A 68,926-nucleotide genomic window follows, 5' to 3' on the forward strand; every position below is an offset into this window, starting at 1 on the left:
GGCCTGCAGCATGCTTGGTGGGGATTGGTTTCTCCTCCTCTACAACCTCTCTTCTACCCAGGAGGCTCCAGGACCCCTGCTGAAAGATTGGCCTGTGGGGCCACGCCTAGGGTTCAAGGCTTTCAGGCTGCTCAGGCCTAGAGAAGGGGGTTTTCAGCAGGCCCACTGAGGGGATTGTAAAAAAGATAGCTTACCCACCAGGGCTCAGAGAGAGATGGGGGTGGAGTTCAGATGGGGAGGGGCTCAGAATGGAAGGGGGCATGATGAAGTGAGAAAGTACAGCGATGGAGGGTGGGGGTTCAGTGAAAATGGAAGAACTCTGAGAAAGGGGGGGAGGTTTGGAGAAGGGGTTTGGGGGTGGGGAGGGATGCAGTGAGGGGTGGGTCTGAGTAAGGGGGGGGTGCAGTGAGAGAGACAGGGAAGGCCAGCAGGGCAGCAGAAGGTTGGAAGGGTCTGGGAGAGGGTGGGAGAATTCAGAGAGAGAGGGGGCTTAGGGGAGAGGGCTCACTGACCTCTCTGGTCATTCATTCACCTAAGTAAGTCCTCAATGTCCCTGTCCCATTGCCAGCCTGAATGAACACTCAGACTCAGCCATCCTGGAGGGACTTTCAGAAAACCTTTCAAACTATCTTGTGGAGGGGAAGGATGTGAGAAGGGAAGGGTTAGCCGGACCTGCCCTGGAGTCAGGGCCAAGACTGAAGGAAGGCCTTCCTTCCCCATGCCAGGCCTTGTTGGTCTTGCAGAGAGCTGTCCTTATATCCTTGGGCGCCCCTGAGACTTTGGCCTTCCTACCATTGTTAGGAGACCCTGGGCAGCTGCCAATCTTCACGATTCTCCCTTGATGCCCATTCTGCATAGGGCTGACAACACTGACAACCCAAGGCAAGAGGGGCCTCAGAGGTCACCCAGACTCTCAAAATGGAAACTGAGCCCAGAGCAGGGTGGGCCCCAGACCATATCTCCAACAGGGATGGAGCTGGCCTCAGCCCAGTGCTTTTTCCTGAACACAACTGCTTATGCCACCTCAATCCATTTTGTTTTTAAGTTTTATTTATTTAATCTCTACACCCAACTCGGGGCTCAAACTCACGGCCCCGAGATCGAGTCGCATGTTCCCTGGACTGAGCCAGCCAGGCGCCCCTCAATCCATTCTTTAATCCAAGCCTTCCTAGTAAGTTCTGCCCTGTTTGGCCTAGGGGAAGGGGCGGGGGTAGACTTTCTTCCTCTGAGGCAGCCCCCTGGACCACTGGTGCCACATCTTGATTCAATTACTGCCACCATAGTCCGGACAGGGTGGTTATATCAGGCTGGTAGGTGTACAAGGCTGGAAGGAAGGGTGGCAGGGGCCATTATGCTACAGAGACTCCTCCCAGGGCTGGTGGGTTTCCCCAGGGTCCCCAGACGTGACCTTTTCTCTCTGGGTGTTGGGAGCCCTGGCTGGGCACTTGACTTTCCTTTGCCCTCAGTCTGCCCCTCGGAAGAGAAGGAGGTGACTGGCTGGCCAAGGCTCTTCTGCCCTCCATGCTCCTACATGAAACCATCCAGCGGTTCTGTTACTGATCTGAAGCTGTCCCTTCTTCACCAAGCCTGGGATTCCTGGCATTTTTCACGCTGCCAGCTCTCCCAGCACAAGGAATGGTTGGCAGAACTGTCTCGTGAGAAGCCCATGAGAACATGGCTCATCCTTGGGATACAGAGTGAGATGCACACAGTGAAATCCAAAGTCACCTGGCCAGGTGGAAGAAGAGAGGACCCAGAGCCCTTAGCTAAGAGGGTTGTGCTGGGGATGGAGATATTTCCTGCTCACGTGTGGGTCTCCCCCCGTGCAACCCTGTGCTCCTCAGGACTGGCACACAGGGGCATTGTCTGGTGAACAGACAGTATATATTTTGGGGTGGGGGGCCACTTTCCTGGGAGGGCAGCATGGGAGGGGGAGTGGGGCTTAGCCCCCATTTCACTGGGTCTGAGCTGCCAGGCCCAGTGCCAGATTCTGGCTAAGACCAGCCTAGGCTTGCCCTCACCTATGCAGCTTCCTCCCTGCTTTGGTCCTGAGCTGGCAGCTCACTGCTGCTGTGCAAGTCTGGGCCAGAGGCCAAGCCCTGAGCTCCGGAGCTGTCTCAGATTCCCAGGTCCCACCAATTGCATGGGGTGGTGGGGCAGGGTAGGGAGGTGTAGGGGAGTCCAAGGTAAAGTGAGCCAATGGGACCCTGACCAGCCTGAGCCCTGCCCTGTCTTAGGCTCTGCCAGGAGACTTTGGGTGGCTGCCAACAGACCAGGGGGTCCGGGGTCTCTATCAACCATGGGCCAGGCTCCGGTCCTGCCTTCTCCTTTCTCTGCCTGGTTGCCCCTTCCCCATCACACAGGTGCTCTGACCATGCCCTTTGGACCCAGCACTAGGGTCCTCTGCAGCCATTCTTCGGGCTTTTGCTTCCCACCCCAACGTCTCCATGGAGAAGTCTGTGCCTGGCAAACCCTGCCTGAGTCGATTTTGTAGCAAGGAAGATGATGCTATCTGGAAACAATTCATTCCCCAGCAGCAGAGGTCTGGGGGTCTGCCTGGACTTACGGAGACTGAGATCAGCAACCTGAGACTGAGATCAGCAACCTGGGCAGGAAGCCACAAGAGTCAAGGGCTCAGAGCCTCAGCGGATCCCTTTCTTCCCTGCCCCCCACATCCCCACACTGCGGTCTGTTACCCCACACCACGGAGCCTGCTGCTGCCACATCCTGACATCTGTCCTCCTTTCCCTCTCCCCCTGGTGGGACCCATGCCCACTACACCTCAGCAGCACACTGTCCCCTGCCTTTTGACTGGTTCCTGCCAACCACTCTCCTCTAAGATCTGGACCCTTTTTCCTAAAGCAGGAATGCTTAGGGAACGCCTGGGTGGCTCAGTCTGTTAAGCGTCTGACTCTCGATCTTGGCTCTGATCATGATCTCAGTTTGTGAGATCGAACCCCATGTCTGCCTCTGTGCTGACAGCACGGAGCCTGCTTGGGATTCTCTCTCTCTCTCCTTCTGCCCCCACCCCGCTCTCTCTCTCTCTCAAAAGAAATAAAATAAACTTAAAAAAAATAAATAAATAAAGCAGGATGTTTAAACCTCTCCACTGTGGTCGCCTACACTTAGTGTGGCCTTCAGGGCCCTCTGAGATGGGCCCCACTCACCTCCCTCACTTGCCCTCTTGCTCTCCTTCCTCCAGCCTGACCTTGCCAGTTTGCCAGCCCTGGCCTATGTGATTCCCCCTTGCCTATCCAAGGGTCACTTCTGGAAATCCCTTTTTCCTACTCCACTAAGACCCCACAGGATGTCCTGCCCCCCCACCCCCCACCCCATCTCTAACGGTATAATACTGCTTGTCACTGAGAGGTTTCCTCCATTTGGTCCCTTGAGCAGAGACTCAGACTGACTGGCTGGGTCCTATGCCCAGAGGCAGGGCCAACAGGGATGCAGATTTCACAACTGGGAGGGAGAGAGAAAAGGAGAGACCCAGGGATTGGCCTGGAACTGAGGATGGCTTGTGCACTCCACAGATCCTAGGGAGGCTGGAGCTGGTGAGAGGTGGCCACGGGGACTTGAGGTCCTCATTAGCCTGGAGCACAGAGCATTGCCTCTCAGGCACCCTTCTGCTGAGCAGTAGGGCCCTATTGCTAGCATTCATTGAATCAAGGCCAATGTCTGGAGTCTGCAGACCTGAAGGACATCCGAGGCTTTTAGAGAGGGCCCGACTGAAAATCAGGGAAAGGCCTGGAGAAGCTTGGAAATGCTCCTGGACCACAGCGGGTGTCCCAGTGCCTAGTGCCAGCCTGTCCCGGTGGATACCTGCAGACATGAGCCAGCCAGTCTACCCAGGGGTGCTGGCCCAGACCCCATATCTGAGTGGTGGTGCTCTGGGCATAGGGCCAGCCCAGCCTCCTCGGACTCCCCTCTTGTCTCTGCCCCATGGTGGCCCAGGCAGGCTACAGTTTTCCTTGTCTTCTACTTCGTTTCCTCTGGAAACTGGGGCCTGTTTCCTTTGCAGGAACTGAATCCCTTCCCGCCCACCTACCCTGTGCCCAGCTGTGTCCCAAGTGATGGCCTGAACCCTCAAGACCTCAAAGCTGCTGCCCTTGGACTCACTCCTGTGGTAGGCACTGACAGTCCCCTGAGCGCTGACCTCTACCTGCCCCAGGCCATGGCCTTGGACACTAGGATCCCTCAGCCCCCTCGAGCAGCCCTGGCCCCTAGGCTCACTGCATCCCCCTTCTGCTGTGGCCCCACCGAGCCTCTTTCGGTTGTACTTCAAGCTTGAAGCGTGGGACACTTCGATATGCCCTCCTCCTCTCCAGCCTTCCTGTCTGAGCTAATCTGCCCTCCCCTGCCTCAGGGCCACACTGATGTCCCTACCCCCCCCCCTCTCCAGGACTAGCCGTGTGGACCCGGGCAAGTCCATTCACTTCTTTGAGGCTCGAGGCGCCCAGGTGGAAGGCAGGACCAGCCACACCTCTTGACGCGGGGATTGACGCGAGGATTACCTTGTCAAGCTTGGCACCAGCTTTCCCACACTTCCAGTTTGCTGGCAGCCTTGCTCCCACTCTGACAAGACGTGAGGAGGCAGCCACACCCCTGGAGGCCAGGGCCATCCTGCTGCCAGCCAGATGGAAGCTGGCGAGCAGAGTGAGGGCGAGCCCCGGACGGGCTGATTCAGTTGGGACCACAGGAATGTGGACACATCCAGGAGACACCTGAGATGCGGCATGCGTGTTGTCAGGGAGGAGGATGGCAGATTGAGGAGATAGGAGCTCAAGAAATGAATAGTGGTAGGGCTGGGTAAATGGGGCAGTGCCCTGGCCAACAGGCCCAGACCTGTGCTGCCAGCCGGGCCGGCACAATCCTCGTTCCATGTGCTTATTTATTTCCCTTGTTGGCTGCCCTCCAGGTCCAGCGAGGCCTTCAAAGCCAGGGACCCGCTTTGGCCTCCTGCCTGCTCCAGATTGTGGTATCCCAACAGGGAGCCCCGCACCAAGCAGTGGCAATTAAGGAGCTGCGCAGTGTTGAGGGTAACGCACTCGTGTGTATGTGTGCACGTGGCTGCTCTCACAGACCCCGGGCAAGTCGGGCTGTGGGCTCAGAATGTCACAGTGTCTTGCCGCAGCTTCAGGCTCCGTGACCTTGTAGGTGGAGATGGTGTGGGATCTCTCAAGTTCTCAGAGACTTCACCCTGGGCTCCCAAACCCCCATCTGCTCTGTTCCTCTCCCAGATCCCTCCGAACCCTTCTTGGGCCAGGTGAGATGAGAGGGTGGTGGGTAGGACGAGGGCCAAGGAGAGGACCCAGGTAGGTGTGACTCTTCCTACCTGGGCTCGTCAAGGCAGGCCCTTCCTGGAGTGCACGTCTTCCCTGTCAGGGTCTTTGCCTCTTTTCCATCAAAGCCTGGGCCGCACTGCCCTCACCCTCTGCAGAACGCCCTTGACCTGAGAGCCCAGGCCTGCTTCCTGCATGCGTGGGCACTGGGGGATGGAAACTTCGACAAGGTCAACCTCCTCTCAGAAAGTCACCTGGAGTGCTACACCTCCCATACCTTCTACAAGGTCCTGCCCCTCCCGGGGAGAATAGTGAAGTCTCACTGAAGTCAGCAAGGGACTCCGAGCTCCCAAGAAGCTCCCCTCCCCTGGCCCTGCTCTGTCCCTCTGCACCTGACTGCAGCCTCTGAGTCCCTGACTGCCCAAGCCTGGACCTGGTTTCCCCCATCACAGCTAGTTACAATCATTTCTTCTCTCTTCGTGGACTCAGGGCCTAGCATGGGGCTCGGCACACAGGAGACCCTGGGCAAAAGTGATCAGTGTGTCAGCCAGCAAATGGCACGGAACCCCAGGCCATTAGAGAGGGCCCAACTGAAAATCAGGGAAAGGCCTGGAGAAGCTTGGATCTGAGGCAGAGGCAGAGGCTGGCAGTTGCTTCAAACTTTATTTGAGAAAAACAGAAGGTTAACGTATCAAAAGAGCATACAGGTTGGTGGGTGGGGATGGTCAGTGATGGCTACTGAGGCAGGGGGCAGTGGACAGCAGGGCTAAGGCCTTTACTTGGCTGCAGGCTGCTCGGACTTCCCAGCTTCTGGTCCCCCAAGCTGGGCACGTGCCTCGAAGGTGACAGGAATAGTGATTTCTGCCGACTGTGTGGCTGGCTTGGGCATGGGGGCCTCCACGGTGAGCGTGCCCTCAGGGGACAGGGAGGAGGAGACCAGAGTGGGGTCCACACCAGGGGGCAGCCTAGACAGACAGAGGAGGAAGACAAGAGTTACACCCCCATGCCTCACTGCCCCCCTCCGCCCCGCACCCCTCTTCCCGCCCCCCTCAATCTGGGGCCAAGACTCACGTGTATTTGCGAGTGAAGCACCGGGAGATGTAGCCGTGCTCATCCTGACGCTCTTCGTGTTTGCCTAGGGGGGAAGGAGGGGGGGGAAGAGAAGGAGGTCAGAAGCTGCGGGGAGGGGCCCGCCCAAATCCACACATGCCCCAGTGAGTGGCCAGACTAAGCCCGAGGCCCCTCAGAAGCTTCTGGAAAGTTGGGTTCAAAGTAGGGTGGGGCTGGGCGCGGCGCCAAGGAAGCGCACACGCCCCCTCTGCGGACCCGGGCTTAGGGCAAGCAGCAGGGCCAGAGCCAGTCAGTCCCCTCTTCCCCGGGCCTGCGGGTGGCCCCGCGGAGATCTGGTCATTTGGGGGCGGGGCTGGAGGTCTCCTCCGGAAGGGGCCATTTCTTCCCTCAAATAGAGCACTTTTCGGGCCAGAAGGGCCCTGAGGAAGCACACGCAGTCCCCTTTCCAGAGCCGGAGCCGGAGCCTGGGGGCAGGGTGAGTCCCAAGTCTTCCGGGTCCCTTGGTGGAGTTTCCCTGCCCAGTTCCCCCGCGCCCACGGCTCAACCTCCCACCCCGCCCGCTTGGTCCCCGCAGGGCCGGGGGCTCACCGGTGATCTCCACCACGCCGTCCTTGGTCTTGACCGTCAGCTCCTCGGGGGCGAAGTGGTTGACGTCCAGGGACACGCGCCAGCGGTCGGCCGTCTGCCGGATCTCCGAGACGCCGCTGCTGAGCTGCCGGCTGAGCGCGCGGCTGTAGGCGGGCGCGGCCACCGCGGCGGGGCCCTCGACCGCGGGCAGCGGGCGCACGTAGCCCGGCCAGCCGCTGTGGCCCAACCACTGCGCCCACTCCTCGGGCAGCCGGGGCAGCCCGAAGGCCTGGTCGAAGAGGCGGCTGTGGGCCGGGTACCAGTCGCGGAAAGGGTCCCAGCTGGGGCTCCGCAGGAGCGAGAAGGGCACTCGGCGCTCGGTCATGTTGGCTCTGCTCCGCGCGTCTGGCTGAGGCTTGGAGAGAGAAGTGCGGAGCGGCGGCCCAGCGGCCCTTTTATGCGTCTCCAGCCGGGTATTTTTAGCAGGCGGTGTTTCAGGTCTCTATTAAAGGCAATGACGGGCTGGGGGCAGCCCCTCCCCCTGCATTCCTCCCCTGCACTCGGGGCGGGGGCGGGCCGAGGAAGGCCCTGCCCACATCTGGAACCTTCTGTTGTTTGACAAAACAAATGACTGGAGCACCGGTGCTGGTGCAGTGCCCGCTGCCGGACACTCGCGGGCCTGGACGGTAAAGCGCTGGGTGGCGCGGCTGGTGGTCAGTCCTATCCCTTTGCCCTGGAGGACAAAGCCCAGAGAGGCTGGGCTACTTGTCCCAGGCCACGGGTATCTAGAAGTGGCAGAGCCGGGATTTGAACCACAAGGTGTCTATGAAATAATGTCTTTAAAAGCAGCGTGGTGTCGTCGATGAGAGTGTGGGCTCTGGAGCCAGGCTGTCTGACTTCACATCCTGGGTCTGCCACTAACTGGGTGGATGTGCCCAAGTCAGACTCTGTGCCTCAGTTTCCCTATCTGGAAAATGGAGATGGTGATGATGATGATGATGATGATGATGATGATAAAAATGCTTACATCGTTGGGTTGATGTGAGAATTCAGCAACTTAAAGCAAGTAGAGATTTTAGGCCAGGGCCAGGGCCTGGTACCTGCTCATTGTTCATTGTTGTTATTTTATCTATCTGCAGTTAAAGGGGGGAAGAGGAAGGAGAGTGTGTTATGTATCTCTGTTGCAGAGGCAGTGACCCAGGTCGGAAACCCAGTGCTGACAGGGGGTCAGGAGGAAAGTTGTTGCAAATCCCCCCATATATCTTATTTTTCCTCGAGGAGCCCTGGACCGGGAACTTGAAAGGCAGTAACTTTGAATTTAGCCTGGGCTTTGCTGTTGACTTACTGTGATTTGGGGCAAGTCCCCTCCTTTCTCCAGACCTCAGTTTCCTTTTTTGTAGATTATTATCTCAAAGTCCCTTTTGTTTATGATTCCCACAGGACCAAGGGAGGGAGAGCGCTAGGCGGTACATTTCTCTCAAACTTGCTTGGAGCCTGAGGCCTGCCCTTGGGCCCCTACCTCCTGTCTGACCACCTGTGAGATCCAGGCCCCCACCTCCCACCTCTGGGAGAGGGTGCTGCACCTAGGCTCCTGCCATAATCCTGACATCCCCTGTTTCCTGCTTTCATAGGCATGACCCCCCTCCATTCTTTCTCCTGATTTATACCCTATTATCCCTCCTTTTTATTTTTTTAATGTTTGTTTATTTTGAGAGAGGGAGAGAGAATAAGCAGGGGAGGGGCAGAGAGAGAATCCCAAGCAGGCTCCATGCTGTCAGTGCAGAGCCCGACTCGGGGCTCAAACCCACAAACCATGAGACCATGACCTGAGCTGAGATCAAGAGTCAGATGCTTAACTGACTCAGCCACCCAGGTGCCCCTATCCCTCCTTTTTAGATGAGGAAACTGGAGTTCAAAGAGATATAGTGACTGGCGTACTGTCTCCTGTGAGACGCTAGCACAGTGAGCCTCTTGCCTCTCTAGTGCCCTAGCTCTTACCCTTGTGAGGCTCCTGCTTTGGAGTCCTCCACTTCTGCTCTTTAGGAGGCCCACTCTGCTTAATGCCCCTTTCCCAGGGCTGTGCTGAGGCTGAACCCCAACCAGTTTTACAGGGAGCCCTGTAGATACCTGAGAAACTAGAAGCCAGACTCTAGCCACTCGCTTTAATGAGCTCAGGGTAGCAACAAATCTCATGCCTTCTCTGTGTCTGTTTCCTCTTCAGGAGAGAGCTCCTGGATGCTTTTCTTTCTTTCTTTCTTTCTTTCTTTCTTTCTTTCTTTCTTTCTTTCTTTCTTCCTTCCTTCCTTCCTTCCTTCCTTCCTTCCTTCCTTCCTTTCCTTCTTTTCTTTCTTTCTTTCTTTCTTTCTTTCTTTCTTTCTTTCTTTCTTTCTTTCTTTCTTTCTTTCTTTCTTTTCCATCTCCTCCCCATCTAGGAAGAGCAGGGGCCAGGGCATGAGTCTGAGGTTGTTCTGGTCACCTCTGAGCTCCTGGGACTTTTGTGGGCCAAGGGTACAAGGTAGATGGAACCCCTGTTTCTGTTCCACCTCCCTTGCTGGGTCATGTCATGGGCCCAGTGGGTCTCCTTTGGGAGCTACTGGCTGCCCCCCCCCACCCCTGGCCCACAAGGGTTTCAGCTTTAGCGAGCCCCAGGCCTTCACTCCCTGGCACTCCCAGGCCCACCCATCCCAAGCTCTGTAAAGTGGAGGTGAGGTCAGGAGCCAGGGAGGGCCCTTGTCCGCCCCTGCTTGCCCACCTTGGCCCAGACTGGAGCCCAGGAGCCCCACCCTACAGGGAGCTGTCAGATGTGGTCATGGATGCTTTCAAGTGTGGTCCTGCCCGGCCCAGCCACGTTCTGGGTGGGGGCTGCTGGGCTGCCTCCCTGCCAACACTTTGTAGACAGAAGCTCCCTTCGTAGCTCCCTGCATCTTGCCCGAAGCCAGGGTGGGGAGGGTCCATTCCTGTTGCCCCAGCCAGGGAAGTTGTGTAAGCCAGGGCCCAACAGTTCCTAGCACCCTGCCCATGGTGGGTGGGGGAGGGCAGGACTGAGAGTTCATATCAATCTTCAGCGGGTCAGTTCTTGAGGGACCCTGCCAATCACAAGGGAAGGGACGTGGGTGGCTCTGGGTGGTGGTAAGGGGGTGGAGTGGGGGACAAACTGGGTTTTGGAGTCAGACAAGGCTGGGCTTGAATCTGGGTGCTGCTGTTCACTGGCCTGGTGACCTCTCTGAGCCCGCCGACCCCATCTGCAAAGCGTCGGCAATAATAAGGCACCCGCGTTGCCGGGCGGTGGTGAATCTCAAATGTAGTAATGTATGGAAAGTGCCTGGCGCTCAGTAAGTGCTCATTGTTTTTAAGGAAAGAGGTCCTTTCATTTTGGATACTGAGATTTAGGCTAATGTGAATTACCCAGTTGTATGCATTCTAGAGCAGGTCCAAGTATCTTATCAAAGTCTCGTTTCTGAGATGAGAAAACGGAGTTAGAATTGCCCCAAGGTCACGAAGCTGGTAAGGGGGCGGGAGGGGGTGGTGGGGGAGTGGATTGGAACTCAAGCCTCCTGACTGAGCGGAGAGACTTTCCGAGCTGTCCAGGGAGGGCTGTGGTCTGTGCGCTTGTGGGTGCAGGGGGAGGTGTGCAGCCAAGGGGGAGGGAAGGTCGGGCGGGCCAGCCTCTCTGGAGTCCCTTGCCGCCCTGACCAGGCCCCCTTTCGGGAGGTCACACCGTTATTCCCTGGGCACAGGGCAAGGGAAGCAAAGGCTGAATGTCAGCCCCTACTTGTCTACCTGCCCAAATATTCTTTGACAATCTTCTACTGTATCATTCTGGGCACTGAGCTGCCAGGGCTAGGCTTTCTGGGATTAAGAGGACAACTCCACCCCCAGAGATTTCCCAGTAGCCACAAGGGGAGTCGGGGGGGAGGTTGGCACTGCAGGGTCTGGGATTCCTTGATCAGAGGGGCCCCTCCCCTCATCCTTAGCCCCTAAGTCTGCGGTACTCTGCAGCAACCCAAGACCAGCCTCGGAGCCTCCTTGCCTGGCACTGAGCCCAAGGCCTTGGCCACACTAGCCACACCTTTGACAGGCCTTTGCCAACTGTGGCTGAGCCAGCCCCTCCCTCCCTGGCTCAGCCTTAGAGAAAGCTCGAGAGTCTTCAGGCAGCTGCCCGAGCTCCCTGGAGAGGCCTGACAGCTGATGGGTTGTACCAGTCGCTGGGCTTACTGGGAATTAAAAATATGGGCAGCAGTAATTAGAGCACATGGGGGTGGGAGGCACTGGATCTTTCTGGAAGCATCTAGATACTGCCCCTCTGGGAGTATCTCTCCAACCTGCCCGCCCCCTAGGCTTCTGGCTAACCTTGGGTGTCACCTCACCCCACCACCACTGAAAGGGGGCCAAGGAGGAGCCATGTGGGGAGGGCTGGGGATCCATCCCCTGGCCCCTCCCGCCCTGCTGTCTAGCAGAAAGAATCTGTCTAGTCTGGGAGTCTGGGGACCTGCAGTGTCTCTGGCTCTGTGACCTTGGCCAGCAGCCGGCTCCCGTGACTCATTTTCTTCATCTGTACAATGAGACCATTGGACTGGATGTTCTCGAAGGCTCCTTCCAGCGTGGTGAATCAACAGTTTCTCCTCCACTCGCCCTCACTCCCCCAGCCCCTCCGCACTGCCCGCTGTGCCATCTAATACTGCTGGAAGGGGTGTGTGTGTGGTGAGTGGAGGGAGGCAGAGAGGGAGGACCTGGCAGCCCCTGTGGTGTCTGTGGAGGTGGGAGGCCCTACAGCCGGAGCGCCTTCATGTCTTGGGTGTCCTTGAGTGGAGGAGAGGGGCCTGGTGAAGGAAGGGCAGGTGTCTTGTGATCGGGCCTGTTTGCTGAACACGCCCTCAGCCGAGAGGCCGGTGCGAGTCCAAGGGGCTTTCAAGAGCATCTCAGAGAGGCAGGGGATGGGAGACACTATCTGGGACACCCAAACTGGGCGTGTACTCTTGTGACTTGCTACCCTGGGTCTGGGACTGCGGGAAACCAATTAAGAAGGGAAAACACCACCAGAACGCAACACGGGAAGCCCTGCCCAGCCTGACTCCCAGCTACCGTATTGGGAGCACAAGGTTAGAGGGGTCCCCGAGGCCCCCATCTGCAGAGAGACCAGGAGAGGACCTACAACACCTCAAAGGCCCACATCCTGGGGAGGTTCCCCCCGCCCCATCCCCTCCACCCCTTGCTACCAGGTGCAGAATTGGAGTTTTCTATTTTCCTGCTTGCCTTCCTGGAGGTATTTTTTTTCTCTTTTCCTAAGCTGTAGAGCAGAGTTTAGGCTGAACCCTCAGTCTGTGGGTGGGCAGGGGCTTTGTCCTCTCCCCCTCCTTCCCCGGGGCTTGGACGCTGTTTCCCCAAGTAGCCGGGGTGGGTGCTGAGGACAGAAGCTTGGGGTTTCCAGGCTGACCTAGACCATCCCCCAGGGCTCCCTCTCCATTCAGGCCAGTTTTGTGCCACTACTGGCCAGCCACCAACAGGCAATTTTCCTTTTCTCTCTGTCGCCCTCTAGTGTCTATCTGCCACCACCGCACCTTGCCTTTGGTTCATGCCCTCCCCCAAGGTTTCTGGAACCGCTCGCTCCCTGGCTCCCTGATTCACTTGTTTACTCGGTTGACAGACCTCTCAAAGGTGCTTATTTGGGAGATGCAGAGGCCAAGAAGGCATGGCCTGGCTCCAGAAACTCATAGATTTAGGGAAAGATAGGCATGCCCACAGATAAGCTGAACAAGAGCTTAGGGACCTAAAGGCACGTACAGACCCCAAAGAGCTGGAGGGACCCAGAGGTGAGAGTGGGCATTGCAGCTGGAGATCGGGAAGGCTCCTCGGAGTAGGAGGCAGCTGAGCTAGGTCCTGAACCAGGAGCTCACCTGAACGTTTGGAGGTGGAGAGGGCGTGCATGGAGGGCCGGAGGAGGTGGGTCAGCTGGATGGGGTGTATTGGAGTCAAGGACAATGATGGGAGGGGAAGCTAGGTGGGGTGTGGGGCTTGAGGGAGGTGGGGGTGTTCAAAGCCCACGGGGTCTCCAGGCTGAAAGGAGAGTCTTCTTGGGTCCTCGTTTTCCTCCCCACTGAGCTGCACGCTCCGCTCCAGCACTCAGGCAGGGAGATGGACACCCTGGGTTCTGGTTCCTTCCTGCCAGATCTCCTCTCTGGGGTGGAGTCCGCGACCCTCTCCTTTCTTGGAGGGAAGGACCCCGGGACCTTATGCCCTCCCCACACTCCCCAGGTGCCCAAATCCACAGAGACCTAGTCTCACCACCTGCCATCCGGGCACCGAGTGTTTATTAGAGTCCAATTTTTATCCGCACCGCGGAGAAAGAGGGAGGGGAAAATAGAGAGGGGGGAACCCGGACCAGACCCCAGACCCCTCCCCCCCTGTGGGAGCCCAGGGCAGATGCCCTGTTGGGCCAAGGAAGACTTTGTGAGATCCCTGAGGGCCCCAGGAGGAGTGGGCTGGGAGCAGCAGAAGAGGGCTGGGGGTGGGGGGGTGCCACTCGAGGTCGCAGGCCGAGGCCCTTCATCTAGATCTTACCCTTTGCTGTAGCACCCCTCTCCGGGTAGCCTCCACGGACTACCTCCCCACCTAATCCCGAGAAGGAAGCGCTCCCTCGGGCAGGCCCCGAAGTGCCTGTTATCCTATACCTGCGACCCTGTGCTGCCATCTGGCCCATGTCCCAGACACAGGGCACACTGGGACACCAGGGCTTGCTCGGTCATTGGACTGCGTTGCCTTCTCCCACTCCTCACAGGCTCTCTTCCATCTACCTCTTCTCTCTTCACCTTCTGACCTGAGCCCCTTTTGATGTCAGGCTCGGACGCGGCATAGTCTATACTTGCCACCTCTTGCCATGCAGAAGGCCTGGCTGCTGCTGCGGCCTTGGCCCCGGGCATGGGGTGAGGGCCGAAGGGGAGAGCCTGGCCTGGAAGGGAGAGGTGGGACCAGGAGGAAGCTCCCCGGCTCCTCAGGCTGGGGCTTAGGGGCCCACCTAGTCTGGGTCCTCCTGGGCCAGGGGAGGGGTCGGGGGAGGCTGTGGGGCCAGCCTCCAGCCATCAGCCAGGATCCTGCAGCCAGCTCAGAAGGAAGCCGCTCCCCAGCTTGGATGGTGATGCGCCGAGGGTTGGGTCGTTCTTCCTTCTGTCTGACTTAGATCCTGCCCGCCATCCCACCTCCTCGTCTGCGCGTTGATAGAAAGGAGCCAAGGGCCCTGTGGAGTGGGTGCGGGAGGCTTCCAGGTCTGGCACCTTCCGAGGTGTCCCTGGGTCCACCGAGCTGTCCCCAGCCTGGTGAGCTGGCATCAAGCGGGAAGGGGGACAGGGCGATCCCTGTGTTCGCAACGGCTCTTTGTTCCCTGGACACGGTGGGCAGGCAGGAGGTGGGGGTGGGGACCCTCTAGAAGCAGCAGAACCCAGCTCCTCCTTGTCTGCAGGGCGCCCACACTCAAGGTCTTCCCTGGCCCGGGGACCCCCTTGTAGCAGTGGGGTGCAGGCCCCCTCACAGGTCCTGGGGCCTGACCCCTCGCCTCTCCCTATGCCAGGGGGCACCAAGCTGGGTCTGTCCGGGCTCAGAAGCCCCCGCTCTCTGAGCTGCTCCGGCTGTGGTAGCTGGGACTGGGGGTCCGGGAGGGGCTGCGCGTGCGGCTGCGGGTCCCGCGGCTGCGGCTGCTGTAGCTTCCGTGGCTGTGACCGGGACTGGGGCTGCGGCTGGGGCTCCGGCTTGAGTAGTCGCTGCTCAGGCAGCTGGAGGAGGACGAGGGGCTGGGCCGGTAGTAGGGGATGGGACGCTTTCGGGCACTGCCAGGAGGGAAAAGCTGATTACAGGCCATTCGGGTCCCTGAGCTCTGCCCCAGGCTCTAGCTTGGCCCCTCACTCAGGCCAGGGCTTCCCCAGCAGTGGCCAGGGCTTTCCTGCCTCAGTTTCCCCTGAGCTCTGGCCTTGGAGTGCCCTCTACCCCAAAAGGATCAGGCAGTCAGTGGTCACTTGCCAATTTCATGTTGGACCTTTTGTTTTTTGCTCACTTGTCTTTAGGGAAAGGGGACCCAGTCTCTGCTTGACCCGAGCAGGCGCTCAACAATTTGTTGAATAAATGAAACTTTTAAATATAGACAACTCGCGTCAACCAAGCTAAGTAGTGGTTTCTGTGCATGGGAACGGTTGTGGATATAGCCCAGCCCTGCTTCTCTCTTCCTCACAGAATCGAAGGATTTGGTTTTTCAGGTCACTTCAAGGGAACAAGGAGGAGACCCCCCGGCCATCGCTGCCCATGCCCATGGCCCAGCCCAGTCCCGCCGGCCCCTTCTCCTCACTCAGCTACCTCCCGCCGGCCCGGAGTTAGTTTGAAGCCAGGAAGCTGTGACCCAGAGAAAAGAAAGGAGAGTGGTTAAGGGGGCAACAGTGCCCCATGGCGTGGGGTTAATTCTGAGGAAGAAAACAGGTGTACGTTAGTGGAAGGAGGAGGAGGCAGCCCGGGAGAGGGGCCGAGGTGGGTGCCAGGTGGAAGGTGCAGGGCTCCAGCTGTCTTAGGACCCTCTGCGTATGGCGATCTGGATCACCAAGGACTTGGAAGGGCTGCTTAGAGAATCAGTCCATGTTAGAACTGAAAACATGCTCAGGGAGCCCTGCTTATTGTTCAGACATGAGAACCGAGCCCCAGAGAGGCACATTGATCTCCCAAGGTTGCCCAGCAAAGTCTCAGAGCTGGGTTCAGAATTTTGCCTGTAGCCCTCTACCCCATGTCAGGGGTCTAGGGCTAGCAGAGTGATTTCCACGAACACAGACCATAATCTCACCCGGAGGCCCAGGCCCACGCCCACCGGTCTGGGCCAAAGAAGCTTTCTGATGGGGCTTCTGTCACATCAGCCACACCCTCTGCACAGCCCCATAGGACTGAGAGGGGCAGTGGAAGGGATGGGACCTCCCACAGCTGCCCCAGAGGGTAGGCCGCTGGTGCCCCCTCCTCCAAATTCCCCAGGGGGCTGGGAGGTGAGCAGTGAGGTTAGTGAGAAAAGGAGAGGCAGACAGATGACAGCTGAACAGAGCCAGATCAGCTCACATGGGCATCTCCCCTGCAGCCTGTGGGGAGGGGGTCCCCTCGGCCCCCAGGCCGGCCACAGGCCACTCGGCAGGCTGGACCTTGAGATGAAGGAGAAAAGGAGACATCATTGCCAGGAGATGGATGTGGGGAGGAAGGAGAGAGGGAGGGGCTCCAGGAGGGATGGCTGGAATCTTCCGGAGCTGAACTCCATGCCTGCTGCTGCCTACCCAGACCCGAGCGCACAGCCCCCTCCCCTCCGTGGGCCTTCAGACCCCTGCCTCTGAGTCCCACCTCCCCAGCACCTCCAGTTCTGGCCCCTCTCCTCCTCCAGGGGCCTCTTCCTTCCCCCCCCCCCGCCCCGCCCCCACCAGAACGACACCTCTCCTCCCGCACCGGGTTCAGTCCGTTCCCCTGGAGGTCCCCAGCGGGCCGGCCGGGGCCCCTCCGTACCTGGTGATGCGCCGCGGCTCCATGAAGCTGGGCGAGTCCCGGCGCCGCTTGCGGATGGGCGAGTAGCTGCGGGAGCGGCGCCGGGCGCGGGCGGCCTCGGCCTCGGCGTGCCTCGCGCGGCCTTCGCCGTCCTTGTCCCTGCGGGCCCGGCCGAGGTGAGCGACGCGGCCCGGCCAGCCCGCCCAGGCCCGGCCCCGGCCCCGCCGCCACCCCAGCGCCCGGCGGGGACCCCCGGGCCCGCACTTACCGGCCCAGGGTTTTCTTGGGCGACGGCGAGCGGCTGGGGCTGCGGGTCCTCTTCTCCGCGGAGCGCGAGCGGGACTTGGAGGGCGAGCGGCTGGAGCTCCACGAGCGCGGGTGGGGGCCCGGGCTGCGCGACGAGCTCTTCCCCTCCGGGCCGCCGTGCCTGCCGTGCGCGCCGGGGGACGGGGAGGTGCTGGCCGGCCGAGCGCGCGGGGGCCGCTCCTTGGTCCTGGAGGAGAGGCACGGCGACAGGGGCTTAGCTAGAGAGAAAGTGGGCTGGGGCTGGGGGGGGGGGGTTGAGGAGGGTGCGGGTGACAGGGAGGGGGCTCAGCTAGGGACAAAGTGGGCTCAGGGGAGGGAAAGGGATTCAGGAGGGGAGGAGTTCTATGCAGGAGAGAAGGGTTAGTGAGCGGGAAGAGGTGATGCGTGAGTTGGTGGCGCGGGGGAAGGTTTCCTGAGCAGGGAAAGGGCTGGGATAGGGGCGTGGGGAGTGAAATCAGTGTGGAAGAGTGTGTTCCCTGGTGTGGAGGGAGAGTGATCGGTGGGGGCGGGCAAGTGAGGGAGGAGAGAGAGCTCCCTGATGGGAGGAGAATCCTGGGTGTGGGGCGGGGCGGGTGGGGGGGTACTCTGTTGGGTAGGAGAGTGATCAGTGTGGGGAAGGGAGGGCTCCGTGTGTGAGGAGAGAGCGATCAGTGAGGGGGGACCTCAGTGAGTGGGGAAGAAGAATGGGAGGCAGTTTGCAGAGAGGGAGAATTGCAGAGTGGAAGGGAGTTTGCACCGTGGGTGGGGGGAGTGATCACAGAAGGGGGAGCTTAATGAGGAGGGAGAGCGGTCAGTGTGGGGAGAACAGTCGGTGGGTGGGGGGTAAGGGGTCTTTGGGAGCAGGGAGAGTGGTCAGAGGGGCCGGGGGGGGGGGTGCTGTTCCGAGGGGTGGGGGAGAGGGGTCGGTGGAGAGGGGAAGCTGTTCTGTGGGGAGGGAGGGGCGAGAGCGCGGGGAAGGGTGTTCCGCGGGGATGGACGGGACCGTGGGGGCAGGTGTTCCGCGGGGGCGGGGCAGCGCTCGGGGCGGGGAGGGGGGCCGCTCACCGTTTCCCGTGCGCGCCGTGGCCTCGCTCGGAGCCGGGCTCGGGCCCGGGGCCGGGGGCGCCGCCGCCGCCGCCGCCGGAGTCGCTGCTGGAGCGGGCCCTGCTGAGCGAGCGCGACGAACCCCGGGGCGGCGCGGGCCGGGCGCGCCGGCGGCCCCTGCGGCGGGGCGCGGACGCCGAGGACCGGGAGCGCCGCCGCCGCCGTCGCCGCCGCCGCCGCCTGGCCGTCCCGCCCGCCGCGCGGCCTCCTCTGCCCTGCGACGACGGAGCCGAGCGCGGGCTCGGGCTCTCCTTGCCCCGCGCGGGCGGCGTGGCTGCGCCGGCCTCCGCCTGGTCGCGGGCCCTGGGCGAGGGCGAGCTGGGCTTCTGACGGGGGGAGAGGCAGAGAGGGCACGGAGGGGGGTGGAGGGGACGGGGGCGCAGACAGAGACGGGGCGGAAGAGATGCCCGCAGAGACAGAGGAAACCGAGGAGGTCGAGAGAGTCCAGAGCAGAGAGAGAGGCGGAGGCGGAGGAGAAGGAGCAGGAGAAGTTAGAGAAGCAGAGAGAAAAGGCGGAGACGGGGGGGAGAGAGAGCAGAGGAGAGACAGAGAGAGGACAGGCCAAGAGAAGGAGCGAGGTCGAGGGTGAGAGAGCGGGCGGGTGGGGTGGGGGGGGGAGAGAAGGAGAGGGGGCTTTCACCGGGCCCAGGCCGGGGGCTGCCAGTCCCGGAGCATCGCACACACGGTTCCCCGCGCCTGCCCTGCCTCTGCCTCTCCTGAGTGTCCACCTTCTGGCCTCAACAGTGCAGCTCATGCAAGGTTCTCGGCATGCAAAACACAAGAGGGACGGAGCGGTGGGGGGAGGGGGGCTGAAACGGAGGGGGCTCCAGGACGGGCACGGGGGCTGGCATTGCCCCCCGATGGGACGGACGATCCCGGCAGAGAGTAGAGAGAGGGCGGGCACCGGGAGGCCGGGCCGGGGCCAGCCCCCCAGGCCAGGCCCCCCCAGCGCGTGGGGGGTGGGTGAGGGGATGGAAGGGGCACACGGCACACAGATGGGGGTGGGGGCGGGGCGGGACAACTGAACTCAAAACTGAACCGAAGAAAGGGAGGAAAAACAGAAATAAAAAACAAAATCCACAAATGTCATTAGATACCAAAATCAAAAACAATGTCTGAACTCCTGGGGAACTGACATTTTTTCTGTTAACATTTTTCTTTCTTTGTTTTCCGGCCCTGCAGAGACCTGTGGAACTGTCAGTAACACCCGACTGTCTTTCTGTTTCTCTCTTTTCTTTTCCTTTCCTTTTTTTTTTTTTTTTAAGTTCTGATTTTTTTTTTAAGTCCCTCTTGGTTAACGTCCACTTACCAATAAAGTGGCACTTCCTCCTTTAGTAGGTAAGGTGTGTAAGAGAAGGGAAAAGTGTGGTAGCGTAAGTTCATCATTAGATTCACAAAAATGCAAGAGAGATAGAGAGAGAGAGAAAAAAAAAACGCAACCACCCCATTCTAGGCCGAGAGGAGGCCACACCGCCTCTGGAGGAAGGACTGGCCGCGCCCGGCTCCTCGGGCCTGAGCAGGCACCTCTTGGGTGACTGCTGGATAGAGATGTCCAATGTTCTTCCAAAAGTGCAGTTAGGACACAAGGGTTGGGGTACAGAAAACCAGAAAGGGAGCCTGGTACCATCAAAAGGGCCCTAGCTGGCAACCAGGGGTCTGAGAGCCTGCCTCTGCCTCACTGAGTGACCCTGGCTAAGTCACTTCCCCACTCTGGGCCTCAGTTTCCCCACCCCCAAAACGAGAGGGTTGGGCTCTGCTTCCTGATGTCCCTACCAGAGCAAATACTCCAGGATTCTCTGTGTACCCCTGACCACCCTCTCCATCCTCCTCCCCTCACTGAACAGACCCCTCCTCTTGTCCTTGGGTTTCCAGCTTTCTGTCTATCTGGTAACAGTTGGTTCCACTTGTCTACCCCACCCCCAACCACCAGCACCAACTTGACTTCGAAGCACCTCCAGGGCAGAAATTTCGGTTGGATTCAGCTCCGTAACCTCAGTTTTTATCGCAGAACTTGGCATTTAGTAGGGCCTCAATGCTGTTGCTGAAGAAGGAATCATTACAAGGGTCGGGGCCAAAGAGGGGCAGGGTCTGGGCCAAGCTTTTTTGGCAGGCTCCTGGGATGGGAGAACAAAACCAGCTACCTACAACCCCTCAGGGCACCTTGCTGCCAGAGACTGAAAGGAGCGTGGTTTCCTTGGCATGGCCTATGCTTCCTGCAGGAGGCGGGGTGGTGCCCAGGCCCTTCCTTGCAAGCCTGGATCCAGCCAGGGCTTGGAGGCAGAGCCAAGAAGTCGGTCCCATGGGAGGAAAGGCACAGCCAGCTCTGATTGGTGGCTGAAGCAGCCAATGAACACTAGCCATAGCAAGTGAGAGCAGCTGTCCAGAGTCAAATGGGCCATAAAGGCCTCCTGGGAGAGCCTGGTGTCTCCCTTTGGGGCTCAGGCAGGCATAGGTGGGCAGGGTGGATATCTGAGCACCCCAGCTCTCCTGATGACCGGCTCACCTCTCATCCTGGGCTAGGAGCCATGGCCCCTCTGAGATGGCAGCTCCAAAGTCAAGAGACATTACCAGGAGACACTTGGCTCTCCTAACACATATCCCCCGCATCCCAGCGGGTGGCCAGCGCCTACAGCTCCCAAGCCCCCAGAGGAGGCAAATGAGAAAAATCTCCAGAATCTTCACATTTCCAAGTTCTTTCCTATCTCCTGGGTTGTCTGAGAGTGGAAAGTGAACAGATCCCAGGCAGGGGGGAGTGGGGGCCCTGGTGGCCAAGGCATAGTACCCAAACCCAGGAAACGCTGGACCCCGCCCTAAAGAAGCCTTTGCTTGCTATTCTGATGGGGGGGGGTGGTTGCAGCCAGGCAAGCGGGCAGAATAGTAAACATGGGGGTCAAGACCTGGCTGTGAACCCTGGCTCCAGCTTAGACTCTGGATCTGAGCCAGCTTCTCTGACTCCAGGAGACAGACCAGCAGTGGGGGAAGGAGACTGAAGGCCCCAATGTTCCTTCCCACAGACACTGCGGGGGGGGGGGTCCTCTCTACTTCCCACTGTTGGGCTGGGCGTGTGGTGGGACTGTTAGGAGCAAAAAGGCTCTGGGTTGGGTGGACGCCCACCTGCATCACGTTGCTGCCCGCAACCACTGAGGCCCAAACCTCTGTGCCAGACCCCTGTGCTTATCTGGAAGCTTCCTGCCTGGCGTGCCTTGAAGTCAAGTCCTTCTCCCTCTCCCCTCCTGCAAGCCAAATGCCATAGCTTAAGATGATGGTAAGTGGAAAAGTGGCACACCTGGAATCAGCCCTGATATGAGTTTGCTGTGATCTAACTCTGGGGGCCTCAGTTTCCCCATCGATAAAGCGGGGATAACTGGGGTCTTTGCTGGGGGAGGCGCCTGTCTAGGAGTCGAAAGGTTCTTTTCAGAGCACAAGTGACTCACAGTCCCCTCACGGATGAACGGGGTCAGAGCAGCGCAGGAAGGTCTGGGCATGGCCACGTGCCTGGATGGCAGAGGATGGGACGAAGGCGCTGCTGGGCAGGGCGGCAGACAGCACCTTCCCTGGGGGAAGACTCCTTGGGCCAATCTCACGTTCTTATCCACCCATACCTCCCTGGAGAAAGGGTCGCCATGGTCCCGCCAGAGTGAGAGCCCCCTCCTCAGCTTGGCCGGGTCTCATTTTTCCCAGGAACTGAGGGAGAAATCAGTCCAGACCCATGGGATTTCATAGCTAGATGGGACTGTTGTGGCCAGGGACCTCCAAACATCTCCTCCAGAAGCCTGCTCTTTGTGACTCCTGTTCCCTCTTCCCCTTCCCTGCCCTCACCACCCCCTCACAGCCTGGCTAATGCCTATGGGCCCTGTGCTCAATCAAGACCACCTCCTCCAGGAAGCCTCCCCTGACCCTCACCCTGAAACAGGTGCATTCCTCTGTGATCCCACAGACCCTTGGGCCTTCTCTCAGTATGGACTGTGCAGGGCTGTGAGGCCTACTGTGGTGAGCAGAGTTCCCCACCTGTTGGCTCCGCTTTTCCCCTCTAATTGTTCTGAGTGACCTTTGTCAGTGCCCCAGCCTGATAGGTGGGGGCCGCAAACCAGTTCCCTCAAACCCAGGCACGGACACCTAGCACGGGACCTGGCACCGAGGAGGGCTCAGCGGATGCTGGCTGAGTGTGTGTGTGAGTGAATGAGTCAGTGAACACAGAGGACCTCGCCTGTCTCTGAGCCCGGCTTCCAGGCTTCCAGGAGCCCCTCTGCTCTCTGATACCTTCTCTTTAGCTTACATAAGAAATGTTTGGAGGGAAAAGGCAATGGAAAAGAGTAAGGCAAAAGATGATGTGCCAGCCCCATCCCGGGATTCTTAAGGACGAGAACAGTGAGCATCTGAGATGCTCCACCCCCTCTCCCCCAGGGCTCAGCTAACCACCCCCTCTAGCTCAGCATTTGGCGATCCCGTTTCTGGGTCCCTGGTCACATCAGGTCCTCTACTCCTCCCATCAGGCTGGGACAGTCTCCCCGTGGGACCCAGAGTGATTTCTCTCTCCCTGAACAACTTCCTGTCTGCCCTCCCAACACCACTCACAGCCGAGCAATATTCTGAGTGGGTGAGCTCCTCACAACCTGCCCCTGGGGTCAACATAGGGGAGGGGGGGGGCGAGGAGGGTGAAGAGCCGGACTTTCTCTTTCCAGAGCTGAGGACGGAGGTCCACTGATGCCTCACAAGGGCTGGGATGTCAAACTTCTGCAGCTACTCCCAGGTGAGACAGGAAACAGTTTAAAGAGCTGGGGTGGGTGGTGGGGTCCGAGGACCTGCCTCCAACATGGCTGGATTGGGCACTGGCCTGGGAGTCGCAAGTCTCAGGACCCAAGCTCGGTTCCGCTCCAACACCTTGGGGAACCCTGGCTCTCACTGACTGTCCTTTCCGAATCATTCTGCACATTAAACTCAAATTCAGAAGATGGAACGATGCTGGGGGCAGAGGGAGACCCTGTCTGAGCTGAGTAGTGGTCCAGGCAGGGGGGAGGGTGAGCTGAGAGTCCCCTTCATCCCCCAAATTGCCCCACTGAAACTTTACTAAGTAGGCCCTCTGAGTCCAGTGCCAGCTCACTGGGCCCCTGAAGTTCAACGACCATTACACCCAAAAGATGGAGCTGTGAGGTTCAGCCCTGGTGCCAGCTGCTGCCCCAGAGTCTGTAGGTCCTGCCTGAAAGCTCCAGCTGCCACCAGGGCAGGACCCTTGGGAGCCCAGCAGGCCCTGGAGGGTGGGGCAGGGCTCTTTCCTCAGGTTTGGCCTCAGCCAGAACTTCTTCCAGGATCTGGAGGCCAAGAGGCCAGCACACGCTCCTCCACCACTGCTTAGTGCCAAAACGGGCCCCGGGGGCTGGCAGGGGTGAGGGGTGGGGGGCTTAGCAGCTACTCCAGACAACAGAAATCAAATTGGCTCAACCGCAGCATATACAGTTCAGGAGGAGAACACAAACTTGGAAATGCTAACCACACAGAAATGCATTCGGACAACAAAATGAGAAAGAGAGGGAGTGGGGGGACGGGGCTTGGAGGGGTGGGGGTGGAGGTGGGGTCGGAGAGGAAGAAGAAGGAGCAGGGAAGGTGGAAAGGAGGGGGGAAATGAACCAGAAAAGTTGTCGGGGAAAGTCAAGAAAACCAAACGACAAACCAGGAAACACAGCTTTCGTACGTAGCTCATTTGGAGAAAAAATGCAAGTTACAAATGAGGAGTCACTAAAGTAAAGAAAGAAAAGGGAAGGAGAGAAAACCAACCAGAGCGAGATCGAGAGAAAGAGAGAGAGAAAGAAAACCACATTCAAACCAAGCAGAGTGGCAGGGGGCTTATCTGGAGATGGGAGCGAGCGGGGCGCACAGCGGGGCCGGGATACCTACCTTCTCAGTGGTCAGGGACAGGAATGCAATAATAAAAAAGAAAAGAAGATCTCTGCATTGGGAATGCAGAAGGTGGGGGGGAAGACGGTGACTCTAAGCTGTGCTCCCCCTTGGGAACTGGCACCTGCATGTGCAGCCAGGGTGGCTTTCGGTCTAGTCCCAGGGGTGGGAGGGGGCTCCTGCCCAGCCATTTTGGTTTGCTTTTTTTGTTTGTTTTTTTTCTTTTTGTGTTTAAACCCGCAGGCTCCAATAGCCAAGCTTTCCTTAACTCTTTAAACAACAGAAAACCTCCAGAGGGCATGCAGGAAGCGGCAGCGGATGGAAGCAGAACCAGAGGGTGGGCTCAGGAGGGGCTGGCAGCAGGGGGAGAGAGGCCCATGTGGGGGGAGAGATGGAGAGAGAGACAGAGACAGAGAGATGCAAAGAGAGAGAGAGAAACAAAGGCAGAAGGAAACAGACAGGCAGGGCAATAGAGAGAGGCGGGCCCAGACAGAACAAAGAGAGAGAAGCTATTACAATGAGGCAGAGTGGACAGATGGGGTGAAGGGATCAGTGCATTTAAAAGGGAAGGCAACCACAGATTCAGTTTGGAGGCCTGATCCTGCCTCAGGTCAACCGCTTTCCCCCCTCTGCTTAGGCGTCATTTTAGCAAAACCCACCCCTCCTGCCCTCTGGCTTCGGCCTGGGAGAAATGCCAAGATGCTGCTTCCTATTCTGACTGCCCCCCCTCCCAACTGTGGTTACTGCTCTTTCCTGGGGGCAGGAGGGGGGGGCCGGGGTGGAGCAGGTGAGGCAGTCGCACGGACACCTCTTCTCGGGTCACCCTAGGCTGCCCATTTCGTGATGAAATTTGAGCCAGAGGCGGAGGCCAGAGAGAGCCTGGGGGCCTGGCTCAGGAACCTTCTCTGTCACCCTCACCAAATGGAGAGGCTTCCCTTGACACTTCCAATGCCAGGGACAGGTGGAGCCAAGGCAGGGGGCCCTCCTTCTAAGTCCTTAAACACCTCACACCTTTTCTGGCACTTGGGCTCAGCATCTTACTTCTCCATCGCCAAATCACGTGACCATGAGCGGCCCCCTTCCCTCTCTGCCTCACTATTTCTGTCCCCATACGTGTGTGAACTGTGAGGGCTTAGGGTTTCCTGAGTCACTGAAGTGACAGTTTTATAGAGTTGGGTTTGCTTAATGCTGGGCCCACCTATTCCCTGGTCTCTGTGTGGGCGGGCCCCAATGCCAGGGAATTGAGAGCTGGGAGTGTGCCGTGGACATCCGAAGGGGTCCCCAGGAGGAAGGCAGGAGCGGAGACAACCAGCACCCACCTCCAAGCCCTCCTCCCCTTACTCAGGGCTCCCAGAGTGTGCTTTTCCACTGGCCACTCTCTCCACTGGCTGGTGGTCTTGAGGTGAGGGGGCTGGAGTCTCCTTTTGGATCTACCTCTAAAAAGCTGTGTGACCTTGAGCCGGTCACTTGACCTCTCTGAGCTCCTGGCAGTAAATAGCAGAACCCAGAAATCCCTTTGGGGGTTTAATCCTGACCTGGGATGGGACAACAAGAGAGCCGTGGCGGGAGCCAGCACCCAGCTGGCCTTTGTCTCAAGATGAGGATTTTTGTCTTGCCTGGGAATGTCCGGCTCTGAACCCCTCACCTGGGCTACAGGTGTGGACAGCTCCCTCCTCTAGGATCTGGAGCCTGGCACTGAAGGCCTTGTGCAGCCTGTCCCTGTCTCCCCCAGCCATCTTATACTAGAAGGAACTGGGGAGCCATAGGGTGCTCACTGCCCCTGGATGTTCCTCCGGTGACCTGGGAAATATCTCTCTTCCTCCCATCTCCCAGCTTCCCTCCAACGTTCCTTAGAGACAGGGACATGGAGGAACGGCGGGGGGGCCACTTCTGTTCATTTAAAAGCTGAGGCATTTCCAGCACATGCCCTGGGGTTGAGGAGTTGATTGGCTGCCGCTGCAGATTTCGCAGGGGCTGCTGGTGTGGGAGTCATTTTTTAAGAGTTATCTTCCCTTTTAAATTCTGGTTACAAAGGGAAAAAGAATAAGTATAAAGACATATGTATATGGTCAATGTTCACTTGAGATTCAGGACCCATCTCTGCATTAGGAGGAGAGGCTCCCACAGTAACACGCACAAAAGCAAAATTCTAGAGCAACATAGAAGATAGAAAAAAAGAAAAAAACAACCAGAGAGATAGTTTGCATTTCTGTACATTACCAAAGGAAAAAAAAAAAAAAAAAGAAAGAAAGAGAAAAAGAAAGAAAATACAAACAAAAACAAAACAGGAAAAAGTTACATAAACTTCCCCACCCTCTTCCCTTGCCAACTGAACAGGAAAATGGAATCACAATATTACCACGGTTCAAATGGGAGGCTAAAAAAACAAGCAAAAACATAGACGGGGTTAAAAATGGTGAGCTTTTCTTTTTTTCCGTTTGTTCTCTCTCTTTTTTTTTTTTTTCTTTAAGGTAGCGTCCAAGAATACCCCCGCCCCCCAGTACTTGTCCCCAAAGACATTTTTGGTGACTGGCAAAGTCTCCACACACACAACCCCCTCCCCGCCCCCATCTCACCTCCCTGGAAGAGAGGCCTGGATGTCCTGAGGTCCCAGATCTCGCAGGGCCCGAGGGAAGGGAGAGGATTTGGGGAACATGCTTTGTGAAAGGGGTAACAGAGTGCCGTCTCCCAGGAGGCTCCCGGAGCAATGTCAAAATGGAATCCCATTCTGGGAGGCAGTCAAGATTTGGGTGCGGCCGACAGGGCACCCTCCCCAAGGCTGGAGGCTACACCCTCTTCCCTGGTTGCTCTGTCCTGGGGTCTACTTCGTTGCTGTGGCCATTTTGTCTGTACCTGTCCAGGGCTCTTGGTGGCCTACTGCTCAGGGAGGGGAAGGGACCAGAAGTGGGATGGAGCCTCCTTTTGGCCCTGGCTTCGTTCTGTGCCTTTCCAGGAGGATGAGAAGCTCCCCTGAGAAGGTGTTTGGGGGCTCTGTGCCCATGGTGGTGGGGGGATGGGCACACTCTCTTCTGAGTTTGTCCACTGTCTCTGTCCTGGCTGCCTTCAGCTACCTTTGTGTGTCCTCTTCCACCCCCAGGACAGATCCAGGGACACTGGTGTGATCCTCCCTATGTGGCCCAGCCAGGCCCTTGGGAGCTCAGGCGCCTGGCACCCTGTCCAAGTGGGGCAGTCCTGAAACAGGTAACGTCCTTAAACAAAAATTAACCTTGACGCCAAGAGCCTTTTGTCTGCTGCCTTTGGCTTTCCTCACTAAGGCCTTGGCGGTAAGGGTGTTTGAGAAAATAAAGGGAGTGAAGGAAACAGCCAAAAATCAAAATGAAACTGACCAACACGGACATGTTTGCTGCTGAGACCGGAGGTCTGGGGAGGGGCAGCCCCCACCCTCCCTGCTGGGAGGCAGCCTTAGGGTCTGGGGTGGGGGCACCTGCAGGCCTGTCCACCCCAAGTCCCCCTGCCCACCCAATGCCCCTGCCAGTACTGCAGCCCCATCTCCCTGAGATCAAAGGATACAAGGGGATGTGGGGCTCCCCTGGGGCTTGGGAGAACCCCCCCCCCTTCCCAGCCCAGCCTAGCCCTTCCACCTGGGAAAGGCCGAGAAGCCTGTCTGTTCTGCCAGCCCCTGCCATCGCCACAGCTGCTTGTGGGTCTCAAGGAGTCCTGGCCCCTCTTGGAAGATGGGTGGGAACAGTTTTTGGGAGGTGTTGGTGTGGAGTCTCTGAGGGAGCAATGGGGACACTGGCAGGTGCTTTAGGAAGGTTGGGACACGGGGAACAAGGGCGCCTGCAGGTTTGAGACATCTGTCCACACGTGGGCAGCCAGTCCCTGGGGGAAAGGACACACTCTCCTTGGAAAAGGGACTTTAGAAATGCAGCTCGGTGGCCGCATGGGGACAGAGAAAGGGGAGGGCTTCGAGGGAGAGGGAGGGGCCAGTGAGAGGGTCGAGGGAGGGAGGGCGCTTGGAGAGGGAGAGGGAGGCTCAGGGCCTAAGTGGCGCCCAGGGGAGACCCCGTCTCTGAATCCGGTTCCTGACTGCGACCCCTAGCATTGTCCATGCCCCTCCCACCCCAATATGCCTGGAGAGAGGGAGGCAGGAGACCCCGGATTCTCCTCAGCTCTCTACCCAACTGGCTGGGAGTCCCAGTGGTCAACCCCCTCTGGCCATCAGTTTGCCAAGCTCAAGGGTGGCCCCAGCCTGCAGGCCCCCCTCGCCCCGACACTAGGGCCAGGTGGGCGCAACAACCAAGCATTCCAGGCCGCTCCCGAGCCGAGCCGGGAGGGGGAAGCGGCGCCTCCCTCCCCCATTTACACACTCACCGCGCCCCGCCCGGCGGTGACACCCCACCCAGCGCGGCGCAGCCCGCACGGCGCGGGAACCCTCCGCAAAGCGAAGCGTACGTACATCTGGCGGGCTGTGCGCCGAGCCGGGGCGGCCCCCGTGCGCTCCGCTCCGCTGTCTGTTGCCGCCGTTCTGCTGGGGCGACCCCCACCCGCTGCCGCCGGACGGGGAAGGCGACCGGCTCCCGCTGGACCGCTGGCTGCCCGTCTTCCGCCCGTCATCTCGGTGCTTGGGGCTCGGCCTGGGGGGTGGGGCGTGGGGAGGGGACGTGGCGGGCAGCCGGCGTGGGACCGCCCCCTCTGCGAGCGGAACCGCTGCCCCTTCCCCTGCCTCTCACTTGCATTTAGAGAGCAAGGCCCTGGCCCACCTATTGCCTCGACTTCCAAGAGCCGCGGCCGGAAGCTCTTCCTCGCCCATTTGCAGGAGGGTGGGCACCTGCACCCTCCTGGTAGACTTCCATCCACCAACTGCTCTTCTGCCCACCGGCCTCTTCCCCAGCCCTTGGGAGGGTTCGATCTGCAACTCCCCACCCCCCAGCAGAGCTGAACCGAGCTGAACGTCCCCTGGAGCGTTTCGAAGGGGCCCAGGACCTACCTGCTGGGTGATCTGGAATCGCTGTAGTGGGAGGAGAGGGAGGGGCTCTGGGAGCTGCCGCTGCTGTGGCGACGGGGCCTCCGACCTGGGGACTCCGCGTGTGGCCTGGGAGAGAAACCAGCCAGTACCTAAGTTCCGCCTGACTGCCCCACGGGGGACCCCGCCCCCTATAGTACCCTACAGAAATAGCCTCTCTAGTCCACGTGGGTCATTTGTGGGAATTAGGAGAAAGCACCCTCTTCTCTAGACAGCCCGGACCCCCAAGACCTCACTGGCTCCTCAGCTGGTGCTCTTGCGACTAGGGGGTGAGGGACGCGGGGAGTAATAAAGACAGAGTTAGAAAGAACCCAGGACTGGGAGGCAAGAGGCCCCCGTTCCAGTTCTGGCTCTGCCACTGACTCACAGGGGCTCTTGGCTTCCTCTCTGGGTCGGAATTTTTCCATCTGGGCAATGGGGACCAAACGAACTATCTCCAAGGGCCCAATTCCGTGCTTCTAGAAGGCCAGGTTTGCCGGAGTGGGGGAAGAGTGGAGGGAGGCGGAGGAGCTTGAGAATGGTGACAGGTTCTCACCTCTTCCTCTCTTTGTTCTTCTCTTTCCTTTTGCTCTTGGGGCTTCGAGATCTGCAGAAAGCAGAGGCTGAGGGGACAGCTCGGCCTGAGCCCAGCAGGGGGTGTGCCTAGGTAGGGAGCTGAGGGAGCTGAGATTTGTTCCTGTCTGGGATCTGAGCCCCCCACCCCTACCCCAGCTGGTGTGGACTCGCTCATCCCACCTCACTGCTTTGGTTCCTTTTCACACAGCCAAGCCTCCTTCCTTCCTTCTCCCAGGATCACTGCCCATCTGGGCCGGAGTCTTGCTCCTCCTGGGGGTGCCATAAGCGATGTGTCCACCACCCCAGAAGGCTGACTTGTCCTTTCCTTCTGGAATCGGTCTCAGGACAGGCCCCTCTATGAGTCATGGTGGTGGGGGTGGCCCTTCCACACCTAATTTGTGTCCCCTGTTCCCAGGTCCCCTCAGATGGGGCTCTCTAGGGCAGAGCCCAGGCTTCCTGCCTCTCTGCCCCCTCAGAGAGTGGCCCAACTCTGGGCTAGCTCCCTGGGGGTTTAGGAAAGAAATGCTTTCTCTTGGGCATGATCTCCCTGCATTTGAGTCCTCTGGATTCTCATCAAGGGCTGTTCCCAAAGCTTTCCATCCCACCCAGTCCTGCCCCCTACAGTCCCATCCCATCCAGCTCCTTGGGCCAGGCCCCACAGTGTTCTCCTTCTACCTTTGACAAAAGGATTGAAAAGTTTCCTAGTAGGTGTCTAAGGTCTCACTGCACCCCTGGTCCCTGTAGATCTCTTAGCCCCACCCTCCCTGATGCCACCAGATTTCCAGCTGGATGCTTCTACTCCTGAACAGATGCCTCTTTCTGACCAAATATGAAGTGATGCTAAGAAAAAACTGGGATGTGTTTCTCACAGGAGCAGAGTGGGTGGGGGCAGGCCCAGGAGGCCAAAGATTTTAGTTCTAGAACCCATGTTGCTTGCTTTGGGCTTCAGTCTCCCCACCTGGAGCTGCTCTAGCCTAGGTGGTCTCTAGGTCCTTCCCAGGACTCCTGGGAGCTGGCCAGAGGATCTGTGCAGATGGATGGTGACCACTAGGGGGCAGTAGGGGCCCATACTGGCCCCTGAGAAGTGGGGAAGAGAGGAAGGGAAGATGGGAAATTGGGGAAATTAGAGATTCAGGATTATTTATTTAGGCTCCTACCCCACCTGGCAAATGACCCTCGGCGAATTCCCACTGCAGGAATGAGACTGGGGATTCTGTCCCTCTTCAGGGCTGCTGGGAGGTCCTCTGGCCCTCATGCCCACCCTGGGGCTAGGACGGCCTTACATCTTCCTTCCCTCCATGCTGAGTTCTCTACTTTCCCCACTCCAGCCTCTGCCAGGGCTCTTGACTTTCACCTCCTCCCTCCCCTCCCCTAATCCACCCTGAACAATCTCTGTCCTGCTCAGCGCCCCATGCTGGCTCCCAGCCCCGCCTGGTTGGAGGCCAGCTCCTTGGCCTGTCAGTCAGGTCTTTTTGGGGGCTGGCACCTGTCCTCCAGACACAACTGCCAGCCACAGCCACAGCTCGCCCACCTGTCTCCCACCCACTGAGCTTTCCTTCTGTATGGATGCCCTTTCCCTGCAAATGTGGGGTCTTGAGCTTCTCCCTTCCTGACATCAAGGCTGACTCATGGGACCAGAAAGCTTTGCAAACAATTGGCCTTCCTTCTCGCCCCCCACCCCCAACTTTCCCTGCCTGCCTCCCGGAAGGAGTCCCTTCCCGGAGGGAGGATGGAACAAGGGAAGACCCTCACCAATCCCCTCCCATCACTGCTTCCCTTGGGCCTTGGTCCCCGCGCGGGGTGGCACTAGCCTCTGTCCACATCCTTAGCAGGGCATCACTCACCTGTGTCGTCTCTTCTTCCGGGACCCAGAATCAGACCTGTAGGGCCACAAAAGGGTTCTCTTGAGCTTGTCTGGGGTGGCCTGGGGACACAGATCTGCACAGCCATGGTCCTGGGCCGACAGGAGTGAGAGGAGGCCCCAGGGGAGGGAAGGTACCTGTCTCTTCGGTGCTTTTTCACACTCTTCTTCTTCTTGCGCAGGGGTGAGGAGCTCCCACAGCTGCGGACACAGGGTGGGGCAGGCTCTAGTGAACTGGTGCCCGGGACGGAGAGGGGCAGCTGGAAATGCTGGGGAAACCTGGGTGTCTCGGGCATCTAGCTGAAGCCGGCTGCCCATTGTACAAAGCGGCTGCCCATTGTACAAAGCGAACCGAGGCCCTGAGGGCCAGCAAGGTCCCTAAGGTAGGTGATGGAGCTGCCTGTGTTGTCCCCTAGCCACCCTTCAGCCTCTTTGGCATTTTGAGTGAGGGCTGTTTCAAACCCAAATGTTAGAGGCTCCAATGGTGGGATTTCTGGCCTCCGTGGGCACAGCTGGCACATTGGCAGTGTCCAGGGCCTGATGTGGCAGGCCTCCTGCCTCTGGGGGATGGTCTTGGAGTCTTGCCCACCCACAGACATCCCCACTCCTGTCCCCCCCCCCCCGCCCCCCCGCCCCGCCCCTGGTAACCAGTGATACTGACCTGCACTCAGAGTCCAGTCTCCTCTTTTTGCTGAGGGCCAGGGAGAGAAAAGGACAGACAGTTGGACAGAGTTAGTTGGGGCTCCAGAAGTCTGCAAGGGATAGGAGAGGGGGACACACAGATGGGGAGCCACAGATGTGACCCACCTAAACCCCTCCTCCCCAGGCCACTCACACTTGTGGTGGTGAGTGCAGGACCGCCGGGGGAGCGAGAAGGGGGGACTGCGAGCGGGTCTAGCGGGTCGACCCAGGGGCCGGATCAGTGTGTCTAGTTCTGGGGTAGGTGAGTGCCAATAAGGGGAGGGGGCTGGGCGAAAGGGAGGGGCTCGGCGAGGGGGAGGAGCCTGCTGAGGGGGCGGGCCCTTCGTTGGGGGCCCGCACAGTGAGGGGGCGGGATCCTGTAAGGGCAAAGGGTCGCGGCGAGGCGCGGGGCTCACAAATGCAACTTTGGGTCTCCTGCCCGCAGAAGGGTGCGCACCTGGGGGACCCCACCGTGCCCCTCCCGCCCCCTCCGGCCGGGCGGCGCTCTCACCGGCTTCTCCGGTGGCCGCCTTTCTTTTTCTTCTTCTTCTTGGGAGGGGGCGACGCCGAGCTGCTGGACCAGTGCTTGGTCCTGGGTGAGAGGGGGTGGGGGGTTGGGGGTGGGCGGTGAGGGAGGAGGGGAGGCTCCGGCCCCCTTCCCCCCGCCCCTCCCCGCCGCGGCGGGCGCTGACCTGTACCCCCGGTGCCCGCGGTAGCAGGCGGCCGGGCAGTCGCAGTCCACCGGGCCGTCGTCCTCGTCCAAGGGCGCGTACTCCAGGCCCGGCTCCGCGCCCTCGAGCAGCCGCGGGGTCTCCGCCACGCTGCCGGCGACAGGGACGCTCACCACCCGCGCCCCCTGGCCGGGCCTTCCTCCTGCCCCTTTCTCAGCGCGGCGCCCCGAGGCCTGGTCCTCCCGCAAGGTCTGCGGGATGCGGCCCCGACCCCTAGAAGGTCAGTCGGGGATCTGGGCGACCCAAAGAGCCGCCTCCCTTGCAGACACCCGGCCTCAGCCGGGCCCTCCCGCCCCTTCGGCCCCTTCTTTGGTCTCACCTCTCAGTGAGCCCCCTCCCCTCGCCGAGCCCCTCACTCCCATTCATAGTGCTCCTCTGCCCTCCCCAGCCCCCCTTTCCCGCACAGAGCCCCTTTCACCGATCCCTGTGCCCCTGAGCCCCACTGTCCTACCCCTACCCCCCTGCCCCTCGCTCAGCCCACTCCCCGTCCGCAACCCCCCTTCCTCTCGTGAGCCCCGCTCTCCCCACCCTCCTAGCTCCCTAACCCCGCTCGCCGGCCTGGTCCCCAAGCCCCCTCCCCGCCGAGCGCCTCCCTCCCCGCCCCCATCCGGTCCCCCCGCCCCGGCCGCGGCTCTGAAATATTCATGGCCTCTCCTCGCCCTCCTCTCCGCAGCCTCCCGAGGCCCGGCTGCTCTTCTCCCGCTGCCGCTGCCGGGCTGTCATCAATCACCGCCCGGTGGCAGCGGCGCGGGCCCCGGCACTCCGCCGCCTCCGCGGCTCCCCATCTATCTTGCAGAGCCCTCCCCTGCGCTCAGCAGGGACCGCAGCGTCCCGTCCCTGCTCCCGGCTCTGGAGCCCACAGCCGTCTTCCGCCACAGATGTTCGCTCCCTGCGGGCGCTTCGCCGAGGGATGCTCTCTTCCTAAAGGCAGCGGGGCTTGCGGCTAGAGCATGAGCTTTGAAGCCGCAGGCGTGGCCTCATCGTGCACTGGCCCTGAGTCCCTGTGTGACTTGTACCTGTCATCCCCCCTCTCTGAGCCCCTTCTCGGAGAGGAGCGTGATAACTCTGTCACAGGACCGCTGGGGGATTCTCTGGGGGAAACAGTACTGTGCAACTTCTTCTTCAAGCCCAGAAGCGGCCCTCCAAAGCCCAGCTCCAGGGTAATGGCTTCAAGGTGGTGGCTTCCCCACTTTCCATTCTTTCTTGCTGGCTCAGACAGTGCCTTTCCCAGATGGAGGCTCAGCCCTGCTTCGGGTACCACTACCCTCACTCCTGGGTGCTGTTCGCCAGGCTCACTCTTTCCCTGCCCGGAGCAAGGCAGGCCAGCACTGGGGGTGGCAGAGCATTAAGGACATGACACGAGCTTTGGATTCACACAGACGGGTCTCAATCCAGGCATGACCATGCTCACTGAGTCCCCAGGCCTTTATCTCCACAAGCCCGAAAAGAATATCCCAGCTGAGGAGAGGATTAAGTGAGATTCGCTCTATGAAGCTCCTGACATGAGCGACAGGCCTGGCCCCAGACGGTCGTCCCACACATGGTTGCCACTGTTAGAGGGACCCCTGTCAGACACTAACGCACCCTCACCTTCTCCCCACAGCTACAAGGTGAAAGAATTTCCAGGAGCAAATCTCTAGGAGAGCACCCACTAATCTGTTCTTTGAAGAACTGATTTTGTAGGGCACCTGGGTGGCTCAGTTGGTTAAGCGTCTGACTTCAGCTCAGGTCATGATCCACAGCTCGTGAGTTCGAGCCCCATGTCAGGCTCTGTGCTGACAGCTCAGAGCCTGGAGCCTGCTTAGGATCCTATGTCTCCCTTTCTCTCTGCCCCTCCCCTGCTCACACTCTGTTTCTCTCTCTCTCAAAAATAAAACAAAAAACTAAAAAAAAAATAAAATAAAGAACTGATCTTGTATAAAAAAAAAAAGAATTGGGGAGCCTGGGTGGCTCAGTAGGCTAACTGTTTTGACTTAGTTTTGGTTCAGGTCATGATCTCACAGTTTGTGAGTTCGAGCCCTGCATTGGGCTTTGCACTGACAGCGAGGGGCCTGCTTGGGATTCATTCTCTCTCTCTCTCTCTCTCTCTCTCTCCCTCCCTCCTCTGTTCTTTCTCTCTCTCCCTATCTTAAAATAAACTTAAAAAAACAAAAACAAAAAAAGAATGTAACCCAAATCTGACAGTGTTAGCTAGCCTGGAGGCCAGTATCAAGAATGCTGTTTGGTTCCTAAACCCTGACCTGGCCCGGGGCAACCCTGAAGTCACACGGGTAGTGTGAGAGGTTTCTCTGGGGTGACGGAAGGGGGGGGCTTCACGTCATTCCCCCTGCACCCCACAGAGCCAAACATCCCCATACCCCTCCATTCAAACCTCTCTGCTCTTCCCCACATTCCTCTTCCTGAAGCCAGTGGCCTCCTTCCTGTTCCTGAAATCTCCAGCTCTTTGGCCTGTCCCGTGCGCCACCCCCCCCCCACTGTCCCCTACCCTGACGGTGTCACCCCCACACAGCCCTCAGCCGCACAAATGCCTGACACATAAACACCGTCTTTGGCAAAACTTAAGGGCACCTCAAACACTGTGGGTGAGCCGATGGCAGGAGGGAGCTCCGGAGTCTATCCTGACGAAAATGTGATAAAGGTTATTTACAAAATAAAACGGCTCCGTCTGGGCACTGCCCTGGGCAGGGATCCTTTTTTGCCTGTAACATCCGAACTCCTCCTTCCCCACACTGTGCCCTCCCGCTCTGCCGGCTGCACCCCTACAGACATCTTTCTTCCTCTGTCCTGGGGACAGAACTTCTGTATTCTCCCTCCCTGGAGACTTCTCAGCTGGCCTTTCTCACTCTGTGGTCCCTTCCGAGAGATTTACTTGGGCTCTCGGCTGCTGGGAGCATTGAAGGTACAAGCACAGGGCATTGAGTAGTGGGCTCAGGGAGGGGCACAGGTCTCAGAACCTTCTGGTTCCAGAACCTCTGTGTCCTGCAGGTTCCAGGGGTATAAAAGGGCCTAGGCTGACGCTTCTCTTGCTGACTCTGTGCAGCTGATATCAGCACATCTGTTTTTCAGGATCTCCCAAAGCTAGAACCCTGTGTTCTCCTAGCCTGCCTTTCCTGGACGATAATATCACCAACAATAATGTTCTCTAATGTTTCGATTGCCCTCGAATGTCCACAAATCCCAATCAGAGTCACTACCTGATTTAGAGAAATTGTACCTCCCCATTTTACAGATGAGAAAACTGAGGCCCAGAGAGGGAAAGGAACATCCCCTTTGGTTTTGGAACTTTTGACTAAAGGATACAAGTTCACTTATGCAATTGGCTTTGAGAATTCCTGTGCAAACAGGACAGGCCTTGACTTCACTGGCCAGCCCCTGCTGCAGATGTTAGCTCAGCCCTGGCCTCTACTTTATAGACACAGTTGTGGGTGTATGCACGGAGTTCTAGATATGCATGGAGTTCTAGATTTGTGTAGCACTTCCTGCTCTTTTTTAAAAATTTTTTAAAAGTTTATTCATTTTTGAGAGAGAGAGAGAGAGAGACAGAGTGTGAGCAGGGGAGGGGCAGAGAGAGAGGGAGACACAGAATCTGAAGCAGGCTCCAGGCTCTGAGCTGTCAGCACAGAGCCTGACGTGGGGCTCAAACTCACAAACCTCGAGATCATGACCTGAGCTGAAGTCAGACGCTTAACCAACTGAGCCACCCAGGTACCCCCTTACTCTTTTTTTTTTTAGGTTTATTTATTTATTTTGAGAGAGAGAGCATGCACGCACCTGTACGTGAGCAGGAGAGGGACAGAGAGAGGGAGAAGAATCCCAAGCAGGCTCTGCACTGTCAACACAGAGCCCCATGTGGGGCTCGAACTCACGAAATGTGAGATCATGACCCGAGCCAAAATCAAGAGTCTGATGCTTAATCAGCTGAGCCACCCAGGTGCCCCTAGTACTTCCTGCCCTTAAATTCGAGTTTGTCATCTAGTTGACTCCTCACCACATCTGTGGAATAGGTCCGGGAGGCGTTACTCCCCTGTGATACAATGAACCCAGCCCCCACAGAGCTGAGCAAAGCCAGCCAAACAGTCTGGGTCTAGTGACGAGAGACCAAGAACGAACGGACCAAGGGTCCTCACCGCACAGGACATGTGTTGGACCGGCCGCCACGGCCAGGACTCTGACCTGAGTAAAGACTGCCTGTCACACGCTCTTCCTCATGCCAGCAGCTTCTCTCATTAACTGGTTCTGTTTCCCATTAGCCAAGAGCGTAATGGCCAATCAACAGATGAATGAGTCCAGACAGAGGAGGGGAGGATTCCAGGCGAAGGGTCTGCTTTCCCAGCTCATTCACTCAGCCGGCATGCCAGGTCTGCCTGGGGCCTGGGACAGGGGCAGCGGTGGCAGGAACAGGGGTGAACAGGATGGCAGGACAGGTGGCGGGAACAGGGATGAGTCAGGCCTGAGGCCCCTCCCCTTGCTCCACACAGTGCATGGGGGCGTATTGTCAGGCACGATTCTAAGCACTGTGTCTGTATTTATCTCATTTAATCATTTAATGCTCAAACCGCTCTGTGACATAGGTACCGTCATGAAAATTCCCATCTTATAGATAAAACAATGAGGCACAGAGATGTCGCACTATGCAGCAAACCGGATGCACAGGAAAAAAAAAAAAGACTGGAATTTGCTCACTGTGTTAGGGAGTAGCTTATGAATATTGTTTTCCAGAAACCCTCTCTCCCGAGCATTTTTTTTTTATGTTACATAACTAGGAAAACAATTATTCTTAAAGCTTGTCTATTAGAGCAAGGGAGAAAACAAAATAGAACTGAGAGCAACCACGAGAAGTAAGAAAGGATTGTGTGGATTCCAAAGAGGAAAACGGTTTACTTTTATCCCGGGAATGTTGGTGGAGTGGTTTTTAGAGGCAGCCCTGAATGATAGGGTGAATTAGAACCAGTGCAGAGGGGCCCAGGGTGTTCCAGACCGACGGCCCAGGGTGAGCAAAGGCATGGACCTGGGAACAGCAGGTCGGGCTGGCTGCTGCCTGAGGCTGGGAGCGGGGAACCGGGCTGGGTTGAGAGTGTGGAGACCCTTCAGCAGGAGGCCAGGGCGTCCAGGGCTGCATGGATGGTGGGGAACCACAGAGGGTTTCGGGGGTAAAGATAGGCTCCCAACATCAATCGGTTTGCAAGGACAAAGGCGTGTCCTCTCTCACTGTCTCTGGGACCTGACTCCTGTCTGTCATCTGGCTTCCAGATTACCATGCCAGCTGCCCCACGGTTCTCCCCGCCTGTCACCCTTCTGATTCCTCTTTCCAAGAAGAACGTCCCCAAACACCTGTCTGACCACATCACACCTCCCTCAAACCTTCCACCGGCTGCCACCGTCTATGGAATCCAGTCCAGGTACTGCAGCAATATGGTGTCCTGGCGGTCTGTCTCAAGAGACTGTCACTCAAACTGGTAGATTAACTTAAGATCACTGGGAGTGATCCTGCCCCTTTAAGACCCTTTTCCTGAAGGGGAGGTACCATAGGCTCTTACAGTCTATGGAGGGTTAAAATCAGATATCCCTCCTCTCTTCTTCCTGAGAGGTGACATTCTACTGGCTCTGGCATTGTCACCTCCCTCTAAGAGGGCACTGGATTTCTCCATGTCTCAAAATCCAGTCCATGAGGGGGTTGGGGTATCGGGGTCAGGAAGCCAGAGGCATGAGCACAGAGATTGCCGAGTGGTCCCTTTTATAAGTAAAGAAGCAAAGGCCCAGAGAAGTCAAGGACGTGCCCAAGTCACACAGCCGGGGTGTGGTCGAGCTGGGATCCAGGGCCCGGGGGGTTAACATGGAGCTTGGAGGTTGGGACAGGTGACCTGTCTGACACCAGAGCCCACACTCTCCCTCCACTACCCCAGACTCCGAGCTAGGAAGCGAAGATCCACGGTCTGATGCCAGGTCCACAGGAAGGCACACGACCCATCGGTCACCAGCTCTCTGTCACCTCTCTGCCTTGGGCCTCGGGCTCCTCCCAGCCTGCGAGTTGTTATCCAGGCCACCATCAGCCTCCTTAGCTTGCCTCAGTCACCGTTTGGAGTGCTATTTTCACATCGTTTTGGCTCCCTGAGCTAGAAGAAACCTTCCGGCCCCACCCCTTTTCCCACGTAGAGGAGGAAACCCAGGCTTTGGGGAAAATCGGGCGAGCTGCAGTGTTCTAGGTATCAGAGATAGAGCAGTAAACAAAACCGATAAAGATCAGTCTTCTGATAGCATCTTCTAACACGCTAGCTAGCGGAATCCCAGGACCCAGCCTAGTCTACACTCTTCTCTGCCTCCAAAGCAGGAGTGCTCCCTGATCATCGAGTCTTCCAGACACTGCCTCTTCCAAGGGACCCTTCCTGACTGACCACCCCAGCCTGTCGCTCTCTCTTCCTCTACTGAGCACACACAAGGGCCGTGTGGTTCAAGCGGCCCTGGTGTTTCTTGTCAGGGTTGCTGGTGATTCCTGGTTTCAGGTTTCAGGTTTGTGTTGCCACGGTGGGGGGGGGGGCAGGGGGCCCCCTTCCCCTCCTCTCCTCCCTGCTCCTAGCACTAGCACGGGGAAGGGGGGGGGACACCCAGCACAGACCCTCAAGGACATTTCTTCTGATGATGGACACGCTGGTGAATTTCCCAGTGCATCCCGGTTCTTACAGGGGAAGATATGATCAAGACTCCTGGCAAAGACTTGAGAGCACCCCCTGACAGGAAGCATCTCAGCAGGGGAACAGGTGAGATCCCTCCCTCCCCGGGGAGAAGAGGGAAGGCAGAAGGAAAGGCCCAACATCCGGGAGGAGGGCAGGGGCAAAGGGAGACAGAGAGAGCCACCAGGGGAGGCAGGAGGAAACACTGAAGCCAGGGGAAAAGTAGGCTTCCAGAAGGGGAAGCATAGTGGTGGCCCCGACTAGAGAGAGGCCAGACCTGCCGAGAAGCACGGGCCACGGGAATTAGGACTCTGGAGGCCTTGGTGTCAGCAGGTCCCAGGGATTGGGGCGGAAGCCCACCACGGCTGCATGGCCTAAGGAAGTAGGGGCAACACGTGCCTCATGGTCCACAGAAATTCGATTGAAAAAGGAGAGAAAAACGTGGGACAGTGGCCAGAGGAGGAAGCAGAGCTGAGGAAGGACGGGGAATTCAATTAAAAGGAAGGAGCCTGGGAGGCACCTGGGTGGCTCAGTCAGTTAAGTGTCCAACTTTGTTTGGCTCAGGTCATGATCTCGTGGTTTGTGCGTTCGAGGCCCACATCAGGCTCTCTGCTATCAGTATGGAGCCCGCTTCAGATCCTCTCTCCCCTTCTCTCTGCCCCTCCCCTGCTCACGAGCGCTCACTAGCGGGCGGGTGCGTGTGCCCTCTCTCTCTCTCTCAAAAATAAATAAATATTAAAATAAAAAAGGAAGGAAGGAAGGAGCCTGGGAGAGGGGAGAAGGGCAGGCTTCTTGCTGGAAGGGCCAGGGAAAGTGGCAGGAGAGTCCACACAGGCCTCTGTCCCTTGCACTGTGTGGAGGAGGGTGATTTTCCAGAAAAGCGCTGGGGTGATTTGAGGGGGCACAAGTGGGAAAGCCAGGACCTCCGAGTCTGGAGGTGGTGCGGGCAGCAGGAGGATCCGGCTCTCAGGAGCTTTAGGAAGGGAAGAGAGGTGCTATCCTGCTCTTGGTGGGGGTGGGGGGCAGGGGGCTGGATGGGCATCACTGAAGGGAGGGCACGGGAGTGGCTGAGGGTGCTGTGAGTTGAGGGCGGCTGCAGAGAGGGAGGTGGTGATTAGCGCCACCTTATCGCCTGGCTCCCCCAGATCACCCGTGAGCCCCTCGCAAGCCTCCGCTGCCCTGTGTTTGCTCCTCTCCATACCTGAACCAGAGAGGTGAGGTTTAGGTGGGGTACGGCGGGACTTCCCCACCCCAGGAGCCCCCAGCCATCCAGAAGGACAAAGAAAGGGCTTCCCCGCCGCCCACCCAGGTTGGCTACTCCTGCGATGCTGTTTGTCTTTAAGACAATGGCGACAAGAGGGGCGCCTGAGTGGTTCAGTCGGTTAAGCTTCCGACTTTGGCTCAGATCATGATCTCAAGGCTTGTGAGTTCAAGCCCCGCGTTGGGCTCTGTGCTGACCGCTGGGAGCCTGCAGGCTGCTTCGGATTCTGTGTCTCCCGCTCTCTCTGCCCCTCCCCCACTTGTGCTCTGTCTCTCTCTCTCTGTCCTCAACAGGAGAATCTCTCAGAACATGCTGCTCTCTTTTTGTTTGGGGTGTAAGCAAAAGTGACAGGGGTTTAGGGGCCTTGGCAAAATGCCTGCTCCTCAAATTTGTCCCCCCCCCCCAGAAGAAACGCCAGGAGTATTTATCTTGGCTGCTCTAGAAGCCTCTGTCCCTCCCAGAGCCAGAACTGGGTGGGGCTCTGAGGCTCAGTGAGGGGAGGGGAAGGCCCATCGAGTGGATTCCATGAAGCCCCCTCAGTGCGCACTGCCTGCCAGGCATGGGGCGCGGTCAGCCATCCAGTGGGGCCGGGACTGGCGCAGGGACGGGCTGCCCTCACACTCCTACAGCAGCCTGCTGCACTCTTGTGTGGCATTCTTGTCCCCAGTTTCTCTAACCCCAGATAAATCTGCCTCCCCATAGCTCCCCTGTTGGATGCCAAGCCCACGGCCCATGGTACACTGGTGTTCCTCCTGTCCTGTGAGGGGCGCAAGATGTGACCCCTGCGGAGCCCTTGCTCTCTTTACCTGATGGTTCTTTGGCCACGCTAGCAATGATATTCGGTGTGTCTGTTCCCACTTTCCGGAACACGTGCTTACTCCGGGGCCCATTTTACAGGTGGTAATAACTGGGGAAGTGGGGCTAGCCTGGGGCCACACTGTCAGCCAGCGGCCACGCTGGGGTCAGAACGTTTTTGAAGTTTCCGGATCACCCTCCCTCCCCCACCCCTACCCCCAAGCAGCGAGCACTCACATGTGGCCCCCAGGCCGGTCCTCCCTGGTCAGCATTCCCTCCTTCTCCATCAGCATCTGCCGGAAAGTCCTGACCTTCTGTCGGGTCTCCTCCTCCGAGTACCTGCAGGGGCACAGGGAGGGTGAGGGCTGCCCTCTTGGCTTTCTTTCCCTCCCCCCCCCCGCCCCGTCCGCCCCATCACAAGTGCACCTTCCAGCTTGCAAAGACCTGTCTGAGGTCACACGACCAAGCAAGGCTCTCAGCCCTGGGGAAGCTCAAGGCTTTTTGCCCCAAACCAGACAATCAACCAACTAAACAAACAAGCAACGACCTGCCAAACAAACAAATGGACCAAAAAAAGGGAAGAGTTGTCCCGGGAGGTGGGGGAAGGGGGGGAGACTGTGGGGAGGAAGCTGTGCCCTTCCTCCTGGTCCCCGCCACTCCCAGGGCAGGTCACCCTCCCACGTCCAGGCCGCAGTCACTCTCTGGAGACATTTTAAGGGCGAAGTGAAGGTCCAGGACTTTTCCGCTTTCCTGATCCTTACAATAGCCTTGGGAAGTCCTCAACTCATCCCAACCTCTGCAAGAGCGAGGCTGCAAGCAGCTTGTCCCAGATCCCAGTACCAGATCCATTGCTTCCCTGTCTGTGGGGGGAGGTGGGTGAAGTCTGGTCTTTTTTTTTTTTTTTTAATGTTTATTTATTTTTGCAGAGGGAGAGAGAGAGAGAGAGCAGGGGAGGGGCAGAGAGAAGGGGAGACACAGAATCTGACGCAGGCTCCAGGCTCTGAGCGGTCAGCACAGAGCCCGATGCCGGGCTTGAACCCACAAACTGTGAGATCATGACCTGAGCCGAAGTCGGACACTTAACCGACTGAACCACCCGGGAGCCCCAAGTCTGGTCTTGAATGGAGTCCCCCAACTTCTCTATTCCCTTCCCCCTCCCTCCCTAAGCCTGGGTTCAGGCTAAGGACCAAAGTCCAGAATTATCACCCTTGCTCCCACCCTGGGGTCAGTCATCATCCCCTGTCACTGCATCCCCGTGACAGCCTCTTGGCTCCTCTGGCATTTCCCCCTCCAGCCTGTGTCCATGCTGCCCCGGGGCAGGGTGTGGGGGCCTTCGCAGCGCTCAGCCCCGTGCCCTGCGCCTGGCACACAGCAGATATCGTGTCTGTTGCCAAATGAATCTTGGCCTCCTAATCCCCTCACCCTCCCATCTCTGGGCTGCAGGTCATTGTCCTGGATGGAAAACATGGTGGCAAAATAGGACCGGGGTCCCGTCTTGTCTCTGTCCTTCACTCACCATCCACTCTGTCCTCACAGCAGACCCAGGCCTCTGCACTCAGTTTGTCCATGAAAATGGCACGTTGTTGCCTCTCAGGGACCCCATCTCTGTCCTCCCTTCTCTTCTCCTACCCTCCTTCCCTCCCCTTCTCCAACAAGCATTTGGGATTGGCCCAGCCTTTTTGGAGAGCAATCTGGCAATTCCTTTCAAAAGCCAGAAGAAATGAGCACATCTTTTGCCTCACAAAATTAACTTCCTGGTTTAGCCAGTGGAAATAATCATGGCTAAGCACAAAGACGTGACTCATGGGATGTTTACCGCAGGACAGATACCCCCGACCAGGTTAGGTTGTGTTTCCATAGCAACCTGTGCCTCCAGGTCCCAGCAGGTAGCTCCTGTGTTAGTTGTTACCTGTTGACTGACTCCTCTGTATCCTGCACTGGCTTGGGGGTTCCTGGGGGCAGAGACCTTGTCTGTCTGGATTGCCATTGTGTCCCAGCATCTGGCACCTTGCCTGCCACATGTGGCCTCCAAATTGCTTTGACAAATGAGTGACTGGTGACGGAGAGGCATCGAACAGTTTGAAGGTTGGATGTTCGTTTTGGACACCTGACTCTGGTGGCTGCGTGGCTAGAGGCGGGGGATCTGGAGGCAGGGAGGCCGGCACTGGCTACTGCAGGGCTTTGTGTGGGAGACCGTGAAGTCAGAGCTGGGCAGTGGGCGTGGGGAGTGGGCAGGAGGGCCCAGGGGAAGAAGTGGACAACAAAGCATCCAGGATGCAGGGTGGCTGGGACCTGGGGACCACCTGGCGACTGGCTCATGCTCATCAATGTCCACCTCAGTCCCTGTTAGGCTCAGACTCGGGCATTTGGCTGCAGGTGCCTTGGCCTTGTTTGCTGGGCAGTGCAGAGCCCTTGGTCGGCTGGGCTGTCCTGGTGCCCGGGAAGAAGGGGTGGTGGCCCCTTTTCTGAGCAGTGCAGGCACATAGGAACTGCTCCCTTCTCGCCTTCTCCTCAGGGGACCAGCTTGTCATTGGCACCAACATTGAGACAGACAGCAGAGGCCCTTCCACGCTGCCCAGACCCTGACTCGTGGATCTCTGGGTGGGAGAGACAGGCCGGTTGTCTCAGGCCATGGGGCCCTGGACCTGGTGGGGCTGGGGAGATGGCCCAAGAGCGAGGCTGGGCCACATCCTCAGTTGAGTGGGATGGGCTTCAGGCCAGGGCCCAAGTCCCCCAGACTCCTGGAGTCTATGGAGCATAGGGGGCCGGGAGGTAGGAGCAGGACTCAGGGTTCGCTAAGACCTGGAGCAGGACACGTGCAGGAATTTAGGGCCCATCCCAGAGCAGGCAGGTCTGAGGCAAGTTGACGAACTTCAGCGCAGGCCATTGGGAGGCCGGGAGTGCTGGATTGAATCGACTTGGAGGCTTAGGGAGGACCCCTCTATGCCCCAGAGCATCTTGCTAGGAGAAGCTGGGGACCCAGGGATGACCGTCTGGTTACTGGGCAAAGAAGTGTCAGGTACAACGGCTGCCTTCAAGTCTCCTGTTCCCTCGCATCTCTTGAGGTCAGCCCTCAGCTGAGGCCACGTTGGACAGTGATTAAGGGAAGAGGTCTGAGAACCAGGCGGTCCTGCATTTGAGTCCTGGCACCCCCCATTTTCTAGCTCTGTGACCTTGACCTCTACATCTGTGAAAAGGGACAGTAACTTGTCTTTCAAGGCTGTCACAAGGATTAAGGGAAATCATGCTTACAAAGCACTCTGCGCAGTGCATGGCACATAATAGCTGCCCAATAAATAGTAGTAACCAAGGACCCTTTGTCCCAGAGCAGGAGGGACTGAGGGTCTAGCTGTCCCAGGCTCCCTGCCTTTTTCCACCCCACACCCCTGCCAGGTCAGCAGTGTCCCAGGTCGGGAATCACCTCCGGTCCATCTCCCTGTTCTCCCAGAGGCAAAGGCCGAGGTAGGGAGGCTGCTACCCCGTCCTTGTGAAGGTGGCAGTGCCTGCCATGCAGAGGCCCGGCGGCCGTGCCAAAGCAAGACTGGAAGTCGAAGGCTTGGCCAGGGGACTGGGGACAGGGACAGCAATGACACCTGTCTCAGTGCCCCAGCCGCCTGGCTCAGGCAATCTGGCTCCCTTGTCTCGCCTCCACTCTATGGGCCACGAGGGAACGATGTGCCAAATTTGTCGTTGCTTCCTGGACCGCCCTCTGAGGCTGGGGCAGGGTGAGGGGACACTGCCTTAAATTTTTTTTTAATGCATTTATTTTGAGAGAGAGAGAGAGAGAGCACACAAGCGACGGAGGGCCAGAGAGAAAGAGACAATATCCCAAGCAGGCTCTGCACCATCGGCGCAAAGCCCGATGCGGGGCCTGAACTCCCAAACTGTGAGATCCTGACCTGAGGTGAAATCAAGAGCTAGACGCTTAACCAACTGACTGTGTCACGCAGGTGTCCCAGAATACTGCATTCTAAAAGAGGTCCTCAGAGTTGAAAATGTTTCATTCTGCCTGTCTCCACCCAGACTGGGATGCTCCTACGTAATCACTTCCTGGGTCCCTGGGTCACTAATTTGTTCTTGACTCCAGCTCGGAGAGGGTGGGCGGTCTTCCTCTTCCCATTTGACGGATTTGGAAACAGAACAGGGAGAAGGGAGGCTTCCAAGCTCCAAGCCCCAGAGCATGGCTCTGCCCGCCTCCGGGGCAGAGGACGGGGCACAGGTTGGGGCTGGGGTGGGAACAGCACATCACACAGGCGGGGGACTCTGTCCCTGGCCCCATGGCGATTGCAGGCTGCGTGAAGGTGATTGCAATGCAGCATCAATCACCAGTGAATTAGCCATCCATCCATCAATATTAAGGAAGGGATTGCTTTTTAATGGGGCCAAAGAATGTGTGTTCCTGTGACTAGTGGGAATATCTGTCAAATGCCTGAGAACCTGGTAAATAGACTCGAATGAACCAGTGTTTGTAGAAATGGATATTAATGACCCGATTTTGTAACAGAGCAAGGGTCCCCAGTGTTTGTGGAGCACCTTTTGGGGACTGGCTGGAGGTGGGAGAGCCCTGTACATCTTCAGCCCACAGGACGTAGAACAACTCCCAGTAGCCATAGCTTGCTCAGTTCTGGATTGTTGGGTTCCAGAGTGGCTGTGCCCTCCACTGACCAGGCTGCCGCTAGGGGTTTGGGGGCTGGGGCGCACTGGTGACTTGAGAGCTAGCTTTACAGGAGACTCCAGACTAAGGACCATCTGGAGTGAGGGCTTGGGTAGGGTAAGGGGTCCGGACTGGAGACCTAGTGGGTGCATCCCAGAGAGGCACGGTCTTTGATGCCAGGGGACCAACACTGAGGTCATGGTCAAATGACCTCTGCCTGACCATCCCCTCTGTGTGAGGCTGCCCTCATCCAGGAAGGACCTTCTTGTGTGCCGTGAGCGTCTGGGGGCTCCTGGAGGAGAGGGAGATTCAGCCAGGGGAGGAGGCTTGGGGAGGGGAGGAGCACCATGAGAGTGGTGCCTTAGGGATTCCCTGGGAGGATGGGGCTCTTCAAGGGGGAGAGAGGGGGCTCAGGAAGGAGGTGGGGCTGTGGGAGGGGGAGGGGACAGTTTGCAAGAATGCAGCTCAGAAGGCTGGCCCTCTTCTGGCCCAGGCGCCCCTCCTGTTCCCTCAACTCGCTCACCTGCCTGCCAACCCTTCACTGCCAAGTCTCCCCAACTTATTGGGATTTGCAGGTTGAAATAAGGTCCGTGGGCTCTCCTCTTCCCAGCCCTACTTGACCCTGCCCCTGGGGATCTCATTTCCTCTGTCCACATCCACGGCTCATCAAACCTGGTTTCATTGCCAGCTGGAAGCCTCCTTTCCGTCTGCCTTCAGCTGCTTTCCATCCATTTATCCCTCTCGGCAGGGACCCCCCCCATCCCCACCTGGTCCCCAGCTGGAGATGAGCACCAAGTCTCTGTGTCTCAGGGGCCCTGCCTGGCAGCCTCCCTGAGGACCCTGGATCTGGGCCCAGCCTTGGCTCTGCCTGCAGCCAGGGACTGTCTCTGTCTGAGCCTCAGTGTCTTCCTGGGCTCTAGAGTGATGGTGAACCATGTCTTGGCTGCCTCTTGGGGAGCCCAGGAGGCCTGGACGGACAAAGGCGAGGCTTAGAAGCACTTCTGTACACAGGCTGTCTGTCCCAGTGTGGCTCCGGGCCCCAGTGCACTGGGCATTTCCAACTTGTCAGCTCCCCAACAGTACCAGCCTGATAGGCGGGCCCTGCTCCTCACTTTGACTCCCTCGACAGCCAGCCCAATAGTTTCAAAATCCTCAGGGTAGATACAAAATGGACACTCAAGACCACCAGCTTTCCTTAGAGCTGCACAAATGGGAATGGCTTTGTTCTGTTTCTTTGCCTCCAGCCCCATGTGTCAGACCTGTCCTGTCTCCACTGGACTTTTGAGGAAAGTCCCTAAAAAGAGCCTTACTGACTGATCGATGCACAAGCCCTGGCGAACTCCTACTCATCCTTCAAGGCCCATTCGAATGTCTCCTCTCAGAATCTCTCCTCTGAGCTCCTGAAGTGCTTGGTCCTCTCCTGTCCTGTCCTTTAACCACGATTCCAATTCGTTTTATGCTGGAGTTGGCTCTAAACATGGTTGTCTCTCTTCTCAGTCGGGGAGGGAGTGAGGGGCAGTCTTTGAGGAAGTGACCCTGATCCAGCTCCAACAGTGTGCAGCACGGTGGCTGGCGCACTTGTGTGTCCCTGTGACTGGGTCTGAACTGGACAGGTAACACTGAAGCTTCTGGGTGTGGCTGCTGGCTGGGGTTCCTCTGCTGAAACCACAGGTAGCCTTGTACTAAAAAAAGCCCATCGTCCCCTCTTGCCTGGCTGCAGCACCCACCTTGGCACAGTCCAGGAAGCTCAATAGAGTTGTTTTGGAGAAGGGGAAACTGAGACCTTGAGTTAGCATAGGTGTTTACATGCTTCTCTCCCCCCCCCCCCCACCCCGGACTGGATGTTTCTGGAAGACATGGACTGTGTGTCTCCTTGGCTTCTGTGAATCTGAGCCTAGTTCAGAGCTTGACGTAGAGCAGGCGGCCAAGACGGTTGATGAATGAATACAAGAAGGCAAGTTCTGGCCTTGCAGGGGCTCCACCTGGACTGGCTCCGAGTGTGGCCCCTCCCAGCCTGACTGCAGTCCGGGCCTCGCCCGGCCCCGCCCCGCCCCGCCCCGCCCCGCCCCGTGACCCGCCCCGCCCCATGGCCCGCTCACCCTTGCTCCTCCATCATCTCCTGCAGCTCCATGCACTTGAGCTCCACGCGCCGCTTGCGCTCGTGGTCCAGGATCTCGCGATGCGCGCGCTTTACGAGGCCCGGCTCCGCGGCGCGCAGCTCCTCCTCGGCCCGCGGCCAGGTCCCCGAGGAGGCCCCCGGCTGAGGGAAGCCGTTCGCCGCGTCCGGTGGGGACGGCATGCCGGCCGCCCCGTTGTTCACGGTGGAGGACATGGCGGCTGGCCCCGGAGCCGCTGGCCTCGGCCCTGCGAGACAGACACAGACACCAGGCGGGATGGTCACTTCTCGGCCACCTGCTAAGCTCCTCTCCGCGCGGGTTAATCCTGGAGATTTAAAGGCCCACTCATGGCTCTAATCCGCTCCCCCTCAAGCTGCAGAGGGGGGCGGATGTCAGGTTAGCACCTTCGGGTCACGCCTCAGGGCATGAGGGGAGATTGGACCCCAGGCTTTCCCATCTGTAAAGTGGGTCCATGCAGGTTGGACTAGATGGCCTCTAAGGGCCCTGTGCTTGGAATAGTCCTCTCCAGGGAGGGACGTAGCAACCGCTTAGGGCAACCCTCTCTCCCTTGTACCAGTTCCTGGGCCTGAATTCTAGCCTCTGCTTGCAACTCCCTTGTGGTTGTAGGCAACCACATTGGTCTCTGGGAAAACGTGTTAGGTTGTTGTTGTTTTTTAAGTTTGGTTACTTGCTTGCTTGCTTATTTATTTATTTATGTATTTATTTATTTAAGTAATCTCTACACCCATCGTGGGGCTCGAACTCACAGCCCTGAGATCAAGACTCACATGCTCTTCACACAGAGCCAGCCAGGTGCCCCAGGTAAAATTTGTTTGTTTTATTTTTGTTTTTCCCTTCAGCCTCGGTTGAACCCCCCACCTCCTCCCCCCAAACACCCATTGCGTGCCCATGCGGTCACGTGTGTCCCCAGCTCCCAGGGCAGCCCTGCGGAGATAGGAAGATGAAGTCAGCTGCATTCCCACCACAGATGCAGGTTGCAGTTGATCTGGCCAACTTTTCCAAAGCCAGCCTTCCAGCAGTGGGCCAGATCCAGACTGAAGCCCCACAGGTCTGTCCCCTCCTTTGTTCTGGAAACACTGCTTCTGAAGATACAACCAAATTGGCACTGACATTAGCTTTCCAGACAGCCACATCCTCCTGCAGGCTCAGGGCGAGGTGGGCGTCAGCATGTCTCGAAAGGTAAGACTCCACACTAGGCTCAAAGTAGAGTAGGCATACACACACGTGCAAGCACACGCACGCACACACGCGCACACACACACCAAGGACCTATCTTGACAGAGGGGAGGCACCTCCTGAGCTATTTCCATTTCCTTTCTCCTAGGCTCCAGCTAGTTGCTAAGCAACAGGGAGGCCTTCTTCCCAGTGAGTGGGATGGGAGAGAGGGAAGGGGTGGAGGGAGGTGGGAAGAAGGGATTGGGCATGTCTGGACGTCCTGGACGGGGCCTTTCCTGCAACACAACCTCCCAACACACATTCCCCTCATGGGCCTCAGAGTGATGGGGTGGGAGGTGTTCAGAGCCACAAAACCTGGAAGGTAGAGAAGGGGACAGAGTGACAGACAGGGATGATGAGGTGGCGATGAGAACATAAGCTCATGTGTCCATCCCCCTAAATCCCAAGTCCCTGGGTTCTAGGCCAGGCTCCTCACTCCTTGCTGTGTGACCCTGAGGATGTCACTGACCCTTTCCGAGCCTCTGGTCCCTACCTGTGCCTGGGAGCATCATCCAGATTTTTCAGGAGAGGAAGGCTTTTGGGACTTTACAGACCAAACCTGTTCTTCTAACCTATCTCTCCATCCCTAAGCCCTGCCAGCTTCCTGCCTCTGTCCTAGCCCAGCCCTGCACCCCAGCTCCACCAGGGCCTCTCCTGGGGTCACCCACAAGCATCCCACACTCATCAAGCCCCACACAGAGCTCTGGGGGCCCTGTTCGCCGCCTGCCTTGGCCATAGTGCTTGGCCCATGGGTGACCCTTCTGGCTGTTGGTCACCTGTGCCAGGAACACATGTGGAGCTTGGAGACCCCTGCTGCCCCGGCCCATCACAGCTCACCTGTCAGCAAGTTTGGTCCCCCATCCCTTCTTGGTATCACTTCCATTTATCCACTCGCTCCCCTCCTGTTGCCACCAAAATCCGAGCCCCTCACTCTGATCTGCTGCTGCGGCATCCTGCCCGCACCCCCGCCCCCTCATCAGCAACCTGAGAGATCAGTCCAGGAGCAAATCAGACTGTGTCATGCCCTGAGTAACAGCTTCTGGTGGCTTCCGGTCGCTTAAAGTCGTGCCACGGCCTGCCTTCTGGTCTAGCTGTAACCACCCCACGGACACCCTGCCGCACAGATTCCGCATCTCTCTTGTGTCCAGGCTTTTCCATTCAGTGCTCCCTTTCCCTGGGACTCCTTCTCTTCTCCTGACTCCTTTGTGTCCCCAGAGTCACCGCCCATAGGCATCACCACCTTCTCGAAGGCTTCCCTTAAACCCCGTGGCTGGTGCTGTCCTGCCAGAGCCCTTGCCACTCGCTGTTGTTACTGTGGACTCACGGGTCTGGCTCCCTCTGTGCTGGGGACAGTTTGGCTTTCAACTCCTAGTGCCAGCAAAGTGCCTGAGCGAGCGGGCGGTGCCCAGTGCACGTGGAAGGAACAAACAGAAGATACCACAACACGAGGCGGGACAGAGGACTACCTGGTATAGTCCTTAATATGGGTTGCAAGATCCCTTCGCATTTTGCCTTATGCTGTCCTGCAACTTTATCCCTTGCTACACCTCCTCCTGCAAATAACATCCAGCCCTTCGGCCTTGGTCATCTGTCCCAAGGCATGTGCTCACTCCTTTGTGTCCTATGGTTCCCCTATGCTGGGATTCCATTTCCTCGCTTTTCCACCTGGGGGACTTGTGTTCATCCTTCAGGGCCCAGCCCAGATGTCACTGCCTCCGGGAAGCTGTCCCTGCTTCTGAGGAAGGGTGAGTCATTATCTCCTTGTGCTCTAGCTCTGTCCTCACCTCTACAGATAACGGAAGTTCGACTTGTTCTTTGCATCTGACACCCCCTTCTGAACTGTGAGCGCTTTGGGGGGATGGATCCCTCTTTCTGGTTCCCCAGAGCCTACCCGGCACTGGCAGTAGAAGAGGCGTGCTGAGGGTATAGGGATAAAGTGCTTAGGCCTCGGGGGAGCCAGGTTCTGAGCGATGCTGCTTTGCACTCTTTCCTTCTGACATGGGCGTGGTGCCCTTGCCTAGAAGTTTGTTTGAGCTCCTTGAAGGCAGGGGAGGGGAAGCTGGGGGGAGCAGTGCTGAGCACACATCTCCAGACCCCGAGCTGTTCTATCCCTAGAATCAGGAGCACGCCCGGCTAAGTAAGATTGCTGGACTGTCCAGGTAATCTTTCAGACGTGTCTCTAAGAAGTAAAAGAGAGAGGTGCATAGGCATGGGGGCAGGGACAGTCTGGATTTTCACTAGGACAGACGGTGGATTCTCCCAGCTTCACCTGGTGAGTTGGAGGCCACTAGACAGGAATCAGAGGCAGGTGATTGGAGGACGACCCCTGAACCCCAAGACAAGGGGCCAAGGCCCCTAAGAGTCATTGCACGTGAAACCCGCTTCTTTCCAAGTTGCGGTTGCTGGGCCTGCGGACTAGGGAGTTACAGCAGACACACGGTCTCTCTGAGAGGCATTTGACATTATTTTTTATGGGATCCCTGTGAAATTGCATAAAGAGAGAGAAAGATTGCGATTTATTGGAACTAATATCCTGTTCTGCACCGTTGTAATTGGCGGATAGATTGACCTGTGCTCAAAGGGAGCTGATTAATGGGTTGATGTCACATTAGATGGAGGTATTTAGTGAAGGACCACAGGACAGGGCTCTGTCCTCACCCATGTCTGATCCAGTATGTTCACCACTGACTGGATGGAACATTGATAATCTGATGACCAGATTCATAGAGGACAGCATGTGGGAAAGCTTCTAAATACAATCAGTTTCTAGAAGGACTCAACAGGCTGGAAAGATGGGAGGAATTGAAGAAGGTTGAGCAGGACAGTGAGAAATCCCTCCCTTGGAAACTGGATCCCGAATTCACTTTCTAAAAATGGGATAGACATAATTTAAAGCGGCGTGTTTGGAAAGGATTTAGGGGTTTTTCAATGGTCACAGACCCAATTTGAGTCAGTATCATAGCGTGGCACCAGAAGTGCGTGTTCTCTTAGGCTACGTCAACAAAAACACAATGTCTAGAAGGGGGAGGTGATAAGAACATACAGGTGGTCAGAATCCCTATCTCGAAATACTTGAAGGGTGGTGGAGGATTTAGGCCAAACCTGGCTGAATCTGTGGGGAAGCTTGTTAAAATGAGGTAGAGCTTCCAGATTTGGCAAATGAAAATACAGGATGCACAGTAAAATTAAACCAGAAATTCATGAATTTCACATTTGGGGCATACTTATACCAAAAAAATTCCTTGTTTATCTGAAATTCAGAAAATTTTTAAGAGGGAATCTTTTTTTTTTTAATTTTTAAAAAATGTTTACTTACTTATGAGAGAGACAGAGGCAGAATGCAAGTGGGTTAGGGGCAGAGAGAGAGGGAGACACAGAAGCAGAAGCAGGCTCCAGGCTCTGAGTTGTCAGCACAGAGCCCGATGCGGGGCTCGAACTCACGAGCCGTGAGATCATGACCCGAGCCAAAGTCGGACGCTCAACCAACTGAGCCACCCAGGCGCCCCAAGAGGGAATCTTTTTTTTAATGCTTATTTATTTTTGAGAGAGGGAGAGCGAGGGTGAGAGAGGGAGAGCGAGGGTGGGGGAGAGAGAGGGAGAGAGGGAGGGAGGGAGGGAGGGAGAGGGAGGGAGAGGGGATCTGAGGCAGGCTCCGTGCTGATAGCAGAGAGCCCGATGTGGGGCTGGAACTCACAAACCATGACATCATAACCTGAGCTGAAATCAAGAGTCGGACGCTTAAACGACTGAGCCACCCAGGCACCCCTGAAATTCAAATTTAACTGGGTGTCTTGTATCTTATATGTCTATCCTATCTGGGACCCACCCCAGACCTACTGAATCCAAGTCTCTGGGGCATTGTTAATGTTTGCCCAGTGATTCTGATACAAACTATCTCTGGACCGGCAGTTGGGGGCTGGCGTCTAGAACAGCAGTGCTAAATTTTATTAGGCGTCAAAGTCACCCAGAGGGTTTGTTAAAACACAGCTTCAGAGTTTCTGATTCAGTAGGTCTGGGGTGGTGTCTGAGAATTTGCATTTCTAACAAGTTCTCAAGTGCCCTTGATGCTGTGAGTGAGTCCTCGATCACACTGAGAAGAGGAAAGACCTAGACAATCTGGGCTGCTCCAGAAGAAAGCCAGGACTCCTGCAGGGAAGTCATCTAGAGCAGACTTCAGCTAAGTCCGAGACAGGATTTTTTTGTTTTTTTTCCTAGCAATCAAACCTTGAAAAAAAACAACAACTAAGCAGTTCATTTCATCCCAGGATAAGTGAATTCCCCATCACAGGAATGTTCCAACACGAGACAGACATTATACTCACTCAGCAAATACCCACCCAGCATCTACTCTGGGCCTTACGCTATGAAAGTCTGGGAGCTCATGGGCTGGTTTGGGAGACCAGTGGTGTAGTGTGATCAAAGGATTTGAGGAGTTTCTGCAGCTCAACCTGGTTGGTCAGGGATGGCTTCCCAGAAGGGGTGAGGCAGGGCTGGAGACAGGGACACTAAAGCACATGAGGCCTGGACCTCAATTCAAGAAATAAATGGATGCGGGCGACTGGGTGGCTCAGTCAGTTAAGTGTCCTACTCTTGATTTAGTCTCAGGTCATGATCTTATGGTTCATGAGTTCAAGCCCCATGTAGGACTCTGCACTGAGAGTGCAGTGCCTGCTTGAGATTCTTTCTCCCTCTCTCTCTGTACCCCTCCTGAAAATAAATAAACTTAAAAAGAATGAAAGGAAAGGAAAGGAAAGGAAAGGAAAGAAGGAAGGAAGAAAGGAAGGAAAGGAAGGAAGGAAGAAATGAAAGGAAGAAAAAAAAAAGAAAAGAAAGAAGGAAGGAAGGAAGAAAGAAATGGGTAGATATGGCGGGACCATGACTGGCTGGATGTAGGACAGGGGGAAGTGTCTTGAATGACAGTGGGTCTCTAGCTTGGGAGACCAGATGGATGGTGCAGGCCATTTACTGTGATGGGGAGTGTGGAGGGCAAATGAGGGGTGTGTCGGGAGTGAGGAGCTTGTGGGGGTCAAGCAGGCAGATGTGGGGCCTGAGCCATAACATGTTGGGGTCCTTGGGGACATTCACACTGAGTCCTTTAGAGGTGGAGCAGAAAATGGGAAATGTTTTCTCTGCTGCTGATTGGCTGTGAGACCCCGAGGAAGTCACTCTCCCTCTCTGGACGATGAGGACACTGGACTCAAAGGTCCCGTGGGTCCTTTCTTACTCTAGAAATCTAGGTAATGCTAACTTGTATATATACTGCCAAGCCTTCAGCCCATCCTCTTCCTGCTGATGTAGTCAGTGGTCAGAGCCACACCAGCCACCTCGAGAGCTCAGCCCCGAGGCTGTCCTCAGCACTGGGTCAGGTCCCACGGGCCAGCCACACCCATATGCACATGAAGTCATGGAACTCTAATTTAATGCGGGCGGGCAGGGGAGCATCTCCTCTCTTGCTGGCCAGGAAGTGACTCCAGGGCCAGAGCCCTGACTGAGTCCCTGGGCTTGCCTCCTTCCCTCAACCCAAGCCGGGCTCCGCTGAGGCCTGGCTGAGAACAGGATGGAACACTGTCTGGCTGCTGGTACCTCCAAGTCCAGTTCTGCTGGTAGAGATTAAGTGAAAGTAAAGCAGCCCTTCTGTGCTGTGGGGTCCAGTCTGCTGACGGGGCCGGAGGCCTCTCAGCTAATGAGATCATCACTCACCCCGGGGCTCAGAGGGGTAGGACGCTCAGGTCAGTAGCGACCTGGCCAGGCCTGGGAGAGGCGGCCGCAGGACACATATGCGTCTGAGGGGGAGAGTGGGCCCTGTCCTGGGGAACTCCGGTTTGATGGGGAGACAGGGCGGCTCTTTGGGAACTCATGAGCTGAGTGTCATGTGACTGAAACTCTGTGCCTCAGTTTCCTTGCCTGTAAGATGGAACTAATGATAGCATCCTCCCCAGAGATTTGCTGTAAAGGACTAACCCCTGGGAAACGCTATCACGGTGGGTGCCTAGCGTGCAGTGAATACTGGTGCTTGTTGACTGTCCTCTTTTTGGACACGGTGGGTGTGAGGAATCCCCGGAAATCTGGGTGAAGATGTCTAGGAAGCCTCAGGTCAGGGGGTCTGGCACTTGGGAGCCCGTAACCTGGGCCTGATTTGGGGGTCGTCATTACATCGGGAAGACTGAAACCCCAGAGTGAACCAGGTTGTTAATTGTAGAGGGAGGAGAGGGCAGAGGCCGGCCAGGGCAGGGGATGGGCACCATTCCAGGGGGCTTGCCGGACTGACCCCGACCGCTTTCCCTTCCCTCCCTACAGGCCACTTTTCCCCCTCCCCATCTTCTCAGCCCCCAGCACCGGGGCACCCCAAGGCAGGCCCCCAGGGGCTGCCTTTGCTCCTGGGGTTCAGAAACCTTTCTGGCCCAGAGCACAGCACCCTTCTCCTGGGGGCTCGTTTCCCTGCCCCTGCGCGCCAGAGACCCACCTTCCCAGCGATAGTGCCAGGACTCAGGGCCACCACCCCCTCAAGGTACAGGCCACAGCTTCAAGCAAGCTCTAGATCCATGGCCATGCACAATTTAACCGCCGTCTTGCCAGTAAGGTCCTTCCGCTGTCTCCTGTTGGCTCAGGACAGGGATGGGGGGTAGACAAGAAGACTCTGAATTCAGAGTCAGAAGACTTGAGCCTGAATTCCAGTTCTATCGCTTCTGTCTGGGTGACCAAGGGAAGTCATTAAACCTCCCCAAGCCTCAAGTTTTCTCATCTGTAAACTGAAGACAATACTCCCTATTTGATGACGTGGTAGGATCATTTATTCTTTCAGTGACATGCTTGTTGTGAAGACCGATCCTGATTTCCATGCTGGGGGAGCAAAAAGAGAGACCAGAGAGGGCCTGTCTTTGCTGGTGATGCTCAGAGAAGGCTTCACAAAGGCAAGGATGTTTGAACTGGCCCTTCGAAGGGTGAGTCTTGTCCATGTAAGGAAGGGGGAGCACAGGCAGGGCAAAGCATGGGCTGAGGGCAGAGACACGGCAGGGTCCAGGGACCTGGGACTAGGAGGGGCAGGATGGCATGGCCTGCCTGATGGGGTGCAGGCGGGGTCTGTGAACACAGGGTGAGCCCGGTGTGTGGAGAGGGCGGTGGGGAGGGACACGCCTCCTGAGTTTCCTGGAGGAAAAAGATTTCTTGGTGGCTATCAGAAACGTGACGGACCTTACCCACAGGAAACCCAGGTACTTAGGTTGTGAAACTGGGTCCAGGTCTTTGTAGAAGGAAGTGTGCAACAATAATTGTGTGTCAAGATATTTTATGAAGCTGGAAAAGAAAGACCATCTCCGCTGTGCAGAGGAATCCAGGTGTGCCTCTAGCCTCCCCCCACCCTTGGCACTGACGCTATTAACCCCTCCCTTCCCTGTGGGGACCCTTCTCCAAACCTCCAGCCCGCAAGCATGAGCATGGGGAGGGGGGTAAAGATAATCAAGTAGGGGGTGCAACAAACTGGAAGACCTATGCTGTCCAGGCGAGAGGGTGGGGCTGGGGGCCACGGGCCACGGGGCCAGGTAGCAGCACCCTCAGCTCTAGGTTCGGGTCACTCATTCGTGTCATAGCTATTCAGCGAGTGGCCCCTCCAGGGCCCCTCAGAGGATAATAGATGCAGGCGAAAATGTACCGATGCCTATAATATAGCAAGCTAAGTACTGGGATGGGAGATGTGGCAGAGACATCAACTGAGCTGGGGTGTGTGGGGAGGGGCATAGCTGGGAGGTCTTCCCGGAGGCGAGATCTTGAAGTGGAAGTAGGAGCTGGTGGGACAAAGAAGGGAAGGAAGGAAGTTGTGGGCACAGTGTGGGGGTGCGTGGGAAGAAGGCTTGGAGAGGAAAGAGGGAAGAGCGTAGGCCTGTGCAGGGCTGAGCACAGCGGGCCAGGGGGCTGGGGGGTGGGAACCAAGGAGCTAGGATCATACCCTGCAGGCAATGGGAAGTCAGTGAAGGCTGTTGAGCTGGGGAGGTCGTGGTCAGATTTGCATTTTGGAAAGCTCTCTCTTGCCGCCCGGTGCCCTCACTCTTGGTGATCCCTGTCCTTTGGATGGACCGGTCTGGCCCTAAGGGACAGCCCGATGCACATTAGCCAGGCGCAGACCAGCAAGTGGCCGAAGAGCCAGCCCGTGTTCAAGTCACCTACTGTGTGCCTTAAAACGACTTAACCTCTGTGCTCAGTTTCCTCATTCGTAGAATGGGATTCATATAAATACCTACACCCCTCCCCTGCTTAGGGGTGACGTAATTCACCTTTAAATTAAGGGTACACAGTAAGTTCTATGAGTAAGTGTTAACCGCCAGTTTTCCCCATAAATGATGCCAACCGGTCTAAACCACGACAGGCGTGAGTTAACCAGTAAGGCATATAGATCAGTCTAAATCAGAACGGGACCAGGTAGATGAGTACCTCTCCAAATCAGCACCAACTTGTAAAGACGGGCCAACAAGGCGGCTTTTCACAGCCAGCCACCCACTGAGACCAGTACCTGCTGCAGCAGGAGGCCTGGGAGGAAGTACTCAGCCAGCCTGGCAACGAGAGGGTTAGCAGCGTGAGCTTCCTCCCTGCCTTGGAGCCTCTCTTGGGAGGTGCTGGCACTGCTATTTGTTACCCAACCCTCGAGAAGACGCGGCAGGGGGGAGGGAGAATCGCTGAAAGCCTTCCTTTCAATTATTCAGCAGTCAGAGCTTCCTGCTGCCCCTGTTGGAGCCAGAGGCAGGCTCTGGCCGGAGCCCCTGGGCTGGGTCTGGCTGGGTTGGGCCTGGACGGCTGGTTCTAGGAGGGGCAGCCCATAGGGGTGCTGGCACCACAGCCTGGGCTGCAGCGCTCACTCGTGGTCCTACTCCAGTCCCCCCCATCCAAGCCCTGCACTGGGCCCCGGGCAGGGCTCTGAGCTGTCCCCTCCCTGCAATCTGGGTCTGTCGTGGAATGGATGCGGCCAGGCTATCTGAGTCCCTAGAGCCAGGATGGGTTGTCCAGGGCAGGCAAGGGAGGGCGGGCAAGCCTACTGTCCACAGGACAAAGCCCAGGCAGCTTAGCTGGCCCTTGGGTCCTGAACAATCTGTCCAGGTACCCTGTGTCTCAGACGCACAACACTCTGGTCCACCTAAGAACACCCTGGCCCACGCTGCTCCCTCTGCCCCGAATGCCCTTTCCTTTCCGTTTTTTTCCTTTAAGACTCTGCACAAGCATCACCTCCTCTAGGAAGCCTTCTGCAACCTCCACTGGGGGACGCTCCTCTGCTGTGCTCTCAGAGCCTTACCCACTGGCTACTACTCTCCAGTTTCTCTTCGTCCTACTGTGACTGTTTGCTCCCTGGGCTAGTGAGGGCAGTGACTCCAAGGGCTCTCCAAGGGTAATATCCATCTTTGTGTCCCTTGTGCCCAGCACAGGGCTTGGCACAAAGCAACCAGGCTGTGGACCTTTATTAAGCCATCTGTGACACTTTGCTGAAAGTCAGCCTGTGTTTGCACTGATGGGGAGCTCACTCCTTTTGTTTTTTTGTTTTTACCACTGCCAGAGACCTCAGCAGGAAAAGTCCCTGGTTACTGCTTTAGTATGCCCAGACTTTGCATGTGCTCACGTTTTCACACAGGTCACATTGTCATATACTTTGTAAACCTTGGAGTTTAGCTTGTCTTGAATGGATACAAAGGACTTACCCTGGGACCCAGGCCCCTGCCTATCAGCCCAGAACCTCTGTCCTTGCTCCTGTTGGCTCTGGTTTGGGTTCCCAGGGCAGAGGATTTCGGTGACCGGTCCCTAGAGACAAGGAGGCCTCGGCTTTCTGCTCCCTACAGAGGAGCACGCAGTATAGGCAATTCAGCCCAGGTGAGATCCGGTACAGACCAGTGTAGCCCAGGACAGGCCATGGAGAGCCTGAAGCTGAAGTTCAGACTGGGTACATCAACAGTGGACAGCGCGGGAACCCACAGACCCACGCAGATCAGTATTATAGACCAGTGGACCAGAGCAGGACGTGTAATACTGGTCATTGACAATAACGCCGACCAGTTCAACCCGGAAGGCAGGCCTGTGTAGACCAGTGCTGAGACCACACAAACAAGGAGTTCATTAGTCTCCCTTCCCCTCACCCTAGTGGAACAAAGGAACGCATCCCACTCAGCCCACTCTACTTCTCTTCCGGGCCCTCGCTAGCCTTCGGGAGCTGCAGTCTTCAGCCAGGGAGCAGACAGTGTCCCTGTGGCTGCCTGAGTCAGAATGGATATCTGAGGTTCGGGCATAGGGAGCCTGAGAAAGAAGCTTTGTATGGCTGACCTGTCACTGGTGGCAAGGGCTGCCAGAGAGGTGATCTCTGTGTCCTGGGGAGGGTCCAAGCCAGGTGGCCTTGGTGAGGCATCCTAGGGAGAGGCATCTGTGTGTCAGGACTCCCTGCTCTCTGAGGACTCTTCCTAGTTGGCCTCTGGGGCTGAACGCGGAGTGAAGTCAAAGGAGCCCGTGGGCTGACATCAGCTTCCATTATCCCCTTTGCCCCCTTCTCCCCTCAAGGACCCGATCCTTCAGGCTCACACCCAGGAGCTGGGCCGAGGAAGGGCAAGATGAGCTAGAAGCTGTGGGACCAGATCTCTTTTCCTTTTTGAGCCTCAGTTTCCCCATCTGGACGAAGTGTCAGGAGCCTGGATACTACTGGGGCCAGGGAAGGGCTGGGCTCTGAGTCTCTGGCAGTCCAAGACTTAGAAGAATCAAAGTTGCTGGTGATGTGCAGCTCCAGGAGTAATCAGCCGGAGGGGTGTGTGCAGGACAGACAGACAAGCCCCTTCCACCCACTGGGGAGGGTGACAGGAGAAGCCAGGGCAGCTGCCTCCACTGCCCACACAATCTCATTATGGAAAATTCCCTCTATTGACTCAGCTCTAATCAAGCAGGCTGCCCTGGGCATCCCCCCCAGGTTTCTGCTGGGCCGGGTGAGATCAAAGAGAGAGCCGGGCTGGGGGCTGGAGCCTCGCCTGCCATTCCCATCGATCCAGATGCGCCTCCCGTTGCTAGGCAACAGCCTCCAGTCTCTCCTGGTCCTTCCTCCCCCAGGGGCTGCAGGATCAGGCAGTAAGGGGAGAAGAGAGACCCCACATTTGTTCTCCAGGTCTTCCCTTACCAAGCTAGAGATCTTTGTCAAAAGGCCCTTCTCTTACCCAGGAAGCCACCCCCCTCATCCTGGCAGGTTGACCCTCCTGCAAAAATGGACCCCTTTCTCCCCCCACGTTTGTATTCATCTCCAGAATACTCGAAATTCACACCTCCTGTGCTCCACACACACACTCTCTCAGGAAGACAGGCCAGGGATTCTCGAGAGGAGAAGGGACACTCAAGGGGTCAGCGAAAAAGTCAAGGCTACCAACTTCCAGCCCAGCGCTGCACTAGATGTGGGAGCCATTTAATCTTAAGAGAACGACTCTGAAGACAAATTCACACTCCCAGTTTTGAGTGGGTTGGCATTTTTTTTTCTTTTTCCAAAACGTAGGATGCATTTCATAGTAGTTTTTTCTTTTTTGTTTCAAGTGCTATAATTTAAAACTGTAAGTTGTGTTTTAAAACAGGCACAAAAATGTACTGTGGGTTTTGGGGGCTGTAATTGACTAAATAATACAAATCTGATCATTTTATCACATTTAATATTGTGCACATTTTCTCTACCCTATCCTGCTCATCTGTCCTTTTTTTTCCTTTAACTGAATACATGCATGCCATCCCGCAGTTGTTCTGTGGTGACCTACTTAGATCATGGCTTATTTAGGATTTTAAGGTCTCTTCCCCTTCCGAGGTCTTTAGAGCCCTTAGGGATGGAAAGCATCTCCCTTTTCCCTCTGGTCCCTCATCAGACCTTTTTTTTTTTTTTTTTTTTAATGCAACTGAGGGGCAGGAAGAGGGATGCACTTCCTGAGAATAAAGAGCCAGACTTAGGAGTTCACCGGCTCAGCCCTGAGAGCCACAGTCCTGGTGCCATTGGTCCTGCCACTGCCTGCCACCTGCTCCCCCAGCTCTGCGGCACTGTGACAGCTCCTTGCTGCCTCCCCTGCTCAGCCCCAGTCACACACGTCAACTCTGAGAGGCACAGCTTTCCAGGGTCCTTGACAAATGGTAGCCAATTAATGTCAATTAATCTGATTAGCCTAAATAGTTAATTAAGCAGTTAATTAACAACATCATTGACAATAACCTACGGCTCCTGAGGGATTGTGGGTGGGAGGCAGGAATGGTGGGGGGCTCTCCTTGCTCCAGGAAGGGGTGAATCCCTTAAGGTCAGGTCGGGCGGGGGTGGCTCGTGCAGCTGTAGCCTCTCCAAGTCTCACCTTGCTCCGCCATCAGCCCCAGAATGTTCATCAGGGCCTTGTCTGATCCCACCCCAGTAACATGCCCTCCCCTGCTCCCTGGCCAGGATTGACTTATGTGGGAGAGGCCACACCTCAGCACAGCAGAGGAGGGAGAGAGGCCTATTGTCTGGAAGACTGTTCCACTCTAAAATCGCAGAGAGGAGTCCTTGCCTCTGCTGCCACCACACCCGCTCCAGACTGGGCACCTTGCTGCTTCGACCCCTGTCGGGGCCATGGACTTCCCCGAGCTGCAGAGTAGTCCTGGAAGGGGATCGTCATCCTTAAGCCCATCCTACAGATGTGGAAACCGAACACCTCCCGTATGCCAGACCCCGTGTTTGCACCCGGGACCTGCAACGGTGAGTAATGTAGGGTCCCTGCCCTCAGAGAGCTCCCGGGGTACCATCAAATGGTGCAGCCTCTTCGTTCCTGCCGTGTCTTAGCTGGGTGATGTTGGTGACCTTATTAACCTCTCTGTGCCTCAGTACCCCCTGCTGCGACCTGGCTACCTCATAGGATATTTTGAGGACTGAGCGGGAAATGCCAAATGAGTGTTCACGGTGACTAAATGACCCGCCAGGACAGAATGTAAAAGGGGCCCAGAAGGAAGTAGCACGGGACACTCGGGAGCACATGGAGGGAGGAGAGTTTGGAACAAGGTATTGTCCAGAAGACTTGTGAGCAGAGGCTGAAATTCGAAGAGGTAGAAGAAGAGGGAGGAAGGGCATCCAGGCAAAGGCAACAGCATATGCGAAGTGATAAGGCGCCGGTTTTCAACTCTAGCATGGACAGTCACCTGGGAGCTTTAAAAAACTGCAGACCCCCAGGCCCCACACACAGATTCTGAATCCATCATTTTGGGTGGGTCCCAGGAATCTGCTTTTCACGGACTGTTCTAGAAATCCGGAGGCGGGTACTCTATGCCTAGAGACCATGGCTGCAGTGGTTCTGAGTGTCCCAGGTTGGGAGGAGCTGAGCTACAGTAGGAGAGGCCCCCGGCCATGTGACCCGTGTCCTGAAAACACACCGCAGGCCCCCAGTTCTCTCCATCTGTTCAAATCATGCTTGCCCTTCAGTGGTGACCTTCCCGAAACAGCTCTGGCCTTTTGCTTACCTGCTGGAAACATCCCATGGTTTCTCTGCTGCCCACAGGAGAAAGGCTAGGCTCCCCGGACCGGCACTGTGGCCCTTTGTGAGGCCTCCCTCCCCAGCCTGGGTCCAGACCCCGACTCTCCAGCCATGCCGTTCCCCAAATGCCTGGTGTTCCCTCCATATCTCTGCACATGCTGTTCCCTCTGCCAAAAATGCCTTCCCCTCTCCCCCTCTCCCTGGCAAACCTGGACTCCTCTTAGCAAGTCCATCTGTGAAGCTGGCCCCAAAGTCCACGGGGCAGGCAACCTCCCCCACCGCCAGGGCCCTAGCTGTCCTTGGAATGCTCCCCCCTTAACCCATATTCTGTCTCAAAACATTCACCAGTTTATGGGCCTTGTTCCCCACCAGGCTGGGGAATGCTCCTCCCTTTCTCCAGTGCCTAGCACAGGATTTGGGGATGACAATGATAATTGAGCTTTTAAGGTGAGAGGAGCTGCTGAGCAAAAGTTTGATGAACGAATGAGTGATTGAATGAATGAGCAAATGATCCTCTCTGCTTTCTGATACATGAAACAGACGGGGACAGAGGGAGAGAGAATTTGGAGGCAGAGAAGAGAGATGTTCTGGGGACACTAAAGGATGGCTCACAAAGACCAATAAGCATGTGTCAGGTCCGGACAGGGAGGGGGGACAGGGCTGCCTGGAGACAGGACCTCCTGGGTGTCCTAGCTTCCTTCCCATCCCAGAAGTCCCCAGAAGCGGCATCCTGTTGGGAGAAAGGGTGGCTCAGCTCCTCTCTCAGCCCTGAAGCTGGGAGCCCTGAGCGGGCGCCCGCTCCCCCAGCCTGGGGTTCTCTGTTTGATCCCGAGGGCTGTGCCAGCAGCTGGGGCTGGGTGCGGGGACAGGCTGCCCACCCCATTCTAGCCCTGCCCCTGGCCCATGGGTCTTTCTTCCTCCCTGAATGAGTCTAGCCTGGTACACGTGCACGTACACATACATGTCAAATCTCCCAGAGGCGTGTCTCCGGTACCTGTCCCCTTTGCAGTCACCTCCCCCCAACGCCCAGCCTCTTTGTCCTCTTTCCATCCTTCCCTCCGCCCCAGTGCAGCCAGAGTGGGCTTCCTAAAGGGCAGATCTGACCAGTTCATGACAATGCTGCAAAGCCTCCCATGACTTCTGTTGCTTTCCAAATAAATCCTCTGCTCTTACAGTGGTTCCTAAGGTATTTCTCGACCTGGCTGGGAATTCTTCACTCCCCGCTGGGCTGCCCTCCGCCGTTTATTCTCAGGCATTCCCTGTGTGCTACAGCTGCATTAGATCACTCACCAGGACTTTTCATACCTTTGTGCCTATGCTGTTCTCTGGGTGTCATCCCCAGCCTTCTCTGTCTGGCACCTTCCCTGTCGTTCTTGAAAGCCCAACGTAAATGCCCCCCTCCCAGAAGCCTCCTCTGGCTGCCCACATCACCATGGTCATCTTAGCCTTGGCAGAACCTCAACAGGTCGTCAATGTCAGTTCCCTCATGCCTGCCTTTTCCACTAGTCAGGGAGTTCCTCAAGTTCAGGGTTGGTGTCTGGTTCACCTGTGTCCTCAGTGCTCAGACCGGACCCAGAAAATAGGAGGCGCTCAGTAGATCTTGACCGTGTGGTCTCACACTCAGATGATGGCCACTGAGCGCACTGGGTTTAATCTTTTCCTGAGTCACTTCTTATAGCACACTTGGGGGCAGGTAGCATTACGTCCATTTTACAAGGGAGGAAACAGATGTGGTCGTGGAGGTTGGGGCCCAAATGAGATCAGAGTCCAGGAGACTGGCAATCGCCTAAGCTTTCTTCTTAGGTCTTGTTGGATTCAGGTTCTCACCTTTCCTGGGGGATTGTATGACCCTCACATGCTCCTCTTTTCCCCTTAGCAGCTCTGGCCTTCCCCACCTTGGTCCCGGGCTGACTGTCACAGGGCCCAAAGCCATCCTCACCAAGGGAAACCCACAGCCAGCAGACTCCAAAGGTGTGCTCGACCTAAGAGGGAAGCGGGGGTGGTGGAAGGTTCTCCCCACAGGTCTCCCGGGCTCCCTTGGGAAGTGGCTCTTCCCATGTCCAGCCTTCAAATGGCCACTAAAAGCCAGCTTTTTAAAGAATCTTTAAAGACATCAGAGAATTCTCATGATAGAGTGAAAAATGGGATGCTGGCTTCCCTCAGCAGTATGCTCCCGGTTTTTAAACTCTATGTATCTATGAACACATGGACAAAATCCTGGAAAAAATACCCTCCCCCCACCCCCCACCTTCTGATGTTCACAGTGGCTATCTCTGGGCGGTGGGACTACAGATGATTTCCATTTTCTCCTTGGCTTCTCTACTTCTCAGGTCTCGCACAAGGAAGGTGTACTATGTTTAGAATCACAAGACTCCAATGAAACTTGCTTTTATCTACCTGTCTCCATCCCGGGGAGTTTGGGGGGATGGTGGTGGGGATGGAGCTCAGTATGGGAGGGGTCTTGGAGCCACAGGCCACACTCAAAGCTAGGAATAAAATAGATAGGCCAGGAGCTCCCCAGCTCAGTGAGCTGCCTGCACCCCGGGGTTCGATTCACTGGGCCCAGACCGCCTCATAGGCCTCAAAGACCCCGGCAAGATGCTAAGGGAACTATGCTCTGCCTGCCAACTCCAGCTGGCACAGAAGCCTCTGCGGTGGGCAAGAGGCCAGGCTGGGGGCGGCAGGAGGCTGCGGCCAGGCTGAGTGCCCAGGAAGCAGTGCCGCAGGTGGATGGGCCGGTGGCTTTTGGTTGGGGACAGGGGTGTCCCTGGGGGTCGGGGGCTGCTCTGGAGCCAAAGCACACATGGCCACTGTGGCCTTTCTCCCAGGCCAAGGGCCAGCTTGGGTAGCCTGGACCTGGTCACTTGCCCAGGCCCCTTGAGCCCCCCACTCTGGATGACATGGAGTCAACAGGGCTTGGCCTCTAGGGGTGCAGCTGTCACCCTCCTGTGCTCATGACCCAGAAGAAGGAGAAGGGGCAGAACCCAGAGGTGTCAACAGGGACCAAAGCCACAGTGAAAAACCTAGCCTGGGCCAGACTGGGGTCTATAACTGTTGGTGATGAGCCTGTCATAAGCCCCCTCAGCTCCTTTGGGCCTCCTACCTTCTCACTGACCTCTTCCCCCCCACCCCTACCATAGAGCAGCCCACCCCCCTTCCTCTCTGTCCCCACTCTGAGTGCCCTCTCTGATCCTCCCACCTCTCTGGGCCCCTGACCTTTCCGCTGGGCCCAGGTGGGTATTAGAATTGAGAAGGACCTTTTCCCTTTCTTGCCTGGCTTTCCCTCCCCTCTCGGACTGGACTAGTCACCAGGCAGACTCACTCCCTCTACAGGGCCCTGCATCCTCTCTTCAGAGCATCAGCTGCAAAATCCCTCCCTCTCCCCACGACACCATGAATAAGCCTCAAGCACTGCACTCCTGCTGCTTCCGTGGATTTGGGGCCTGTGTATGTGTGTCCTGGGAGCCTCCTAGAGTCTGGCGAACAACTCTGGGGGGCGTGTGGAGGGCACCTTCAGTGTCCCTGCAGGTCACCTCAAGTCCTGGGCCAGGAAGGCTAAATCCTGGCTCAGCCAAAGAATCTGGGGTCTCCAGGTAAGCCACTGGGCCTCTCCAAGCTTTGTTCCCCCCCCCTTTAGTTAAGACCCCAAGTTCGTAGCTGGGAGGGACAGGTGAATTTGAAATCTCAGCTCCAACTAATAACTGAAACCTTCAAACACTTGGCGGTGACTTCTATCTCTGCCAATAGAACCACGGGCTTCCCGACACACAGATTTATAGGGCAGAGAGATCTTAAAATCGTCATGATGGCAGGGCTTTCGGGGGGTCATTCGGTCAAACCCCATCATTTTATGGCTGAGGACACCAAGGCCCAGAGACAGGAAGGGACCTGCTCAAGGTCACACAAGCAGCCAGGGTCAGAGATGGGCCCAGAAGGAAGGTCCTTGGGATCCTGTCCCAGAGCCCTTCAGCTGCCTCTGCCACACACCTCCTCCCACCCCCCGCCGGCCCACAGTGCCCTGGTTGACCCTCACTCAGGAGAGCCTGGGGAATTGAGGACAGAGTGATGTTGTGGAAGCCTCGCTGGGCCCCTGCGGCAGTGGGTGTGGGCTGCACCAAGACCTTGCTCTGTGACCTTGGGAAAGTCACATCACTTCCAGGCCCGGTTTTGCTCCTCTGTAAAAGGGATCAAGGCCACCTTTGATACCAGGTTGCGTGAGGATGAAGTGAAACAACGTACATGAAGTGACAGGTCCATGGCAGGGGCTCAGAATATGGGAAGGAGTCAAGGGAGAGGGTGAGTTCCCCTCATCTCTTTAGCAGAACCCCTGATGGCTGCTGGGACAGGAGGAGCCTTGATTCTGCCCCTGGGGCAGCAAGCAGTGGGCGGAGGAAGAGAAAAGTCAGTAGGGGAGGCTGACCCCAGCAGTACTAGCAGTGGCTTGTGACCATGGCCCCATCTCGGGGGGCGGGGGCGGGGGGGGGGCTAACCGCTCAGAAAGGAACAGGCAGTCACTGGCTTGCTGAGGTCAGCAAGAGGCTGGCAGGCAGAGGAGGTGAGAAGTGGATACGGCAGTGAGCAGTTGGGCCTGCCAGACCCAGACTCCCCCTCTGGCAGGCGTGACAGTGGCAGGGGTGGGTTGCGGTGGGGGCACGCAGCTGGCCAGTTCAAAGCACATTCTACCTCCAAATATCCCAGTGACCTTGGGGGAGTCAGCTCCTCACTGCACTGCACACCCTCACTCATATGCCTCAGGCTCCCCACCTGGAAAGCGGGCATCATGAACCAAGAAACTGGCATTTAAGTGGGCCTTGATATCAAGGGGCTGGGACAGGTCATCAGCTGCACCCAGGGAAGACAGCTTGGGTGCTTCGTGACCTTGGGAAAGCTACTCGAGTCTCATTTCTCAGCTGTGAAATAGGGACAGCGATGGCTTCCCTGGGAAGTTTTTGTGAGGATTGACTGAATCAACAGTAGCACTGTGCCAAGCGTGGAGCCTGTTCCAAGGCCCTCAGCCAGTGTCCCCCTCCTCTGGGAAGAGAAAGATGTGCTTCAAACAATGCTAAGAACTTTCCCACCTTTATCCAGCTCCTCCTCAAGAAATTCTTACTTGCATTCAACTGACAAACACTCCCCCAGAATTTTACAGCCCCAAAGTAGTTTCTCAGTCCTTATCTGGATTATTTCTTGGAATAGCCAAGTAGAGACTGTTAACATGACACCTGTTTTACAGATTAGGAAACGGGCTCCGAAAGGTTAAGTGGCTTACCTGAAGTCATGTAGCTTGGATTTGAACCCATGTCTCTCAGACTTCAGAGTCCATGACACCCTACCCACCTACCCCCCACCTCTTAAAATCCAATCAAGTCTTTATTCACCCTTCAAGAATTCCTCCTCCACCCCTCACAGGAGAGTGGGATGGGGCATAAAGTTAAGGAACCAAAAAGCTGGTAATGTGTGGGAGCGATTTCCTAGCCAGCTTGGTCCTATTTCTGGCTGGGGGAGAATTTGGTACATGCCGGGGCCATGACCTTAAGATGCACAGAGAAACTCTCCAGCTCCTGCCCTGCTCTCCACCTAAGTTCCTGCCTTTTCCCTTGACACAGGACAAAAGGCCAGCCCAGGCCCTCTGATGCCAGAAGTGGGCAAGTGAGTGTGGTCTTAGGGGAGTGAGAAGTCATGGCTGGGACAGAGCATAGGCATTGGAGTACCAGGCCAGACCTGGGTGCCCTTCTTTCTCTACCCGCCAAACCCATCCCCACAATGGACCTGCTGCCAGGAGCAGGAACTGCAGGAAGCTTCAACACTGCCCGGGCAGGAGCCCTGGGAGGGGGGGTGGGGGGGAGAGGATGCAAGGCAGAGGCTGCGTCTCTTCTCTTATCTCTCCTTTTTACCAGGAATTTGCTCTGAGCTTGGGCTCACTCGGAGCTTCAGAAACTCTCCCTGGGCATTCAGAGAGGCCACAGAGAACCCCCCTAAACTCCTGGTGGCTATTTTCTCTTCTGTGCCCTCCATCCTCTTCCCAGTGTGAGAGTAAATGCCATCCTGTGTGAGACCCAGTTCTCGTTGCCAGATCCTGCCTCCCTAGGGGCATTTGGGCAGCTGGGAAAGGGGCCAGGCTGTCCCCTATGCTGCCACCCCCTTCTGGACAGAAGCCCAGCATTCAGGTGGGGGCTTGCTCCTTCCACCCCTCCCAGTGACCAGCCTATCCACAGGGTCCC

At 57.1% G+C, this 68,926-nt stretch overlaps 2 protein-coding genes across 2 annotated transcripts; both read right to left on the reverse strand.

Annotated features, from left to right (window-relative positions):
• Positions 1–5,926: 5,926 nt before the first annotated feature.
• On the reverse strand, positions 5,927–7,462 carry HSPB1 (heat shock protein family B (small) member 1). The gene is made up of 3 exons (XM_042970823.1): positions 6,942–7,462; positions 6,354–6,417; positions 5,927–6,247 (listed from the first exon to the last, which is right to left on the reverse strand). The coding sequence occupies exons 1-3, from the start codon at positions 7,303–7,305 to the stop codon at positions 6,058–6,060; spliced, it is 618 nt and encodes a 205-aa protein (XP_042826757.1). The 5' UTR covers positions 7,306–7,462; the 3' UTR covers positions 5,927–6,057.
• A 5,734-nt stretch (positions 7,463–13,196) lies between these two features.
• SRRM3 (serine/arginine repetitive matrix 3) lies at positions 13,197–48,212 on the reverse strand. The gene is given in 16 exon segments (XM_042970806.1): positions 13,197–14,737; positions 15,996–16,034; positions 16,036–16,075; positions 16,428–16,565; positions 16,675–16,899; positions 17,757–18,121; positions 28,108–28,285; positions 28,639–28,743; positions 29,210–29,260; positions 31,074–31,109; positions 31,229–31,291; positions 31,752–31,781; positions 32,283–32,363; positions 32,464–32,592; positions 41,464–41,565; positions 47,980–48,212. Coding segments are annotated over 16 exon segments (2,556 nt in total). The 3' UTR covers positions 13,197–13,996.
• Between the last annotated feature and the right edge of the window lie 20,714 nt (positions 48,213–68,926).

The sequence above is a fragment of the Panthera tigris genome, chromosome E3, assembly GCF_018350195.1.
Source record: "Panthera tigris isolate Pti1 chromosome E3, P.tigris_Pti1_mat1.1, whole genome shotgun sequence".
NCBI lineage: Eukaryota > Metazoa > Chordata > Mammalia > Carnivora > Felidae > Panthera > Panthera tigris.

Excerpts from the sequence above, each read along its gene's own strand:
- HSPB1 (XM_042970823.1), bottom strand. The coding sequence starts at position 7,305 with ATGACCGAGCGCCGAGTGCCCTTCTCGCTCCTGCGGAGCCCCAGCTGG. Across the intron at positions 6,418-6,941 it reads CGGCGTGGTGGAGATCACCG|GCAAACACGAAGAGCGTCAG; the intron begins GTGAGCCCCCGG and ends CTTCCCCCCTAG. Across the intron at positions 6,248-6,353 it reads TGCTTCACTCGCAAATACAC|GCTGCCCCCTGGTGTGGACC; the intron begins GTGAGTCTTGGC and ends CTGTCTGTCTAG.